The sequence below is a fragment of the Propithecus coquereli genome, unplaced genomic scaffold, assembly GCF_000956105.1.
Source record: "Propithecus coquereli isolate 6110/MARCELLA unplaced genomic scaffold, Pcoq_1.0 Scaffold101, whole genome shotgun sequence".
Lineage (NCBI taxonomy): Eukaryota > Metazoa > Chordata > Mammalia > Primates > Indriidae > Propithecus > Propithecus coquereli.
In genome coordinates, this window is record NW_012133970.1 from 2,284,552 (window position 1) to 2,356,640 (window position 72,089).

Genomic DNA, 72,089 nt, shown 5'->3' on the forward strand with positions numbered 1-72,089 from the left:
TCGTACTCTTATATGGTTGGGTATTGCAATTTCAGCTCAATTAGGAACATTAATGGAGAACCTATTTGACACCGAGCGCCAGGCTAGGTACTACAGAAGGAACATACATAATGCCTTCATTCATCAAATCTGCACGGAGGCCCTAATTACTATAAGTCTGGGATTGTTCTAGGTTTACAGCTGTGCGTGTGTTGGGCCAGGGGGTGGGCAGGAGGTGAAAGAGATGCGGACATCATCCGTACAGGGAGTGGGGCCATCAGAGAATTACAGAGGAGATGGAGGGGAGGGCAGGTATTAACAGCTCTGTGGCCGTAGATGTGACACTTCCCCTCCTCGAGTCTCAGTTTCCTTATCTGGTAAAAGGGCTTAATCATATTTATTTGTCACGAGATTTAGCAGTAATCATTGAAAAGCTCCTCGTGCAGTGTCTGCCACCCAGGAGCTGTTGGGTCGTGCTGGCCTGGGCTGCGGGGAGGTGGTATTTGCCACGGGCTCTGACAGGCTGAGAAGCGGGAATGCAACATGCCCTGCGGTGGCCCAGGATACACAGAAGTCCGGAGGTTTGCTTTGGCACAGGGGATAGTTCAGTGTGACGGGAGCCTGAGGTTCATGGAGGGGAGTAGAAGAAAAGGCTGGAAAGTCGTAAGTGGGGATGTTTTCCTCACAAATCTCTTTGCGCGTCTGGAGGTCAGTGAGTCTAGAGTCTAGTGAAAGTGGGCCCAGGACTGGTGGTTGGAGGAGGGGCCCGTCGAGGTGGAGGCTAGAGCAGAAGGAGGGACTGTCAAAATCCCCTGGAAGCATTAGTGAGTGATCGCTTCTCAGGGCAGGCAAGGCCCTGGGGAACAGTGGCCCCAGGACCTTGGTTCAGGCTAGGGTGACCAACCAGTTGCCTGGGATGCTGGACTTTCAAAACTAAAACTGGGATGGCCTTGGGCAAACTGGAACAGCTGGTTCCGCTAGTTCAGGCCCTTGTCACTGTCTCCCGACTACAGCAGTTTGCTGCCTGCTGCTCTCCTTTCCTTTGGTCTTGTACTGCAGTAGGAGGGGCTGCTGTCAAAGCAGCTCTTAGCCATCTCTCTGCCCTGTTTCAAACCCTGTTAAGGCTCCCATTGTCTCTGGGATCAAATTCAGACGCCAGAGCCTGGATTCGGAGCCCTTTCTACACTGGTTTCTGCCCTCCTCGAAAGTCTTATTTCTCATTGCCTTCACACCACGCTGGATACAGCCTTGCTCCCCAAAGAAGAAGTGTCCTTTCCTATTCTGGGCCTTGGCCCATGGCCGTATCCTATCAGCCCGACTGACTCCTACTCACCCTTGAGTGTTCAGTGAAAATGTCATTCCCTAAGACTCTCTACCCTGCTTTCTCCTCTTGGTTCCCAATATTTTTGGGAGAACACACATCAGGGAATTAAGTTGGGAGTGTAGACCCTACCTCTGCAGCCAGCTTTTAGTGCAGTGGTTGGTGTACAGCAGGCTTTTGGCGTATATTACTATATTTTGAATAGCCAGTATATTCACACGAATCAGAATTCAAAAGGAACTGCAGGGTATTCAGTGAAAAGGGTCCTTCCCACTCCTGGCCTTTCACAACTCAATACTCCTCCGCCTCCAGAAATATTTTATGATGCACAAGCAAATAAGGTAATTTACTGTGTTAGATGAATAAAGAAACAAGCAGTAAAAACCTGGAAACAATCCAAATGTTCCAGATCTGGGGCTGGCTATGTAAGCGATTATCTAGCGACATTACAGGCTAATCTACAGTCATTAAAAGTCATTAAAATCATTTTAAGGCTGAATCTGTAGTATTATATGCTAAGCTTTAAAAGCAGAATATAAAGCAGACCTCCACACTGAAAGCACTTGGTAAAAAATTGGTCTCTTCAGTGGTAGACTGAAATGATCCATCAGTCGGAGTGAGAAATGATTGCTGCTTTAAGGTGAAGGGGTTCAGAGTTTTCTTTTATGTAAAGTTGTTTGAATATGAAAAGAAAGAGGCTGGATTATTGTGAATCTGCCTGATGAAGTGTGATTCACGCTGGGACTCATTCACGCAGGGATTCATTCGGCACACATTTGAATGCTTGCTTTGTCAGGAGGAAAAGCCACACACAATGCCAAGCTGCTTGCTCAGGATGATCACTGTGTAGGTGATGGGGACAGAGGATGCTCTGATGGAGGGAGAGGGGTGGGGAATGCAATGAGTTCATTTTAAGCCTCGTGAATTTGAGTTCCGTTTGTTCATCAAGAGGAATTGTGTAGCAGACGGTGGGATATAGGTCTGGGAGCTCAGTGAACGGGTCAGAGCTCGTGACAGCCGTCGGTATATGTGGTCAGGGAAGCTGGAGCTGGAGTGGAGCTTACCCAGGGAGAAGACAGACAAGGAAAGGGGAAGACAGATTAAATAAAGCTAGTGAGAAAGTCTTTCTGCAAATCTCTCAATGCCTTTGAGCGAGTGTTGAAGGGCCTCAGGGTTCAGGCAGAAACCCTTCCTCCCAGCCCTTGTCCCCCAAACCCCCTGCACTCATGCCCTGGGTCTTAGTTGTCTTGCAAAGCCTAGTAGATGGAGGGGTGCTTTGATTGGCTTAGAAAATACGCAGGAAGCCCTGAGTGACAGGGTCGGAGGGTTTAAAAGATTTATCTGGACGAAGAGCAGCCAGGGCTGGATGAGGAGAGCAGGTGAGCTTGGCGTTGGGGGAGATATGTTTCCTTGCAGGCTGAGGGATGCGGGCTCCCATGAAGGGTAGGTTTCTGAGAGAGGGTTTTCCCCTAGTGAGCGGGCTTCAGACTTGTCCCTGACAGGCCAGGCAGGCAAAGCTGATGGAATTGTTGCTCCACACTTGGATAGAACAAGAGAAGGTGGGATCTCCAGGGCAGTGTGCCACCAGGGTGTGGTGCCTTCATACGTCCTCGGGCCAACCTACAATCCAGGCCCAGCTGAACCACCTAGAGCTGAGTGATCTTTAGGAAATCACTTCTCTAAGCTTCGATTTCTTCATCTACAAATTGAGGCTATAATAATATCTCCCTTGGGCTGTTGTGAGGATTAGAAATATTGTATGTAAAACTCCTAGTATATAAGAGGTGCTTAATAACACGGTAGCTATTATTTTTATTCCTGCTACCACACTGGACTAGGCTGGCCTAAGACATGGCTCAGTTCAACTCTCTTTGAGGGATTTGTTGCTGGTTGAACGAAGACACTGGAAGCTGAGACTTTTCCCATCATCCTTTCACATACATTTTGTCAAAGGTGGCTTGGCAGGTACATACGTAAAAACCTGTTCTCAGTTTCCACCGCACATAATTTCTCTGCTAGTCATTTCAGCACACGAAGGCATGCCACAAACCTTTGGGCTGGTGGTGATATCTAGGAGATAGATTGAGAAAGCAAGGGCAGGGGTTAAAATAAACTTGTGAAATTGATGAAGTAAATAAAAAGCATCCCCTCCTCTGTCCCTCTAGCTTGCCAACAGCCTACCACTCTTACTCCTCACTCTTGTGTCTTGTTTTAGAAACTGTTCAAAGCGCTTTCGCATATTTGATTTCATTCGCTCCCCGCTCTGGCCTGTGAGGTAAGTAGGGCAGATGTTGGCTGTGTCTCAGAGAGGCCAGGATGGTGACACAACTGGATCTAGGACTCGCATCTCCTTGTGATGGAACGTGAGTGAACTGTGTGGGCCCCTTCGAGGTGCACTTGGATGAGTGGGCTAAAGGGCGTCTGTGAGGAAATGGTGCGCAGGTGTTGGGGAGAGCTGTTTTGCAAGGAGGTGGTGGTAGTAATACCCTATTGCTGCAGGGTGCCCAACACAGATGGGTGACAATGTGCCTGTCGTGTTGATGAGCAAACTCGAGGCCCAGAGTAAGCAGAGGAGGCCTTTCTGGGGTTTGGATGACACAGAGAGGTGGTTTTCGTTTCAAAATTTTCCCCCTTTTCGAGTTGTCTTAACTGACAGAAGACTTTGTCTGAGGTCACCCAGCTTGGGAGAAGCGGAGCCTCGAGAATTGAGACTTTAACTCAGGACTCTAACTCCAACTTCTTGGGTTTGAAATCAGCTCATTCTGCCCCCTGCCCTGTCTTTCTCACAGGGGTGTTGACAGGAACAAGAGTGGACAGGACAAATCAGTGGATAACGGCGTTAAAAGAAATAGTGCCGAGCACTCACCTTTTGCAAACCTAATTGGCCTCCACGCAAGAGTCACGGAGGGCAAATACTGCGGCTAAACCGACATGTTTGCACACTCCACTTCTTAGCTGTGTGACGGAGCTAAGTCCCTCACTTCATCTCTCAGAGCCAGTTTCCTCCTCTGGAAAATGAAGATATGCCGTATCCTGTCTGATAGGTTGTGAGAATAAAATAAGCATTTTGCAAACCACGAAGCGGTACTGTCTTTGAGAGCTTTAAGGAGTCCTCGCTTCCAGGAGTCCACCAAACCCAGCTCACTCTAGGACCCTGAAAGGCCCAGCGCCGCTGGGAGTAGAGAAGGTGGCGCTTTTTCGGTTTCTCCGCAGCGAGGCAGACAGAACTGGGGAGGAAAATGGAGGAAGCCGGGCTTGCTCACCGCCTCCCACCTCCTATCCCCCAGCTGAGGGGGCAGCGGCGGGGGAGCTAGCATAACCTTTTCTTCGGTGAGTCAGCTAAGAAGAAATTTCCAGAGCTCCGATGATGTAGAAGTGGTGGTTTTGGTTTGGATTTTTTAAGCTGCTCCCTCTTTTATGCAGCTTGAAGACGCATAACTAAAAGCACAAGCGGTTGGGAAGCACACGGACAGTGTGCTTACTGGTGTGAACTTGAGCAATCGAGCTTCGCAGGGTCACTGGATTAACAGTGTGGGAAAAGGCCTGCACGTGCCGGGGCCCAATACCTGTCCATTTCCTTTGCCCTCTTTGTGGACAGAGTGCAGTCACTGGATTAACACTGTTAATTAACACTGCGAAGTGCTTATTATTCAGTTGCTTGAGTTTATTGCAACGGCTGCCATTATTCATTTAATTCTCACAACCCCAGGAGACAGCTTATCTACATACACTGAGAAAAAGGCAGTTCAGAGAAGTTTTACTGCCCAAGGTCATACAACCTGCAATTTTGAAAGCCAGGGTTCAAACTCACCTTGTCTGGTTTGCCTCTTCGGTATCAGAATGTGTGAGGGGGCTTAACTGAGCTGGATCTTCTGGAAGGCCCAATCTTAAATGGAGTTGGACCAAGGAGGTAACCCCCACCTGGCCCATTTGGGGAATGAACCCAGGGTGGGGTTTCAAGGGCAGGAAATAGGCCATTGCCAGAGGCAGCCTGGCAACAACTGGAAGAGAGCTGAAAATGTTGTTTGCTTTCCAAATCCTTGGGGAATTTAATCGGTGTTCTACCAGTTTCAGCTTATGTTGTGAGGGTGAGATGACTTCTTTATTAAGCAGTATACAAATAGATTATTGGGAGTCTTCTGTCATCTCCCACGAAACACAACCTCCTCCTCATCACCTGACAGCCCTCCACTTACTACCCTATAAACAAGAGGGAACTAAGTCTCCTTTCCAAACCCCTCTCCTAAGCTAGACTGCAGAAGCTAGAATAGGAGGGCTGAGTCATCTTCCTCTTCAAAGAAAACCTGTGTACCAAAGCCACAGAAGTACGTTTTCTATGCAAATTGTTTGTTTCAACACATGGCTGCTTTTATAGCCCAAGAGCTGAGGACATTGTCTTCTCTCTACTCCAGAAAGTAGGTACCTTGCAGTGTCGTCTGTGCTGTCCCTGTTCTCCACATCCAGGTATCTGCATGATTGCAGGTACCTCTTGCTAAGCAGCCAAACGACCACCATAGCACATTTACCCAGGCCACCAGCTCAGACTGTGCCAGTTATGGCACAGCATTAGGTCAGCAGGGACAAAGTGGTCTACAGCAGTCAATTTAAGAGCTGGGCTACAGCCTGAGGCTGCTCTTCACCCTAAGGATTCTGGCAAATGTTTCCATGAGAGTAAAGACCCTGGCCTCAGGCACACACACAGTGACTCTTGCAGGGCCTATCTCTGTATCTCTCATTTCTCTGGGCCAAGGCAAGGAGGGCTAGGTAGACAGGATTGGGAAACAGACTCTAACCATTTATAGTCCATTCTCCTACAGCTATAATTCCTAAAAATAGTGCTGTGTGGCAGACAAAGTCCTGGCTTTTGTGCCCTCCCCTTCTAGAGTGCTGGGTTATTTCACAGTTCAGGGTGTTGCTCATACAGCTTTGCACCATATACCCAGGAGGAAGGAGACAGTCTGGGCACCTCTGATGCGGGACAATTCACTGCCCAGATCACGGGAAGATGACTGGGATTTCTCCATAAGCCCAGAAACCCACAGCTCAATGCCCCTACTCCCCTCTCAAAAAAAGCAACTGATGTTGACATTTCTGCACAGGCTCACGTACTATTAGGGACTTTTATTATTTTTTTTTAGGGAGAATTAATACAGCCATTGATTATACAGAGTCATTTTTCAGCGTTCTTTTCTTTGCACTCAAGAAATTGGAATACACCATGAGGACGATGATAATGCCAAAATAAGAGTGCTGGCTCATCATCTAGGGTTAAAATACACACAATCATTTGAGACTTTACCAAATGCAAAGCAAGATTGCTTTCATTGTAGACAGCTGAAGCAGGTGCTCAGGGAGGGGAAGACTGCACAGTTTTCCTTGGTGGGGAAGGTGGGCGCCCGTAGTCCTGTTGTGTTGTGGAAAGATTAGCCCATGTTCTGTCGGTTGCCGTAGCCCCTAGGATGGGTGTCCTTCCACTCATCCCATTCCCGAGCTCTGTGGAGTGTTTGCTCATCATCTTCTTCCTCCTTTTGTTCTTGATCTTCCTGTTGCTGGGCTGCTCTTTTGAACTCTGCTAAAGTAGAAAAATGAGAAGGGGGGTGGGTGAGAAATTGAGGGAATATTAATAAGCTAGGAGCCTCAGCTCCACTCTGAACACAACCACATGCAATGAGGACATGAAGAGAGGCAGCTGCCTACCCAGGGCCAGCGGAAGTGCGGAGTAACTTATGTTACTTATGGTATCACGTGTTAAATAATAGTAAGAAAGGATGCTTTGAGTGGTTTCTACAAGAAGGCAAAAACAAAAGATGCCCCTCAGAGTGAATTATTTTGGAAAAGGATTCCAAAAGGGCAACATTCCTCCACCAGCAAAACAAAACCACCACCGCCACCAAAAACCCCAGCAACCCAGAAACACTAGAGTAAAAAATATTGATGATTTCATGATCTGTGAATTGCCAGGCAGGTAGGATTGCAGGTGACTTTTCCTCCTCTATCCATTTCCTTTATTATAGTTATACAGTTTGTGTGTGTGTAACACTGAAAATCACAGGGCAGTTGGACTTATCAGACAAGAATGCCTGTATTTTGTGCACGTGCTTGAAACAGGCACTTACTGTGCAGTGACCACCCAAAAGAAATTAAACTGCTCCATCTCTCTTTTGCATTATTTTTTCCCCCTTTATGAGGTAAAGTAGCATTTTCCTGGCCATCCTGAGTTTGCCCATGAGAAATATTCTTTTTTTATTTCAGAGTATTATGGAGATTCAAACACTTTGGGCCTTTGCACCGCCCAAGTCAGAGCTACAAGTGTGCCCAACCCCCAGACATCACGCACTGTGCTTATTAGGTATGAATTTACCCATCCGAGAAATATTCTTATTACAATGATAAAGAATGAAATATGTGGGGATCTGATCTCTGATCTCTTCTAACAACTTAGGAGTCTGGTGTTCATTTCTTTGATTAACCCCTTTATTGTAAAATAAAAGATAGAGGAAAGCACACAAATTTATATACATGAGATATATATATATATCATCAAAAACAAGTTTTTGTAAGGACGTCTTATATTAATAGCTTCTACTCAGGTCAAGAAATAGATCTCCTGTACCCACCCCCAAAGCCTCTCCATTGTGCATCAAACAAATCACAACCTCCCTCCCTCTACAAAAGTAGCCACCATACTGCCTTTTAGAGTAACAACTTCCTAGAGTCTACTGCAGCTTTATTACTCAAGTGTGCATCACTACATGCCATACTTGTCCATTTGTACATTTATTTTTCACTCAATGATATTTTTTAGTACTGAGTTGCACAACCATCACCACAATCCAGTTAAAAAATTCTATCACCCCTAAAAGATCCGTTGTGCCATTTACAGTGAATTCCCCTTCCTTCCCTTCCCCCAAGCCCCTAGAATGACTAATCTGCTTTCTGTTTCTATAGATCTGCCTATTCTGGACATCTCATATAAATGGAATCAATGTAATATATGTGTATTTTTTTAATAGGCTGCAGCGCCAGTATTCCTGGCCAGTCTTCCATCCAAGTACTAACCAGGCTCGACCCTGCTTAGTTTCTGAGATCAGATGCCTTCAGGGTGGTAAGCCTGTACATTCAATACCTGGTCTTTTGTGTCTGACTTCTTTCATGTAGCATGTTTTTGAGGTTAGCCTTCCCTATTTAAAAATACTTTGATATCTTTTTAAATCTACAAGTTCCTCCTCCACCCCTTTCTTTCCTAAGTTATTTATCGAAGAAGCTGGGGCATTTGACCTGTAGCATTTCCCAAAGCCTGGATTTTGCCCATTAGCATAATAAAGATGCAGTCCAACATGTTCTGTATTTCCTGCAGACTGGCAACTGGATACAGATGCTTGATCTGGCTCAGGTTTGATCCCTTCCACATGATCATAGGTGTTGCTGTGTTCCTTCATCAGGAGGCATGTGTCTCATTTGTTGTGATGTTAGCAGCTGTTGATGCGCAATCCTGGGATCCATTAATTTGGGGGGGGGGTTCAAAAAGGTGACAGTCCTTATGTTTCTTTTCAAGGGTACATGCTATCAACCTGACTTCTCACTAATGATAACCCCGATCACCTGACCAAGGTAGCATTTGTAGGGTTTCCAACTGTGTAGTTACTCCTCCCCCTCCTTCCACACTGTAGTCTTTGGAAGCAGGATACTGAGCACAACCCATACTTACGGGGTGAGGAGTTATGCTCCACCTCCCTGAAGAAGTATCTACATAAAATACTTGGAATTTTTTGGTAGGGGACATTTGTCTCTTCTCCCTCATTTATTTGTTCAATCATTTATTTCTACAACGATGGACTCGTGGGTATTTATTTTATTCCCTGTTATAATCCAATACTGTTATTTATTTTCCTGCTCAAATTCTTCTAGTTTTGGCCAGTGAGAGTTCTTTCAGCTGGCTCTTATGTCCCTTTAACACTTCAATTGTTTAATTTTTTTGAGATCTTCTTTATTTTCTAGTAAAGATGGTCCCAACTTACGATTTTTTCAACTTTATGATGGTGTGAAAGCGATATGCATTCAGTAAAAAAAAAGTACTTCAAATTTTGAGACATTCAACACTTTATTATAAAATAGGCTTTGTGTTAGATGATTTTGCCCAACTGTAGGCTAATGTTAAGTGTTTTGAGCATGTTTAAGGTAGGCTAGGCCAAGCTATGATGTTGGGTAGGTTAGGAGTTTTAAACGCAGTTTTGACTTACAGTATTTTCAACTTATGATGGGTTTATCAGGACATAACCCCATTTCAAGTCGCAGAGTGCCTGTACTACAAGATGCGCCAGGCTCATCTTGTGTATTTCCTGCCCCAGCCCTACAATCAGCTCTTTCTCCAAGGAGCCTTGGTTCCTTTTGGAGAATAGTATTAGAAACTAAGATTTAGACACTGGATGTACTTGTTGCTACTATCAACTACCCTTTTTGGAGGCAAATTGGCCAGTGGAAACATCTTCAAATTGGATCCTGAGTCCTTTTGATATGACCCCAGTAGTCTATGAAAGCTTCCTCCCTATCTTTTATGACAAGATGTTCCAAGCTCGTCTCGCTCATTTCCTGCCCCAGACTTGGAATTAGCTATTTCTCTAAGACATCCTGATTTCTTTTAATGGGAATGGTATTTCAATACCACAATTGGGGTTACTAGGTATACTCATTGCTACTGGGCCGGTCCTAGTTTCTAAGCTTTTTCAGTGGATAAAGTAAAAAGGTAGAGGGGTGTGTGTTTGTGTGTATGTGTACTTTTTAAAAAAAAATTCAAAATATTTAGGGGGTACAAATGTTTTTGTTACATGGAAAGCTTTTATAATGCTTAAGTCAGGGCTATTAGTGTGCCCATCACCTGAATACTGTTCACTGTACCTGACAGGCAGGTTTTTACTCCTCCCCTCCTTCCCCCTCCCCCCTTCTTGATTTCCAACGACCTTTACTTCTCTCTGTGCCCACTGATTAGTTCTATATCATTAGAGAGTACATGTGGTGTTTGTTTTTCCATTCCTGAGATACTTCACTTAGGACAATGGTCTCCAGTCCCATCCAAATTGCTGCAAAAGACATTAATTCATTCCTTTTTATGGCTGAGTAGTACTCCATGGTGTGTGTGTACACACACACACACACACACACACACATTTTGTTAATCCACTCATAAATTGATAGGCACTTAGGGTGATTCCACATCTTTGTGACTATGAATTGTGCTGCAATAAACATTCAAGTGCAGGTGTCTTTTTGATAAAATGACTTATTTTCCCTTTGGTATTTCTCGTGAGTTCATATTCAGGACTACAAGGGTTTTTTTTAAAACCTAAATTCTTTTGAATTACAACTGTATTCTTCCATACTGAAAGTCCTAGTTCTCAAAGACAAGAGGATGATAGAATATCTCATAATTACTCATTTATACTGTATATATGTATATCTCACATTATACAGTCTTAGAATAAAACTAACATTGCCACCAATATAATTACTGAGAACTGTTAAGTATTTTTGCATATGCTTTCCCCATTTTTCCATTTTTAAAAAGTCATACTACATTACATCTACATTATCTGAACACACAGGCATTACATACTCTATTTTCTCCCGGTTAACTCTCATTTAGTCTTAACTTGACCAGTAACTGTACATTTAACGCTCACTACCAGTTGTTATGTCAATGTCTCTCTCGTCATTTTGATTGTCTGAAGCTCATTCTCTAGCAAATATCTCAGGAAGGGATCGTGGCAACAATATTTCCCGAATTCCTGCATGTTGATAAATGTCAATACGCTTTATACTTGAAAGTCAGTTTTACCGGATACAATGTTCTCGGCTCACGTTTTTTCCCTTTGAGCATCTTAAATATCTGCTACTCCATTTTCTTCTGGCATGAAATGTGTGTGTTGAGACATTTGAGAGTAATCTAAGTTCTTTCCTTTACAAATCACCTGCTATTTTTGCTGAGATGTCCATGGCGTTTTTTTCCTTTAAGGTTTAGTAATTATATCAGAATGTGTCTTGTTGGTCATTCTAGGTCAAAATTCTCAGGCACGTGATGTGATTTTTCTCGAGTGACCGTGGTGCCCCAGCCCACACAGGGCCCTGCCCCTCTGGGACCAGGCGCTCAGGCTTGGTGGAGAAGCTGTGCCTGGGTCAAGGGAGCAGCCACACCACCTCGGCACCTGAACCAATCTAGTGCCTCAGCCCCAGAGAATTGGAGCCTTGGCCGAGGGGAGCAACTATGACCCTGGTGCTCCAGCCCACGTAGTTCACGGCTCCTGGCCCCTCAGGGAAACCCAGCCTTGCCTAATCTGTATACCCTGACCTCTGTGCCGAACAGCTGCAACGTCTCACTTCCCTGGATCTGGACCAGCTCTCCAGAGTCTGAGCACGTGAGGTGCACCGCCTCCCTGGGGAGTGAAGCCAACACTGCACTGCTCCCCACCCGCTGGAGCCCATGCCACAGCTGTGCCTCACCATTCCGGGCTCTTTGTGCCACTGCACCTGGCTTCACAGGGCCAGGGCCACTGCTGTGTCACCACTCCAGTGTTCAGAGTCACTACTACACAGTCGCTCGCCTAGTGCCCGAATTGCCACTGTGCCCTGTTAGCTCCAGAGCTCCCCTTCTTCCCAGAGCGATGCCAGTACTCTGCCTTGACCCCCAGCATCAGAATCACAGCTACACCCCTGCTCCCAGGCCTGAGCTACCGGGAAGTACCTCAGAGTCATACGTCTTGGTTTGGTGGGACAGTATGTCCACCTGTGCCTGAGGGTGAAGCTTGTGCCCACATCACAGGTGCCACAGTAGTTCAACAAGACGCTGAGCCCAGGACCCCAGTTCCACAGCCACTCCAAGCACCTGTGCCCTGGAACACAGCACTGCTGTGGCTGCCTGTGGCCCATGTCACATCTAATACCAAGAGGAATCCACCCACTTTTTTTTTTTCCAGTTCCAGGAAAGTTTCCTTAATATTAGCTTTTAGCATTTATTCTTTTTCCTTGCTTTGGTTTTCTTCTTCAGATAATCCTACTATCCACATGGAAGCTCTTATTTGCTATCTTTAATATTTTTTCTCAAATCCTATTTATCTTTGTATTGACTTTTAAAATTTTCCTTCTTTTTACATTAGTAAGGCATTTTCTGTTCTATTATTTCCTACTACTTTAGCCTTCACTTCTGAAGTGATTCTTTTTCTGTCATCGTATTTCTAAGGTTTTCTAATCCTGCTTTATATTTTTCTTCCACGTCGTATATTATTTTCTGAATTATCTCCCAATTCACTTTTAAATATTATCTTTCAGATTTGTTCTATTTTTTGAGCATGTTTTTCTGGAGTGCTTTTGATACCTTTTTTCCCCCTTATAATAATTTTGCCTGGGACTTGACTTTGATAATTTTGTTTGTTTTTTCCAGCTTTGAGGTATATGTCACACACTATAAAATTCACTCACTTGAAATCTACAGTTCAGTGGGTTTTAGTATATTTAGGGTTGTGCAACCATCCCCACAATCTGTTGTTCATTTTTATGTGAAATAAGTTTTCCCAAACCTTTAGAAAGAAGCACAGCTTGGGGTAGCTTTTGTAACTGCACACAGGCACCCTTTCTGCCATTTTGATGTAGGTCAAAGAAATATGATGACTTGCTTGATTAGAGTTCCTGGTTCTGGGTCCTCTCTCCCACTTTTACCTGGACCTTCTCTTTCTTCTCTATTGTTCCTGTCTTGCTTAATTTCAATCCTACTTGCAGCAATTTCTCCTCAGTGGGGGACCCTGTCCTGGAAGGGAGACCTAGAGGATCAGTTTCAAGAGTTTATAAAGGACTAGACTGCTCCATCCTTTTCAGACCTTCTGACCACAGGTCCCTTGTACTCAACTCTGTTTTTACTGGAAGGTAAAGTCCCACCCACTTTCAGCTGCTGTTTTTAAATTGGAATGCCACACTTTTTAGTGAATACGCTGTTGTGGAATTGTCCGTCAGGTCTTTCAGATGGTCTGTCAACTCCTGCTTTCTCCTACACCGATGCCAATAACCTGTGGATCTTGTGGCTATGGGTGATTTGCGCTTATCTGTTTTTATTTTGGAGTTCATGGGGATACACTGTCACCTATTGTCATTGTAAATATTGTCCATGGGTTTTTTGCTGCATTTTTATTCAAGTATAACATACATATAGAAAAGGACACAAACATAAGTATAGCTCGATGGTTTTTCACATACTGAACATAACCATGTAATCTGGACCCAGATCAAGACACAAAACATTTCTAACTCTTCAGAAGCCCCATCAGGTCCGATTCCATTCATGATCTCCCACCAATGGTGAACACTTAACTGGCTTTTAACTAGCACATACGAATGTCACCTGTTTTTGAACTTTGTATGAATGGAATCATACAGTATATATTCTTTTGTGTCTGACTTCTCCCACTCATAATTAGGTCTTCAAGATTCAGCTATATTTGTCACTTTATAGCTGAAGAAAACTATAGCTTAACATTACTGCTACACAGTATTTCAAAATGTATCCATTCTAATATTTGTAGGAATTTGAGTACTGTCTAGTGTGGATTACTACAGATAATGCTATGAACAATCTTGTACACAGGTCTTTTGTGGACATATGGTCTCATTTCTCTTAGGTAGATATTGCGGAGTGAAAGTGCCAGGTCATGGGGGGGTATATCTATGTCCAACTTCTGTGCATCACTACCATCACCACCCTAGTTTTCCCATTGTTTTTGTTTCCTTTCATCTATTAACTTTGGGTTTGCTTTGTCTTTCCCCCTCTAACTTCTTAAGGTAGAACCTTAGGTAATTGATTTTATCTTCCTTTCTTCTAAAATAAATGTTGAAAGTTATACACACTTCCCTCTCAGCGTTGCTTGAGTTGTGTCCCACAAATTTTGATGCCATACTTTCACTATCGTTCAATGCAAAGTATTTTATTTTTAAATTGACAGATAAAATTACATGTATTTATTGTGTACAATATGATGTTTTGAAGTATATGTACATCGTGGGACAGTTAAATCTAGCTAATCAACAAATGTGTTACCTGACATACTTTTGCAGTGAGAACTTTCAACATCCACTATCTTTGCATTTTTCAAGAATATATCGTCATTAACATAGTCACTATGCTGTATGATAGAGCTCTTCAACTTATTCCCAGTTGAAAGTATTTTCTAATTTTCCTTGTTGAGTTCTTCTTTGACCTATAGGTTATTAGAAGTATGCTGTTTAATTTTAAAATATTTGGGGATTTTCTAGGTATGTTATTGATTTCTAATTTAATTCTATTGCGGTGTGAGAACATATTCAGTGTGATTTCAATTTTGAAAATTTATTGAGACTTATTTGATGACCTGGTATATGGTCTACCTTGGTGAATGCACTGTGGGATATTTGAAAAGAAGGTGAAGGCATACCTTGTTTTATTGTGCTTTGCTTTACTGTGCTTCACAGCGTATTTTACAAATTGAAGGTTTGTGGCAACTCTGCATCGAGCAAGCCTTTTTGTGTCATTTTTCCAACAGCATGAGCTCACAAATGTGTCTCTGTGTCACATTTTGGTAATTTTCATGATATTCTAAATTTTTTCATTATTTTATCTTTTGTGATGATCTGTGATCTTTGATGTTACAATTGTTAGCCAAGCTGTGAATGCAAAGGAAAAGTTCTTGAAGCAAATTAAAATCCTAATCCAGTGAACACACAAATGATAAGGAAGCAAAACAGCGTTATTGCCGATACGGGCAAAGTTTGAGTGGTCTGGATAGAAGATCAAACCAGCCACAACATTCCCTTAAGCCAAAGCCTAATCCAGAGCAAGGCTCTAACTCTGTTCAATTCTATGAAGGCTGAGAGAGGGGAGGAAGCTGCAGAAGAAAAGTTTGAAGCTAGTTGAGAGATCTAGCTGAGATAACTGATGAAGAAGGTGGCTACACTAAACAGATTTTCAACATAGATGAAACAGCCTTATATTGGAAGATGCCATCTAGGACTTTCATTGCTAGAGAAAGCAAGTTAGTGCCTAGCTTTAAAGCTTCAAAGGACATGCTGACTCTCTTACTAGGGGTGACTTTAAATTGAAGCTAATGCTCAGCTACCATTCCGAAAATCCTAGGGCTGTTAAGAATTATGGTAAATCTATTCTGCCTGTGCTCTAGAAATGGAACAAGAAAGCCTGGATGACAGCACATCTGTTTACAACATGGTTTACTGAATATTTTAAGCCCACTGCTGAGACCTACTGCGCAGAAGAAAGATTCCTTTCAAAATATTACTGCTCATTGACAATGCACCTGGGCCACCCAAGAGCTCTGATGGAGATGCACAAGGAAATTAATACTGTTTTTACACCTCTTAACACAATATCCATTCTGCAGCCCATGGTTCAAGGAGTAATTTCAACTTTGAAGTCTTATTATTTAAGAAATATATTCTGTAAGGCTATAGCTGCCATAGATGGTGATGATTCCTCTGATGGATCTGGGAAAAGTAAACTGAAAACTTTCTGGAAAGGATTCACCATTCTAGATGCCATTAAGAACATTTGTGATTCATCGGAGGAGGTCAAAATATCAACATTAACAGGAGCTTGGAAGAAGTGGATTCCCAACTTTCCACCGATGACTTTGAAGGGTTCCAGACTTCAGTGGAGGAGTTAACTGGAGATGTGGTAACAAGAGAACTAGAAGTGGAGCCTGAAGATGTGACTGAATTGCTCCAATGCTGTGATAAACTTGAATGCATAAGGAGCTGCTTGTTATGGATGAGCAAAGGAAGTGGCTTCTTGTGATGGAATCTACTCCTGGTGAAGATTCTGTGAACGTTGTTGAAACGACCACAAAGGATTGAGAATATTAGATAAACTTAGCAGCAGCAGGGTTTGAAAGGATTGACTCCAACTTTGAAAGAAGTTCTACTGTGGGTAAAATGCTATCAAACATATGTGATGCAGTTTTGTGAAAGGAAATATTTTGTGAGAGGAAGAATCAATCAATGTGGCAAACTTCATTGTTCCTTATTTTAAGAAATTGCCACAGGCAATCCAACCTTCAGCAACTGCCACCCTGATCAGTCAGTAGCCATCAACATCAAGGCAAAACTCCTCCACCAGTAAAAAGATTACAACTCACTGAAGGCTCAGATGATCATTAGCATTTTAGTAGTAAATTAGTTTTAAAGTATGTACATTGTTTTTTTTAGACACAGTGCTATTGTACACTTAACAGACGACAATACAGTGTAAACACAGCTTTCATATGCACCGGAAAACTAAAAAGTGTGACTCCACTTTATTGCGATATTCTCTTTATTGTGGTCGTCTAGAAGCGAACCTGCACTATCTCTGAGGTATGCCTGTATTTTTGCAGTTGTTGGATATAGTCATTCTATAAAGGTCAAATAGGTTAAGATGGCTGATAGCTGATAGTGTTAACCAGATCTTCTGTGTCCTTACTGATTTGTTTAGCAACTCTATCAATCACTGAAAGAGAGGTATTAAAACTTCTAACTATAACTGTAGATTTGTCTATCTCTCCATTTAATTCTGTAAATTTTTTTCTTCATGTAATTTGACGCTCATTAGGCACAAACACATTTATGATTGCTATGTCTTCCTGATAAATTGCCCCTTTCTTCTATTCCTGATAAAAGAAAGGGGCAATTGAAAAGATGTCCTTCTAAAATCTCCAGTAATACCTTTTGTCTTGAATACTTTTTATCTGATATTATTGAATGCCTTTTATCTGATATTACTATAGCTATTGCAGCTCTCTTATGCTTACTGTTAGCATAGCAGAGGTTGAGTAACCCTTATCCAAAATGCTTGAGGCCAGAAGTGTTTTGGATTTTGGATTTTTTCAGATTTTGGAATATATGCATCATGTACTTACTCGTTGAGCATCCCAAATCCAAAAATCTGAAATCCACAATGCTCCAATGAGCATTTCCTTTGAGCATCACGTCAGAGCTCAAAAAGTTTTGGATTTTGGAGCATTTTGGATTTTCAGATTTGGGGTATTCAACCTATATATCTATTTTCAACCAATCAATGTTTTACATTTAAAATGCATCTCTTATAGACAGCATGCAGCTCAGCCTGATAATCAATCACTGAATTCTAATTTGAAGGTTTACTCCCCATTTACATTTAAGGTATTCTGGATTTGGCCTTTCTAATAGGCATATCTCATTATCTCATTGTTGTTTTAATTTGCATTATCCTGATGACACATGATATGGAGCATCTTTTCATATGCTTATTTGCCATCTATATATGTTCTTTGTTGAGGTGTCTGTTAAGGTCTTTGGCCCACTTTTTAGTCAGGCTGTTCCTTTTCTTATTGTTGAGTTTTAAGAGTTCTTCGTATATTCTGGATAATAGTCCATTGTCAGACATGTCTTTTGCAAATACTTTCTTCCAGTCTGTGGCTTGTCTTTTCATTCTCTTGATACATTATTTTAAGTGGATGCTTTAGGAAATACAATATTCATCTCTAATTTCCCATGTCGTAGGTAGCCTTGAAGATGGTGTCTGATGATCCCAGCTTCCTGATATTCATACTCTTACGTAGTCCCCTCCCACACCTGTATCAGGGTTGGTCTGTATGACCAATACAACATGCAGAAGTCAGAGTATGTCACTTCCAACATTGTTATAAAAGATACCGAGGCTTTTGATCTTGGTCATTCTCTCTCAAATCATTCACTCTGGGGAAAGGAAGCTGCTACGCCTATGGACAGACCCACATGCTGAGGCCTCCTGCCATCAGCCACATCAATGAGCCTGGCAGCAGATCTTCCAGGCCCAATCAAGCTTCCAGAAGACTGCAGCCGCAGCTGACAGCTTGACTGTAACCTCCTGAGAAACCCTGAGCCAGGACCACCCAGTTAAGTTGCTCCTGGATTTTACCCTCAGAAGCTATGTGATATAATAAATGTTTATTATTTTAAGCTGCTAGGTTTTAGAGTAATTTGTTACACAATAGTTAATAAGTACTAGTTCACCTAAAATAGAAGAATCTCACAAAATAATTCCATTTACTCCATGTCCTTTTTGCTATAGCTGTCATATGTATTACATCTATTACATTACAAATCCCACAAGACAGTATTATGATTTTTTGCTTTCAGAAGCTATATATAGTTTTAAAAATTAGGTGTGTGGGGGGGACAGTCCTTTGTATTTATCCACAGTTACCATTTCTGCTGTTCTTCACTCCTTGCATATCTAAGTTTCTATCTGGTATCATTCCCTTCAGCCTAAGGAATTTCCTTCAGCATTTCTCTAATGCCAATTTTCTAATGAAGAATTCTTTTACCTTTCATTTATTTGAAAATGTCTTGATTTCACCTTCATTTTTATAGATATTTTCCCTGCACATAAAATTAAAGGTTGACAGGGTTCTCCCATCCCCAGTATTTTAAAGATGTTCCATTGTCTCCAGCTCCCACTGTTTCTAATGGAAAAGCCAGCCACAATTCATATCTTTGTTCTCATAATCTGTAATTTATCTCTGGCTGCTTTAAAAATTTTCTTCTTCTTTGGTTTTCAGCAGTTTGACTACAATGAGCCTATGTGTGATTTTCTTTGTATTTAACCTGCTCGGGGCTTGCTGAGATTTCTGAATTTGTAAATTTGTGTTACACAGATTTTGGGAAATCTTCAACAACCATTTCTTCAAATTTTTTCCGTCCCTTGCCCTTTCTTCTCTCCTACTGATATTCCAACTGGATGTATGTTAGACCTTTCCACATTGTTCCATGGGTCACTGAAGTATTGCTTACTTTTCCCCCAATCTTTGTTTTTCAGATCGAATAATTTCTATTGACCTTCAAGTTAACTGACACTTTCTTCTGTCACTGACAATCTGCTATTAAGCTCATCCAGTGATTTTTAAATTTCAGATACTGTATTTTTCAGTTCCAGAATTTTTTTGTGTATACTCTCTATTTCTCTGCAGAGATTTCTTATCTTTTCATTCATTATAAGTACATTTTTCCTCTCTGCCCTTGAGCATTGAAATAACAGCTGCTTTAAAGTCCTTGTCTGCTAATTCCAACATCTGAGTTATCCTGGGGTTGGTATCTATTGACTGCCTTTCCTCTTGAGTTATGAGTCACATTTTCCTGTTTTTCTTTTTTATGTCTAGTAGCTTAGGATTAAATCCTACACATTATAAATAATATACTGTAGAGATTCTGAATTGTTTCATTCCTGATTTTTCATTTTAGCAGGCAATTAACTTGTCTAAAACCAAACTAGCAAATTCTATCTCCCTTGCATTGGGCAACAGCTGAATTCTCCATTTAGTTATTTTAGCATTAGCTGAGGTGCTTCAAGTCTATTCTGTGTATGCATAGTCAGCCAGAGGTTTCAGCGGGGTTTATACACAGAATTAGGGCTTCTCTTTTGTGGTTCTCTCCTTTCTGGGATATCCTCCTTCACTTTTCAGTTGCTATACTCACCCTGAATTCAGTTCTCTCACTTCTCAACCAATAAGACCGCAAGTTTCTGTCGAAGTTTTACCTACTCCACCCCACAGCAAATGCAGCCTGCCCACAGGTGAGAAGCTATAAAAAAAACAGGAAACCCTTTCAAATTATCACTCTTCTCTTTTCCATCCTACAGTAGAAACAGCGCTGAAACTGGGAATTTCAACGTCTAAATTTAAATACTAGCCTGGCCACTTTCTAGCTATGGGTTAGTCAGTTCTTGGCAACTATTTCCTCACCTTAAAATGAGGATAAGAATGTCTGTTTCATGGGGTTGTTAAGAGGATCCAATAAGATAATACATGAGATAAGGAAACGGGGGCTCAGATGGGATTAATCGATCATGCTCCATCTATTAAGTGTTAGGAGTTAGACTGGTTACCCCAGGTCTGTCCATGCTTTTTCTGCTACACCAAAGTGCTTCCACCTTTTTGATGACCACCCTGTCTCCATTCTTCCCTTCCAAAAACACCTCCAAGTACCTACTATGATCCAATTACCAAGTTGGGCACTAAGAATACAGTAAGTTAAAGTCACTGTCTCAAGGAATTCCAAGTACCATTCCGTCCTTCTATGTGTTGATTGCCCTTCAGTTTACACCTGCTTTTGGTCACTCTCTAGGGCCTTCAGGTAGTTTTCTAAAAATATTTTGTTTGGTTTGTAATTGTTCTTTTGCTATATGGCTGTTTTTATATCATGACATTTGGAGAGATTCAAAAACTACGCTGCTACCATCCCCATCCTCCCCAAATCATTTGCTATTTATGTTAATAATAAACATAATACTGCACTCGGAATCTTTGTTCGGACTACTTCTGCTCTTAAAGGGCAACAATACTTGGTCAGAATTTAATTGCTAGGGAGTAAAAGACCAGTAGTACAACGATTTCCCTCCCACCTCTTCATACCTGATGTTGCCTTGGCTATTCCCTGCTCTGGTAATACTCCATATTTCCGATGCTGATCATACCAGTCACTCACTGTCATAGATGCCACACTTGGATAACCAGCTCCAAATACTCTGCAAAAATCACATTGCATTTAGAAAACGAAATAAAAATAGCATTATTAAAAAGCCTCTTTAATGACAAAGCCTGTCTGCTTCAGCCTTGTTCCCCTACCCAGCCATCTTCTGAGAAGTTGTACAAACTCATGTGAGGATATGTAGGGGAAAAAAAAAAAAAAGGAATGAGAAAGGGGCGTTAAAGTATAGAGCTTTCACGAGAAGGTAAATAGCCCAGGATCATCTCCCAATAAGCAATCCCAGAGGCCAGAGCCCCACAGAGCAGTGATGACACTGGGAAATTGGTGTTTATAGTTGGTGGCTCTTAAAGGCACACAAAAGGAGATTCTCCTGCCACCCTATAGAAAAAGCATCTCAAGAACTCAGAAGTAAATCACAGACAAATACATCCTTTTGAGAACTGCACGTGAAGGCAGGAAGAGTGGCAACAATGAAAAAAACCTTTAAAGCATACAATTCTCCATTAGATTCTTTCTTTTTTTCTTTTATTTATTTGTCTCCTTTTGAGACTATTTTTAAGCTCGAGTTTGAAAAGGAAATGCGTGTGGAAGACAGAGATGGAGAAAGTTATCAGGAGAGATAACATCCCTTTGATGAAAGAACAGCCTCCATAGGCGAAGCCATGACTTTTCAACAGCACCCATTCTGTGTGTTACTCATGCATTGCCACTGAGCCATCAAAGCAGGGGGGTGGAAAGTAAACCACTTTCTAGTACTACCTACTTGGCTTGAGCCCTGTTCCGAGTGAGAATGAAGGGCTTCATTGGAGGCCTCTCCTGAAGAGATGAGTGAGAAGTTGATGCCTGAAAAGGAAATTAATTATCAGAGGTGCATTTGTCATTTTGCCGACCCTACTATGCAGGCTCTTAAGTCTTCAGATGCTTGAAAAGCTCTGGATTCAAAATTCCCTCCGGCCAGGCGAGGTGGCTCACGCTTGTAATCCTAGCACTCTGGGAGGCCAAGGAGGGTGGATCGCTCAAGGTCAGGAGTTCGAGACCAGCCTGAGCAAGAGCGAGACCCCGTCTCTACTAAAATTGTAGAAAGAAATTATCTGGACAACTAAAAATATATAGAAAAAATTAGCCGGGCATGGTGGCGCATGCCTGTAGTCCCAGCTACTCGGGAGGCTGAGGCAGGAAGATCGCTTGAGCCCAGGAGTTTGAGGTTGCTGTGAGCTAGGCTGACGCCATGGCACTCTAGCCCAGGCAACACAGTGAGATTCTGTCTCAAAAATAAATAAATACATAAATAAAATAGTCCCTACAAAGAAGATTCCAAATGCCTCTTCAATGTTCCATCTAAATCCCTCGAGCTGAATTTGAAGCCCCTTTCCTCCACCTGGCCTTCATTGGAAAAGCTGAATTAAGACCCTTCTTCAAAATTCCCTTCGAATGTAATTATGCTATTAATTTTGAAGAACCCCTAGGGTGTTTTAGAAGTGAATGTTCCTAAATGAAAGGGGGAAGGATGGGTTAGTAGTTTCCATATAGAGGTATACAAAAATGTTAAGGAACCTTGGCTTTCTAGGGGCATACTGAAACAAAGGATGGTCAAAGACAAAGTGCTCACTTGGTTCTAGCTCCATCACTTCCAGAGCCAATCCCAATACCACATGAAAGAGCATTAAAAAACAAAACAAAAAAACAAAGAAAGGGACAGGGCAGGGCCCAGAGAGTCCAGCCTCAAAATGGTTGAAAACCACATCTAGATATGCTCAAGGGGCCCTATGACCATAGAATACTAATTGTTCATTCTTAGATCCTTTAACAAGAACTAGGTTGATGTTATCCTGAGGCAAGAGCTCCTGGGCTAATTAGTACAAATCCAATTAGGAAGAGGTTTCTCTGAGGACTTAAATAAATGCCTGTGACTAGCTGTTCGATTCATGTTGTATCCTGAACCAAAGAGCAAGTGGCAGCAGAGCCAATTCTTTGGAAGCAGCAGCTCCAAAACAGGGCTACGATCTTCAAGGACAGCCACACAGCTTTCTGTGTTATATCAGGTTTTCTTTACCAGTATACTGGACATTCTGTGCACAGAGATGTCCTTGCTGTCTCTCCTACTTGGGTGATCTAAAGGTGTGAGAGTGCACCATTGTGCTAATGTTAAATTCGAATACCTCTCCCAACCTAAGCATATTCACTGGTCTTTTGTTTCACCTTCTTCTTTCTACCCTTTTCTCTCTCTCCTCCAGTTCTACCTTTCTTCTCTATTCCCATCCTATTCCTCCTCCCCTTTGTTTGTTACAGTTAAGCACAGATTTTAATTAAAGGCTTACTTACCTCCCTATGTCTTCCTTCAGCAGCCATGACTTCTCAAGGCCAAAACCAATTTTTATTTTAGAGAAGTTTGTGTAATTTGGTATGTCACCAAATTACAAATGACTACAAATGTGCCTACAGATTAGAAAGCACTGGGGAACATACTATAAGCTAAAGAGAAAGCTACCCTAGTGAACCTTTAGCCTTTCTCCATCTTAATAAGAACAATGAGGCCGGGTGCAGCGGTTCATGCCTGTAATCCTAGCACTCTGGGAGGCTGAGGCAGGAGGATCGCTTGAGCTTAGGAGTTCCAGACCAGCCTGAGCAAGAATGAGACCCCGTCTCTACTATAAATAGAAAATATTATCCGGGCATGGTGGCACACGCCTGTAGTTCCAGGAGGATCGCCTAAGCCCAAGAGTTTGAAGTTGCTGTGAGCTAGGCTGACACCACGGCACTCGCCCAGGCAACAGAGTGAGACTGTCTCGAAAGCAAAAACAAAAATGATTTTTATGGAGACTTAAAAAGATTTCAACTGTATTACTCTCCTGTAGAATATTCAAATCTCTGACAGTAGCTTTTTGAGCTATGTGGGCAGTGACCAGGCTTACCTCTCTTATAGAGTCTTTCTCTCTCAGGATCTTCATCTCCTGGTCAATGCTCTCAATCTCTTCTAAGCTGATACTAATCCACCTCCGAAGGTTAAGGAGATAATATTCACGAACACGCTCGTCATCAGCTTGACCACTTTCCACAGCAGATTTCAGTGCAGACAACCTATGCTCCACCTCCTTCTTCTGCTTGTATCTAAAAAACGCCACAGTAAGATTTTGCCTTTGCAAATGACTGGGTAGTAAGTATGCCCACTTCCACCTTGGCAAGAATATAGATCCTATACCCCAGAGCTTTCTACCAGGCAGTTCCCTCAGACTACAAGGCAAGGAAGGGCCTAGCATGGGCTGAGAAATACATTCTGAAGCCATTAAAATACAGAAGCAGTCTGATCTTGTCAAGTTCTGCCATCATCTTTAGGGATCAGAGTGCCTCGGTCATTTGATTACATCAACTCTCATCACGGTGGGTGCTTTGCATCACAGTGCATCCCACGATGCTTCCACTTGGGAGTTACAACTTCAAAGAACTGTAGAATCTTCAGGGGTCATTTAGCTGCCATTGATAAAGGAATTCCTTGTGAAGAAGCCTAAAAAAGTCATCTTTTCTTCTGGGCAAAACACTCCCAGCTCTTCTGATTCATCCTCATATAATCCAAGGACACACAGCCACCCTAGCTGCCGTTTTCAAGATGCATTCTAGTATGTCCTCTATCATTCATCTGACAAATGACTACTGAGTACCCACTGTGTGACACGCACTATTCTCAGTGCTGGAGGCACAGCAGTGTATAAAAGAAAGTCCTTGCACTCATGAAGCTTTCGTTCTAGTGGGAGAAGACAAAAATAAATAGATGATGAGTCAGGTGGTGATAAGTGCTATGAAACGGCAAGAAGCAAGCTCAAGGAGATAGAGTGATGGTTCAAAAGTAGGCGTGTTATTATATACAAGGTGGTCAGAGGAGACCTCTCTGAAGAAGTGACATTTGAACAAAGACTTTGAGAAAATAAGGAAGTAAGCTATGTCAATATCTGGAAGTGTGTTCTAAGGACAAAGAGCAAATATAAAGGCCCTGAGGGTGGGAGAATTCTGGCCTGACGTGTTTGAGAAATAAAGTGGTCAGCGTGGCTGAAATGAAATGAAGAAGAGTGACAGGAAATGAGGTCGGACAGCTAGGGCCATTACATGTGGAACCTTGTAGGCCATGATACCCAAAATATCAAATACCATGGTATTGTGAGATGGGAAAGCCACTGGAGGCTTTTGAATAGAATATATGACATAGACAGACTAGAGAGACATGAAAAGACTTTTCTTATATGGGCCACTCTGTCTATTGTGTGGAGTGTGGGCTGTGGGGGCTGGAAGGCAAGGGTGAAAGCAGGGGAAGCAATTAAGAGGATATTGCCACAATGCAGGTGAGAGACGGTGACCTGAAATAGGGAGGTAGGGAGACGTGGCTGTATTTAAAATATATAACGATAGGATTTGCTGATTTATTGGATGTAAGAGCTTGAGGGAAAGAGAGGAGTCAAGGAAAAATGCCAAAATTTCCAAGAGAACTATCTTGAAATATCTCTCCTGGGACTCTACTCTAGACCCTCTAAAATCAGATGCTCCTCTGTAGGTCTTCACCCAAATCAAGGGGTCTTAGCTGGAAGTCCATAGAGAGTTCAGCATGGGGAGGGTGGTCCTTGAACTCCCTCAAATTTTACACATAACTGTACATGTATGCTTTTTTCCCTTTCTTCTTTTTTTTTTGGCTGAGGAGAGATTTTGTTATCAAAGGGGAAGGGGCCCATGACCCACAAAAAGCCAAGAATCACTGCTCTGAAAACACTATTATGAAAATTTTTAGGCTCTTCTGCTCATTTTACCCAACAAGTGGTAAAATGTCATACCATCATCATGGGTAGCCTCCTGAGTAAAACACGACAAAGGTTAACTCTGAGTTCACGAATGCTATTGAGGCATTACTTGAGAATGTTTAACCCCAGTCTCAGTCTTACCCCCACTCTCTTTTCTGGATGTACCTAAGTCATAAGGAAAAAATATGTGAGGACCTTCAAATGTGTATAATCCAGGGTAAATGTGGGGTTCATCCAGTGGTCCTCTGAATTTAAGAGTCTTTTGCTTTTCCTATCCTCTGCATGCATATGGCCTAATGGCACTCTCCGCTCCTTCCCTGCTTCTATGATTTTGCTCTTTATCTTTTAGGCCTCTAGCTTTTCAACACCTGTTCTTTTATACCAGTGTTTTAAAAACCTTTTTGTCTTAGCAAAAGAACACTTTCTTCTAATGAGAGCTTTTATGTAATTCCCATAAACAGATAAAATCTGCTTTGGTTAAATCAAAGGAGGGCTCCCAACGCCCCCTCTATCCAGGCACTGCAGTGGAATCTTGGGGCTCTAAGGAACAGACTGAAAAACACTATCCTAGACCTTCATCACTGTTCTATATTACATGAAAACACTTCCTATTACCCTAAAGCCCCCTACCCACTCCTGTGACCCTTCTGACTCTGCAACTTTCACCATTTCCTTTTTCTGTTCCCAGGCTGCTGAAAAGAGTTAAGGAATTACAAATTTGTGTCAGATCGATCAACTACAAATCCCTGTCATCAAACTTTGGCTGAGTGGTCACTCTTGCTCAGCCATCCTTATATTCATCTTTTGTGGAGGCCCTGTACCACCATCATGCTCATCAGATGGCCAGCCCGAATAAAATTCAATTTATCTCTTTACCTTAAAATCTCTGTAGCTTCGCCCTTCCTCCTTTACTCTTGTCCCTTAAGGGGACAGAGGTAATTCTGTCTCTACCAAGGCATTTCCAAGGCAATGTCTTTACCATTCCACTTTTGCTATTAATCTAGTCCCCAGCCACATTTTGCCAGCCCTCACTATTGATCATCCTCTCTGACATTAGCAGCTACAATTTTTCATTCTACCAGTGCTGTTGCCCTATCTTAGAAACACTTTACCTCAACTCTTTTTCTAAACTTTCAAATGACTACTCTTTTCTGTGCTGTAAGAGGAATAGCACTAGAACTGGGAATTTGAAGACTTGAGTTTAAAGCCTGGCCTGGCCACTTACTAGCTACGTAACTTTGGGCAAGTCAATTCTCGAGCCCATTCCTTATCTCTAAAATGGGGATAAAAATGTCTATTTCATGGGGTCAAGAAGATGAAATAGAAAAATACACCTGAAAGTGCTTTGTAAGAAGCAATATAAATAATGTTAGCTGATGAGGAAGTTGAGGCCAGAAGCGGCTAAATGATGCCCCATTTATTAGGTGGTAGAAATTGGATTGGTCTGTCTGACTCCAAAGTCTAGGCTTTCTCTGCTACAACATATTGCTTCCATCTTTCTGCTGACTACTCTATCTGTCCCTCCCAAAGACTCCTCCAAGTACCTACTATGATCTAGTTACTGGGTTGGGCACCAAGGGATACAATGATATAATCAGTATACTAAGATACAATTAGTCAAGGTCTCTGACTTTGAGGAGTTCCAAGTCTAGAAACTGACAGTTATGCTGTGACAAGTAACATTAACTAAAGTGCTACAGTATCTGGGAGGGAGGATAGGTAGGGAGAGGCTTCAAAGAGGACATAACATTTGCTCTCTCTTCTCCGGGCTTCTATAAATACTTCTATCTGCACCTTGTTGAGTCCCTTACCTCTGGTTGTTCTTTCCTTCCTCTTCCTTCTCCCTTAACTTGCCCCAAGGTTTTATCCTTGGCTTGTTTTTCTTTCTACATGTTTTTCCTTGGCAAAATCGTCCACACCCACCAAAGCAGAAGGCTCCTAAATTTTTCACATCAGCCACAAAACAGTTTCATAAGTGTTAGTTGCACATTTCCACCTGTCTATGGAAATGGCTACCCAGTTATCACTTTAGGACCTAAATTCAGTAAATCTAAAACTAGACTCCTTACTTACCCAGCTTCCACTTCTCTATTTTTGTCAAAAGAATGGAGAGGTGTTAATCAACCAGACTCACGCTCACTCCTCAAAGATGGGAATTACAGAATATACGTGAACAAACGGGTTTTGGGAGAGAAGACATACCGTGTAGTTTTTTATTTAGGATGGACTTAACATCTAAAGTAATGGGTATGGGGGGCACTTCCACAAAGTAAAAAAGGACTTCAGTAATTTGTTTTCTAATCATGTAAATGCTTCTTGCAGAGCAGTATCCCTGATAGCTGTAAGTTCATTTTTATCACTTCTTCCTACTTGAAGTAGCATTATGACATGTTATCTTGTCTCTTTGCCTTTTTCCTTTCATTATATACACATCACTTCCTTATGCAGACCTCTGAACACACTACTCTTAGCTTCTGCCAAACTAGACTATTATCTCTTCTTTGTACATACCTAAATCTACCCTGTGTTTGAGTTGTTTCTCCTGCTTGTCAAGAACATTGTTTGAATACTTTCTATATGCCAGGCCCTATGCTAAGCATACCACAGTGAACAAGAGAGAAATGGCTCCTGCCTCTGCGGAGTATGCATTCTAGTAGAGGAAAGAGACAAAACCCAGACAGACAGACACATGAAATATCTGCACCTGAGATAAGTGCCAAAAAGGAAACAAAAATGGTGCAAAGGAAATGACAGATGTACTTAAAGAGACTGGTCTGGAAAAGCCTCTATAAGGAATGACATTTAAGATGAGACCTAAAGGATAAAGAATTAGCCATATGAAGAGCATTCCACACAAAGAGAACAGCACATACAAAGATTCTATAGAGGGAAAGAGTTGGGTCTGTTCAAAGAACTGAGAGAAGGCCACTGTGGCTGGAGTCCAGTGAACAAGGGAAGAATGACACACAGTGAGATTGGAAAGAAGCAGGCACCAGATCATGCAGGACCTTGGAATTAGTGGTTTGGCTATCTCAGGTGGCCTAGACTGAGGTATGATTGTGGAGATGGAGAGAAGTATAAGGATAGAGGCCATCTTCTGTAGCTAGAACTGACAAGCCTTGCTGATGGTTTGGATGTGGAAATTCAGAATAAGGGAGGAATAGAAGCTAACTCCTAGGTTTCTGGCTTAAAAACCTGGGTAAATGGTGGTGCATTTACTAGGATGGTAATGACTTCGGCATGGCGGCTCATCTGGAATTTAACACATTGACTGCCACGCTACAAAAAATTTTTCCTTGGGGCCATGGGGTTTTATTACAAAAATAGAATAAAAACTTTGAAAACAAAATGATCCTTTCTAATTTAATGAAAATTTTTGTTGTTGACTTCTATTCATTTAATCCATGTTTTCAGAATTAAATTGTCAACATTAATTTAACAGTAAGAACATCAACAAGTAGGATTTTCACAAACCAACTGCAAATTTGCCCAGGTTTTGCTTCACGAGGCCCCAGGCTCAAAACTAGCGTGAGTTAACTACAACTCGCATGGCAGTTAATGTGTTAAAAAGCCAAGGGCTGAATTTATGACATGTCTGTGAAATGCCCATGAAGTGTGGTGGAAGTATGAGTCTAAGGTCAGGAGGGGCCTGGGGTAGTGATATGAATGTGGGAGCCATTAGTAGAAAGATAGCATTGATGTCTCATCTGTCAGACATTTAAGGAAAATGTTCAAAAATCAAGCTTGCAGGCCAGAGAAATGCCAATCAAAACAATGAGATAACTTTTTTGCTTGCCCAATTGGACTTTCTAAGTGTTATTAACATCCAAGACAAGTGCAGTGGGACATACTCTGAAACTTTGATATTGTGGAAAGCAACATTGTTACCATGTATCAAAAGCCTTAAAATATTCAAACTCTTTAACCCAGTCACCGGTTCTTCTAGAAATCCATCCTAAGGAAACAGCAACAGATGCAGTTAAAGGTGTTTGTTTATAGCATTACTCAGAATAGCAAAAAACCATAAAGTCTGAATATCTGACAATAACAGATTAAATAATTATGGTACAACTACAAGATGGAATATTAACATGACCATTAAATATCATGGTTTCAAAATACATGGGGAAATGCTCACAGAATAATGTTAGGTTCAAAAACCAGGATAAAAAGCTATATTTACAGTATTATTCCAAATTTATTAGCTTAATAACTATGCATCTGAAAGGAGATACATCAGAAAGTTAACAATGATCATCTGTGAGTGCCAGAATTAAGCCCTATTTTATTTTTTTTGAGACAGGGTCTCTGTCTGCCGGACTAGAGTGCAGTAGCATTATCATAGCTCACTGCAACCTCAAACTCCTGGGCCCAAACAATCCTCCTGCCTCAGCCTTCCGAGTAGCTGGGACTACAGGTGTGCACTACCACACCTTGCTAATGTTTTCTATTTTTAGAGGTGGGGTCTCACTCTTGTTCAGGCTGGTCTCAAACTCCTGGCCTCAAGCAATCCTCCTGCCTTGGCCTCCCAAAGTGCTAGGATTACAGGCATGAGCCATTGTGCCTGCCCTAAGGCTTATTTTTAATTTTTAAAAGTCTTCTGTTTTGCAAACTCCCTACAGTGAATATTATTACTTTTACATCCAGAAAAATCTTTAATTTCTATTTTTAACCATCCTTCAAGACTCATCTGAAATACCATTACATTCTGAAATTTTTTCCTCATCCCTCCAATCAGATGTAACCATTTCCTTGTCTTTCTCCACGTACTGTATTTCTATGGCACTTACGGTCTTTTTTTGTATAGTTATTTGGATACCAAAGTTACTGCTTAAACTACCTGTTATATGCTGATAGGCTGCACCCAATTTCTTACAAAGGACAGGATGCTGAATTCCACTTCATGTCAGTCTATTCCATATCCTCAAAAATCATTCACTGTCACTATCCTCTAACTACACTTTATTATTCTTCATAGCCCTTACCACCTGAAATTACATTATTATTTATTAGCTTATTGTCTGTCTCCTCCACCAGAATAAAAGCTCCATGACAGCACTGACTTTGGTTCTCTAATATCTAGGAACAGCTTCTGGCACATGGGAAAGGCTCAATAAATATTTGTTGAATAAATGAATCAATTTGCAGAACTATAGACCAGGCCTCTCATTTGAGCTTCATGCTACCATACACCTCTGCTTGGATGACTCCTAGGCACCTTAAACTCACGTCTCAATACTGACTTCAATACTCTTCCCTACACCTTTATCTGCTCTTCCTCTATTCCCCATCTCAATGAATTTCATAGCCATCCACCTCAATCAGAAACCTGAACATCTTTCTTGCCGCTTCCTTCTATCCCACCTCCCATAACCAGTTGATCACCAGGTTTTCCAGATTCAACCCTCCTAAGTAAATATATCCCCTCTGCCACTGCCATAGTGAAGTCTCTGTGACCTAACTAGATCTAAGCTTCTCCCTCATTGTTTCCTAACTTCTGTTAGAGTGTGCCAGTTAAAATGCAAATGTGACCATGCTACTCTTTATTTTATTTTATTTTTTTTTGAGACAGAGTCTCACTCTTTTGCCCGGGCTAGAGTGAGTGCCGTGGCGTCAGCCTAGCTCACAGCAACCTGAGACTCTTGGGCTCAAGTGATCCTCCTGCCTCAGCCTCCCGAGTAGCTGGGACTACAGGCATTCGCCACCATGCCTGGCTAATTTTTTTCTATATATTTTTAGTTGTCTGATTAATTTCTTTCTATTTTTAGTAGAGACGGGGTCTCGCTCTTGCTCAGGCTGGTCTCGAACTCCTGAGCTCAAACAATCCGCCCGCCTCGGCCTCCCAGAGAGCTAGGATTACAGGCGTGAGCCACCGCGCCCGGCCCATGCTACTCTTTAAAAAGAAACAAACAAAACTCTTCAGAGGATCCCAGTTACCAACCAAAGTAAGCTCTTTAGCATGGCCTAATAGAAGCTGACATTCATAGTATACTGTGTGCCAGATATTGTGTGCTTTATGTGCTTTTTCTCATTCATGTTTCTTAATCCTATGAGTTAGGTACAGATGTGCCTCGACTTATGATGGGGTTATGCCCCAATGGCCCTGATAAACCCACTGTTAAGTTGAAAATGCATTTACTACATCTAGCCTACTGAACATCATAGCCTGGCTTAGCCTACCTTAAACACGCTCAGAACATATTAGCCTAGAGGTGGGCAAAGTCACCTAATACAAAGCCTATTTTATAATAAACTGCTGACTATCTCATGCAATTTATTGATGTTCTACTGAATGTACCACTGTAAAGTAAAAAAATTTTAAGTCAAACCATCCTAAGTCAGGGACTGTCTCTATTACTGTTATTTAGATTCCACATATGGGGAAACCTAAGGCTCAGAAAAGTTAAATAACTTACCCGAAGTCCAATGGCTTATAAGTAAAGCTGGGACTCAAACCCAGATCTCTGAATCTACAACTCATACTCTTAGCCACAAATGCGTAACAGTTGACTCTGAGTGCTTACTATGTCAGACACTGCACTAAGTGCTTTAAATGTATTTCTCTTTTAATCCTCATAACCAGTTTATGAGGAAGAACCTATTATTATCTGAATTTTACGGCTGGGGAAATTAAGGCACTGAGTGATTAAATAACTTGCCTCAAATCACAGACTGATTAAATGGTGGAGTTGGGATTACCTAGTTCTTAGCAACAAGGTTGCTCCTTCACCTTCCTCACATCCTAAGCTCTCCTTGGTCTGAACTCTACAACATTCTTCAGCATCATTCCTTCCCCCTCACCACTACCCCCTTTGTGTGTTAGCATTATCTAACTCCTTACAGTTGCTGTTCCCTTCCCACACATCCCCACTCCAGCACTGTTTCTTTAATGCCCCTGTAGCTTTACTAATGCTATTACCTTCACTGGCTAATGCCCTCCTCTCCTCTTTCTCTGGATAATACTCCTACTCATCCTTAAACAACTCAACACAGGAGTTGCCTCTTCCAGGGAGCCTTCTCCTCTCTCCTGCTCCCTCTTTGGTTAGGTGCCCCTCCTGTCTTCTCTCACAGTACCTTGTACATCTCTCTATAACATCACCTTATGTGATATTCTGTTTCTACACCTGTTTTCCTCACCGGACTCTATGCTCCTCCAAGGCAGGAAACCCATACTCACACAAATACCCATACAATTTGTATCCCCAGTACCTAGTATAGTTCCTAGATACCATAAACATCCATTAAAAATTCTTTTGAAACAATCAGCAATTTTTTCAAGGTCACATGATGAAGCTACACCAGGACGAAGATCAGGATGTTACACATGTGATCCAGTACTCTGAACAGAGCTTCTCAATCAATGGCCCCAAAATGGACTACAGCTCTGAGATACTGTGCCCTTCAGAAATATTTACCCCAATGTACCATATGAACACTGCTATGCTGTGATGTGGAAAAGGTTGGGAGACACTTTGGTAAACTACATTGCTGCTGTTGGCAACCATAAGGTAGTAGGGGTCTGATGGGTAGATATGATCACCTCAACAAAAGCAGAGGATTTTTGAAAAACTCCAGAAAGTTTGCTCTCACCAGGGCCTATGCTCAATAAGTACCAAGAGAGTGACACACGCCATTCTGTTCTCCCACCAAAATATCATGCACACCTCCCAACAGCACTGCCATGGGGCAGCCCTCAGATTACAGTTACAGACCCACCTCTCTATTTTAGCCTTTCTTTGAGATGCCATAGCAACGAGGCTAGGATAGGCCATGGAAGAACTAGCAGTGTCATTTTCAGCTGAGTTGTTCTTGCTTTGGGGCAGCTCAAACTGTGCCACATGATAGTAATGGCACTGAGTTAAGTAGTTTATGAAGTGTTTTCGAGCCAGCTGCAAATGATCTAGACGCTTGCTGGGGTTGACTTGTTTCATGGTGAGGGCTCCTTGAAACGCTGGCACCATCAGGTACTTCAGGTCGGCGGAAGCAATCTCTTCCAAATCTTCATTTTGGCTGAAAGGAGCAAAGAGGAGGCTGTAAAGCCTGGCTGGGCTTTTAAACCGTGGCCCTTGCTTCCTGGGGGAGGGGAAGGCTGGGCTGGGAATGGGGCAAAGGGAGAAGGTACAGGGAACAGCAGCCGGTTCCACTCAATGAAAGTGGCTGAGCACTCACACCTAATGCCTGTGCAGGGGGCCGACACCAGGGAGCAGAGTCGTGGGCTGTCAATCGTCTTGGAAGAGAGGTGGGGAATGTACACAAGATCGCAGTGGGAAGCAGGAACAAAAGGTTCTTAGTCTTAAAGGTCCCCTCCATCCAGGCGCAATGGCTCCACCCTTGGTAACCATTATTACCTTCGTTCTCAGCTGTTATTACCCTCTTCCCCATACCTGAACAAGTCGAGCTGCGATAACATTTCGGCAGCCTTCTCGAGGAGGTTCAGTCCCTTGAACACCTTGTCCTGGACTATCCGGGAGCCGGTGGGTTCAGTCGTTACTTCCACTTCATCCAGAAGCTGTTTGCCGGTTTCGAAGAGCTCGGGGAGTCGCGGCAGCAATAATTCGTCTTCAGCAGCTGCCATCTTTGGGGAGGGAGGAACGCGGAAGACCTCACTTCCGGGGTTAAAGGCAACCTTGCTAAAAAAGAACTCCCCGAGCCCGAACAAAACCGGAAAGGGCGCCGCATTGGTCCAGTCGTCTCATTGTTACCAAAGCGTCCAAGGACTTCCCGGAACGGCGGTTTGCCGGCCCTGGCAACCGTTTCCATAGACTCATTTTTACCACGCAGCGCGTTCCAAGCCATACGCATCTGTTAAGAACAAACAAACAAGCAAAACCCTAGGCGCTGTTTTACGATGTGTTCCTAGTGGCCGACACTGGGCTGGGAAATTTCGTGGGCTCTGAGGCCCGGGTGTGGTGAGACTGAATTCAGAGCGCGAGCGCGAGCGCGAGCAAGCGCGTTTCAGGAGCCGGCCGGGCGCGCGCCTTACCTCGCCAGTCGCTCCCTAGGTTGCGGAGTCTGAGCAGCGGGAGACTCCAGCTGCCGCGCCGCTCTCACCGTTCGCAGGTCTGGTCGCTTGAGTGCGACGTGCAAGTAGCGCCCCCCTCCGGCTTCCGCCCACCCACCAGAGGAACTCCGGTTCCTCCCAGCCAGTCCCCGCCCGCCCGCTTCCCCTTCACGTCGCCCCTCCTCCCCACACTCACCTACGTCCTTTGGGCTGGCGCCCTGTAGAACCCCTCTCCTTAGTCCTGATAATTTGGTAACCTGCAACTCCAGTCATCCCACAGCCGACCTCCTTTCGTGCTACCTAGTTCACAAATCAAATGTTACTTCCTTTGTGCAACCTTCCTTAACTTCCCCCCTCCCCACGTAGGGCCCCTCAACCACCAAGTCAGGGTTTCTTCTGTGCATCTCTGTAATGATTTACAAATCTCCCTTATCAGAATAAATCTGATTCATCTTTACACCTCTCTGGCTAGCCTGAGTACTTATTAAGTGCTCAGTGTCAGTCATTATCTGAACAGAAAAATAAGTGATCAGTTTGGAAAGCAGCCCAATGATGCAGAACTGCTCTGTTCAATAAGTAGCCACTAGCCACATGTGGCTACTGAGCACCTGAAAGTGGCTATTTTGAATTGAGATGTGCTGTAAGTGTAAAATACACCCCAGATTTTGAAGACATTAAAAAAAGTGTAAAATATCTCAATACTTTTTACACTGACTACATGTTGAAATGATAATACTTTGGATATATTGGGTTAAATATATTACTAAAATTAAGTTGTTTCTTTTCACGTTTTAAATGTGCCTACTAGAAAATTTAAAATTACATTTGTGGCTCACATTATATTTCTACTGGACAGCGCTGATGTAAAATAGAATTCCAAGGCTTTGAAAGAAGGGACATCATTGCTTTCAACAAATCAATATAAATACATACTGATTACCTTAGGACACACCCCGAGTTGTCCTAGGAGATTTAAGTTAAGTAGGAGGCACATTGCCTGCCCATGAAAATAAACTTTTAAACTAAATATATTTTAAACTACATATAGTTAAGAAAAAATTTTCATATCAAAACAACTAGAGGGCAATATAGGACAGCATATAATTAGGTGATATGTTGTATTGCACAGGCTGTTGGAAAACCAAGAAATGACAAGTCATTCCATGCTAGGAGTAGTTCAGAAGGCTTCTTAGACATGATATGCAGTCAGAATTTCAAAGCTTGAAAGGAACCTCAAAAATAAGAGGAAAAAACTGAGACCAGAAAAGGCTAAGTGACTTGCCCAACCAGTTTGTGACAAAGCCACTGAGTTCAATTGCTTCTACTCCACCAACCTTCAGTTGGGCAGGATTTAGAAAGATGGAGAAGACCTTTTATGTGGGACAGAATGAAACCCCAAGCTAGAACAGTGCTTCACAAAAGGGAGAGGAGACTGGGACATAAGTGTAGGTTGAAAAAGCTTCCCAAGTGATTCTAATAAACCTCCTCTGCAACCTCTGCTTTACAAGCTGAGGAGGCGTGAGGCTCTGGCAAATTACTTGGTGCATCTGGCACCTCTAGCAACTGCAGTATACTGAACTTTTGGGGTCAGCCCTATCCAGGAATACAAAGAAGACAAAGATAGTATCTGTGGGGGAGACTTGGAAACTCAGTAATTGTGACACTAAAGATAATTTGTTTCTCTGCATTTGCTTTGATTAAGACATGTCTTCACTGTTGCCTAAGAAGGGAAAGAAATATGCACAATCTGATTTTGGTCCTGAACTTTGTAAACCATTTCCTATGGTTTTCAAAATGGCAGTCTTTATGGGAGATGCAAATTACTTTCAGAATGCCTATTATATATTAGAATTATAATTTTAAGCATTGTATTTCATCTTATTTTGAAATAATACCAAGATTAAAAAGTGGTTAAAAGAAAAGGAATAATAAAAATGAGTCGTTTTTGTTGTGTTTCCGTGTATAAATACTTTATCACATTAAATTCCTGTTGTGTACAGAAGATTTTTAAAAATCCTAGTTTAGGGGAACCAGTAGGGCCCTTAGAAATCATGGAAGTATAATGGTACTTAAACTTTTTATAGTAGCATAACTCTTTTTCCAAACCAAATTTTAGAGCAGCCCATAATTTTTAAAAGGACTGATGTGTTTGCAGAGGATATAAAGAAGCCTGCCAACTCAGCCACTGGCCCACCTTTTCCCCAGCCTGCTCAGTTGCACCCCAGGCACCTCTGAGGGACTTGAGGGCTCTAAGTAATACAGTATAAAAAGCACTAATCTAACACAGCTCCCCTATTTTTCAAATGAATAAACTGAGGCCCTGAGAAGTTAAGTGACTTGCTCAAGGTCACACAGCTAAAATTAACCAGGCAACAGTATATAGAGTGAGTTGGAATGGAGAGAAACTTGAGTCCAGGGGAACAGTAGAAAGAATTTTAAGTAATCTATAGATGACTATAGAAATGAGATGAACTTTCAAGTATTTCCTCGTGTGACTCCCTGACAGAGATGATGGATGTCCATTTGTCATGTTTGGATCTTAACACAGATTTTTTTATCTTGGATAACAAATTGCATGATTCATGAAAGAATTGTAATAAAGTAGACCTTTTCCTGCCTGTCTGAATCGATGTGCTTTAACTTGCTTTAGAGGGTCCACTGCTGTTTTTTCTTAAGTGGGTAATATGCTACTGATATTTGTACCTGTAATGCCAGCAATAGCACTAGATGAGATCAAATTGTATGCAGTGTAAAGCCAAGAGTAGGCTGTAACTTGCCAAAATTGTTTATTTATTACTTAATCATTAGTGTTCAAACTATCTTCACAAAGTATTCTTGAGATTGAATCTCCCTGACTAGTAGCAAGAAGTTCATGAAGGAAAAAACTCCAATACAATGAAGATTGCATTAAATGAAATATTTCAATTCCTAGTTCTATATCCAATTCTGAGGAATGTGATACAACACTCAAAAATACTCTGGAGACCTGGATTTGAGTCCTGCCTCTGCTACTTAATAGCTGTGTGACCCTTGGAGACATCTCCTTTCCTCTTTCCACATTTGTTGTGTGCTACCTGAATGCCTGGCACTGAGAATTCAAAGAACAATACACAGGGTTTGAGCCCTTATGGGGCCCACAGTTCAATGGAAGAGACAAGTAAACAAATAGTCAAATAGTAATTTGATAAATATTATAATGAAGGTGTGTTCAAGGTGTTAGAAGAATGGAGGGAATACTTTGGCCCTGAGGGACATTCTGTTAAAGGTCTAACTCCATAAGATGACTTACAAGATCCTTTCTGACATTCTTTTAACTTTGTTCCTTCATAGATCCTAAGCTGCACCTTCAGTGAACTCTCCTCGTTCTCCAAAGCTATAAGGCCTTCAGGCATTTACATGGGTTGTGCCTTCTGCCTGGAATGTTCTTCTCTCCCCTCTCTGTGCCGGGCAAATTTCTATTCAGTACTCATGACTTAGCTCAAAGATTACTTCCTCTGGGCAGCATTTCCTGCTCTTTCCCCTGTAGGTGAGGGGCCCTCCTCTTAGCTCATACAGCATTTTATTCATCTCCCTATAATAGTACTGTACTATGGTTATCTTTATCCACACCTCTTTCTTACTAGACTGAGAGCTCCTTGAGGCCAGGGAGAGTGTCTGATTTATCTTTGTTTACTCCAGTACAGGACCTGACACCTGTTAGGTGGGGGGGGGTACTGATTGTTGAATGAATAACTTTGCATGATAATAATACCCAACCTTCTCTGAGTGCTCACTTCCTGCCGCCTGGTCACTATGCTAAACTGAGTTCAGGAAATGTCAGCCCCAAATACGATGCTTTGGTATGCTGATTACCTTAAACTGAGGGTACTTGGGGAATAACAGATGCGGGCATAGGCTTTCTCTGAGCTTCTATCATCTGCCTAAAGGTAGATCCTCCAAAAGGAACTCAATTGTAATGAATTCCTTCCACAGGAATTTTAGCAACCAGGGAAGATTAACTCAGATTCTAGGGGAGGAGTTGGAGGTTGACACCATGCCCATACAGGCTATTCTCTATTCTTTCACAGTTGCTCCAAGACAATCTTTATTACCTGTGAGACTTTTCATCTGCATAACAAAACAACCTTTATTCGCCATACATTTACTTCCCTTACTCTCCCTTAACTTATGTCACCACTACCCACCAGAAGTCCCAAGCCCCTATTGCCTTCTGTAGCTTAGATTGCTATATAAGCCTCAATCATCTGACCCTTCTTCAAGTCTCATATTTTGTGGGATTTGCATATGTGTGTATGTGTGTAACTAAATACGGTTTTTCTGTTAATCTGTCTTATGTCCTAATTCATGGCCTAGCTGAGGAACCTAGAAATGTGGAGGGAAGCCTACAGTAAGGGAATTGGTCGGGGTGGCTGGGAGTCCCAGTCCCCTACAGTTGGCGACTAAAGCGGATCCTCACTGGCTGGGACCAGCTCACTCCAGGACTGCTGCAGCTACAGGATGCTGGCACCCGACAAAATGCCAGCCACAGGTAAGATTTCTTACCACTTCAGTCTCCCAGGTCTCTGCCTGAAGAGTCTGGATGAAGCCAGAGGGAGAGTCTCTTTGTCTTTTGCCTTTTCTAAATTTGAATTAGCAGGAGAAAACGTGTGTGAACTAGTTCTTAAATTGATAAGGAAAACCCCATCTATTACCTGGCACATCAGCCACCTGAGACCCCCATCCCTCGGACCACCCCAACTTAATAAAAATGGGAAAAATTGGGTAGACGGGGCTCAGAATTTGGTGGCGAGGCCCCTCTGCGCCCACTGGCGAATAAACTTTGATTCTCTGACTCTCCGTGTGCCGCTCGGTTTGTCCTCGGGACCACTTGCTTTAACACTTGCTGTAACATTTTGGTTCCCTGACCGGGAAAACCGACCGTGCTGGCCCCTTGAAGCCACCGGTTCGGGGACGGGTGCAGTGACCGGCGGGACCTCGGTGACAGAAGCGAACCAGCACCAACTGCCATTTTGCAGAACATCTTCGCTCCTCGGGAGCTCCCGCTGGCCGCGGGGTCCCGAACTGGCCTGGACATGCGGGAGGGAAGGACAAGTCAAATCAGGTCTGGAGGCATCAGACCAGGTAAGGTCCCGGGACCCGTCCAAGTCAGGCCCATCAGACGACGGAAGAGGAGCTTGATCACCTCCTGAGTGCAGGGAATTCCCAGGGTGGGAATGTGTGATCTCTGCCTGTCTGAATGCCTGCGTGAAGAGTGACCGTGGTCCCACGGCTATGGCTACGGAACTTGAGTGAGTCCTCACCTGCGGTTCTGCGGCGGCGTCATAGGCATAATGGTGATTCACTCCCCTAAAGGGAGCGACCAGGCCCGGGGTTTATACGGGAAACACCTTCGCCAAGACGCACCTAAGTTCCCACCAGGGACGCAGCCAGGCGGACACCTGAGAGAAACCTCCCCTTTGTCTGTTACGCTGAGACACCGTTCAAGGGTCTAGGATGGGTAGCATAGAATCTAAGCCTACAGTCCTTAAATGCATGTTAAAGAACTTTAAGAAGGTTTCACGGGAGATTATGGCATCACAGAGTCCCAGTAGACTTAGGGCCCTCTGTGAACACGAACGGCCCACATTCGGGGTTGACTGGCCCGCACAGGAACCTTAGACCTCCCCACCGTGCGAGCAGTTTGGAGAATCGTGACTGGGACTCCCGGCCACCCCGACCAATTCCCTTACATAGATTCATGGCTAGAGATTGCTCAGACCATGCCCCCTTGGGTCCAGTTCTGTGCCAATAAGGGACAGAGCAGGATTTTTGTGGCCCAAAGGACGAGAGACTCCAAACTGTCCAAACCCATCTATCAGGAAGCTCCTGAAGAGGATCCACCACCACTGCTCTACAACCCTACTGTGACACCTCCTGAAGTACCCTCGAATCCACCAGACACCCCACCACTGTCAGTCTCCCTGCTGCCAGTTCCAGACCAACCAGGTGCCAAGATTCCCATCACCCGCCCACTACGGTCAGCTCAGGCCCCAATTCAGGCCTCCAGATGCCCCTGCATGAGGTGCGAGGTCCGATGCAGGTTATGGACAATGGGCCCGTTCAGCCAGGTCAGCCAGTCCTGTACTACCAGCCCTTCTCCACCACTGACCTTCTGAACTGGAAGCACCACACCCTGCCATACTCCGAAAAACCTCAGGCCCTCATTGACCTCCTGGAATTCATCTTTCAGACCCACCATCCCACTTGGGAAGACTGCTGCCAGCTCCTTCTGACCTTTTTTAACACAGAAGAATGACGCCGGATTGTAGCTAGGACCCGGAAGTGGCTCCAGGACCAGGCTCCAACAGGGACCTTGGACGTGGAGCAGTGGGCACAGAGAGCAGCACCGAGACCAACCCAGATTGGGATTTCAACTCCCTGAGCAGACGAGAGGCACTTGGAAGGTATCAAGAAGCTCTCCTCCACGGGGTCCGGGAGGGAGCCAGAAAACCAACCAACATGAATAAAGTCGCTCTGATCACCCAGAAACCAGAGGAATCACCGAGCGAATTCTATGAGTGCCTTTGTGAGGCCTACCAAGTCTACACACCCTTCGACACAGAGGTGGCTGAAAATCAGTGGATGGTGAATGCCGCATTTGTTGGGCAGTCCTATACTGACATCCGATGGAAACTCCAGAAACTTGACGGGTTTGCAGGAATGAACATCACGCAGCTGATGGAAGTGGCCCAGAAGGGCTATGTTAATCGAGACCAGATGGCCCAGAGGGAGACTGTCAAGAAAATGAAACAGAAAGCTGCTCTCCTGGCCGCTGCCCTCGGAAGACCTGACCCAGCCAAGAGACCTGGCCCGCCACGGAAAGGAGGACCCAGTAAACGAGGGACCCTGCAGCCTGACCAGTGCGCCTATTGTAAGGAGTTTGGTCACTGGAAACATGAATGTCCCAACAAAAGAAACCACCCACCACCAAACAGGAACCTGCTCAGGGGCTTCCAGCAGGAGCCGGAGACCCAGGACCTCATCGGTCTCACTGGGGTTGACTTGGAATAGGACTGACCGGGTTCCCTGACTCTTTGCCCCCGGGAACCTATGGTCATAATGGAAGTAGGGGGCCAACCAATAACATGCATAGTGGACACTGGGGCAGAACACTTGGTAGTAACAACCCCAGTGGCTCCACTTACAAAGCAGGAAACCACCATTGTGGGAGCCACTGGAACTCGAGTAGCTCGACCCTTCTGCCAATCCCGAATATGCCGGATGGGGGGGCCACCAGATAAGACATGAATTCCTATACATACCGGACTGCCCCATTCCCGTCCTAGGTCGAGATCTCCTGAGCAAACTGGAAGCCCAGATCACCTTCCACCCGGAAGGGACCGCGAGCCTCACACTCGGTGCCCCAGAGACTCTCATAACGGCAGTCACCCTGCCCCAGGAATCGGAATGGAAGCTATACGACGAGGCCAAAGAAAAACAGAACCCACCTGACTTCCGGCAGGATTTTCCATTGGTCTGGGCAGAGGACAACCGCTCCCCCCCCGCCCCAGTCTTACACACCAACAGGCACCCTTGGTGATAGAGATGAAACCGAGAACCCAATCTACCAGGAGACGACAGTAACCCATCCCCAAGGAGGCTCAAGAGGGAATTCAGGAACACATCGATAGGCTTAAGTGGGAGGGGATTTTGGTGGACTGCCAATCCCCGTGGAACACTCCCCTCCTGCCAGTCAAAAAGCCCAGTGGAGGTGGATACTGGCCCGTCCAAGACCTGCGACTGATTAATGAGGCTACAGTGACTCTCCACCCAGTGGTACCAAATCCATACACCCTCCTGGGCCTCATTCCTCCTGATGCTGCCTGGTTCTCCTGCCTGGACTTAAAGGATGCCTTCCTCTGCATGCGGCTTATTCCAAAGAGCCAGCCCCTGTTCGCCTTCGAGTGGGAGGATCCTCAGACTAGAAGGAAAACCCAGCTGACCTGGACATGACTACCACAGGGATTTAAAAATTCACCAACTCTATTCAGGGAGGCTCTGGCCACTGACGTCATCTCCTTTCCGCGAGAAGAAACCCGCTGCACACTTCTACAGTACGTCGATGACCTCCTCCTAGCAAGCCCCACCAGAGAAGACTGCCACCGGGCAACCCGGTGCCTGCTCCAATTGCTCACTGACAAGGGATACAAAGTCTTCTGGAAAAAGGCACAGACCTGCAGGCAACAGGTGAAGTACCTCGGTTTCCACATCACTCAGGGGTGCCGGACACTGGGACATGAGCGGAAGCACCATCTGTACAGTTCCCAGGCCGACCAGTCGGAGACAACTCAGAGAATTCCTTGGCGCGGCCGGATTCTGCCACATCTGGATCCCAAGTTTCTCCCTAAAGGCCAAGCCTCTGTACGAGGCCCTACACGGGCCTGAGAACAAAGCATTGGAATGGGCCGAGAGTCAGGAAAGGGCTTTCCAGGAAATACTTACTAAAAAGAGCCCCCGCACTGGGGCTACCAGACCTCACCAAAGCCTTTAACCTGTTTGTACATGAGAAGAAACGAGTGGCTCTGGGGGTTTTGACTGAAACTGTGGGCCCGTGGCAGAGACCAGTGGCTTGCTTGTCAAAACAATTGGATCCCATAGTGGCAGGATGGCCGCCTTGCCTCCGCGCACTGGCGGCCACCGTCCTGCTAGTCAAGGAAGCAGACAAACTCACACTGGGACAGAACCTCCGTGTGCGAGTCCCTCATACAGTAATGTCTCTAATGAACGCCTCGGGGCACTGGCAGCTCTCAAGCAACCGGTTAGCACAATACCAAGGACTGCTATGCGAAAATCCATGGGTCACCCTGGAGACTCTGCGAACCTTGAATCCCGCCACCCTCCTACCCACCAAGCCAGGGCCCCCGGACCATGATTGCACTGAGGTGGTATAGGAGGTCTATGCCAGCCGGCCAGATCTGAGAGATAGTCCTCTACCAGCAGCGGACTTAGAACTCTACATGGATGGCAGTAGTTTTATCCAGAATGGGAAACGACTGGCGGGCTTCGCAGTCACCACAGTCGGTGAGGTCATCATGTCAGCTCCTTTGCCCCAGGGGTGGTCGGCACAAAGGGCAGAGCTATGGGCCCTCATCCAAGCCCTCAGGCATGCCCGGGGTAAGAAGGCAAACATATACACAGACTCTAAATATGCCTTTGCCACAGTACATATCCACGGGGCAACATACAGGGAGAGGGGACTGCTGACTGCAGGTGGAAAGGAGATCAAAAACAGGGATGAAATCCTCCAACTGCTGGAGGCAGTTTGGGAGCCAAAACTGTCGAGGGCACCAAAAGGGCACAGATCCAATTGCCACCGGCAATCGCCTGGCAGACCAAGCAGCCAAAAATGCAGCCACCCGAGAATGTTCAGAAGACAACACTCCAACCCAGTGCCAAATCTTGATGGCACCTGAGTGGCCCGAAGAACCAAAATGTACCCCAGAAGAGAACCAGTGGGCAGAGCAGAAGGCCAAGAAGGACACAGACGGGTGGTGGTACCTACGGAACCATAACATCTTTATCCCAATAAATTAGCATACTCTCTTGTCTCCCGACATCACGACCAGACTCACTTAGGGAAAACAGCCCTCACGCAGCTACTCACCCGGTACCACCACATCACCAAACTTCCGTCCATCGCTGCAGCAGTCAGCGCCGCTGCCAGACCTGTGCTAAAAACAATGCAGCGGTCAGGCCGAGACCCACCCCAGGAATTCAGTACACCAGAACCTCTCCGTTCAAGGATGTGGACGTTGATTTCACAGAAGTAAAACCACGTCGGGGCTGTAAACACCTGCTGGTAGTGATATGCACCTTCTCAAGCTGGGTCAAAGCAGTCCCTACCCAGACCGAAAAGGCTAGGGAAGTGGCAAAGCTTCTACTGAGAGAAATCATCCCCAGGTACGGTCTGCCACTCTCCTCTGGCAGTGACAACGCACCAAGTTTCACTGCGGAGGTCATGCAAACCCTCCCCAAGGCACTAGGAATCAAATGGAAACTACATACAGCCTACAGGCCACAGAGCTCAGGGAAAGTAGAGTACATGAACTGGACCCTCAAGACCACTCTAGCAAAGCCATGTCAGGAAACACAATTGCCCTGGGTAGACATGCTAAGCCTAGCCCCGTTCAGAGTCAGGTGCACACTGGGGCCCACGGGATATTCACCCTTTGAAATCCTGTTCAGTAGACCTCCCCCACTCATCAAGCAATTAAGGGTAGACATTAGACAACTAGGAGAATTGAATATAAACACACACCTCCAAGGCTTAGCCAAAACTATGCACCACATCCACCACACCGTCCTAGAAAAAACCCCTATCACCCTGGGTCTCTCTGTCCACCCCCACCAACCTGGGGATTTAGGCTGGGTAAAGGACTGGAAAAGAGCACCCCTAGAGCCCACCTGGAAGGGTCCCCATACTGTGATACTAGTTACTCCCACTGCTGTTAAAGTTGCAGGTATCACTTTGTGGATCCATCACTCCCAGGTGAAAAAGGCTGAACCAGACAACGAAACTGATCTCTGGACTGCACATCAGGACCAGCAGAACCTGCTAAAGATCCAGCTTAACCATCTCCCAATGAGGACAGCCACACCCAGGACTGAACAGGAGTAAATGGGACCACTGGCCCTGGCCCTCATTGGGGTTGTAATGACTTTACTGGGGATTGGATTCTTCTCAGTAGCTCCGGGAGATTGGACCGGCTGCAGAGGGCATCTCTAACTGTGATATTTTGGCTCATTATAGGATGTCTACTCCTGCCTCAGTCCCTACCCTCCTCCTGGTTAGGGCACTCGCCCTAACAACTATGGCAGAGAAACCCTGCCCTGAGGCTTGTTATGCTAGGACTTGGATTCCCTCCACTAACGGGATTAGTCGAGGCTTCTGGACCACAGGAGGTTTCACAGTCCACACCTACATGCCCAAAACATGTTATAGTCAGGCTCAGGTGTGCCACAGCGGGGGAAAGAAATACTGGACTGGCGCCATTGCAGGTGATATTCAAACCTATATAGCCCCAAGGGGCAAACCAGCTTGTTGGACTTACTACGCCCACTGGGGGATGTCTGATGGGGGAGGAGTCCAAGACCAGGCTAGAATCCAACAGGTCAAAGACACAAAGGCTCAGCTTATTAAGATAGCCTCAGTAACACAGTCAACTTATAGGCCAGATCTTACTGGCATACAAAAGATCACTGAACCCCTGGAAACCTCTCCCCCAATAACCCGCTTCCTCAATATGACTCTCCAGGCCCTACACAACCATACTTCATGTTGGGTCTGTTCACCCCTACAGAAACGAATCTATATTGGGGTCCCTGTGCCTCCGGGCTGGAACTCCAGCATCTTGATCCCAGGCCCAAACAAAACATCCCTGGTGGGCCCAGTAGCATACAATGTCCGCTTAGCCATAACTTCCCGCCTAAATATCACTTGCATTACTAATGCAAGAGAGAATGAAATATTGGGATTCATACCAGGTGAACTCTGCACAAATAACCAGACCTTACCTGGTAATGCCACTGCCACCTGCTCCCGGGATGGCATATTCTATCTTTGTGGAGACATTGCCTACCTCTGCCTCCCAGGAAACTGGACCGGGACCTGCACCCAGGTCTTCCTCACGCCAGATGTTTCTATCTTTGAAACCCAGCAAACGGAAGCTGCACTAAGACCCCACCCAAACACCCAGAAAAGACAGGCCTTACTAGCATCGTTCCTCATAGGGGAGGAATTGCTGCTGGGATAGGAGCAGGAGTAGGAGGCCTAGGAACATCCCTGAGCATCTACCACAAATTATCCCAAAACTAAATGAAGACACGGAACGAGTAGCAGATTCCCTACTGTCCCTCCAGAGTCAACTGAGCTCACTAGCTGCAGTAACCTTACAGAATAGATGGGCTTTAGACCTACTCACTGCTGAAAAGGGGGGGACCTGTATATTTCTAGGGGAAGAGTGCTGCCACTATATAAACCAGACAGGAATAGTAACCACAAAAGTCAGGGAGCTAAGAGAAAGAATCCAGAAAAGAAACAAGGAATTAGAACAAACCTGGGGTTTCCACTTAGGACTATGGACTTCATGGCTACCACCTCTGGCCGAGCTGCTAATAACTATTCTCCTTCTTGTCACTGTAGGCCCCTGCGTACTGAGCCCGATTATAAAATTCATAGAGACAACTGTAACCCAGAGAGCAACAGCTCACATAATGGCCTTACGAGGCTATCGACCACCATAATAGACATAAAAGGGCATCGAAGGGAATGATAAGGAAAACCCCCATCTATTACTTGGCACATCAGCCACCTGATACCCCCAGCCCTCACAAAAGACCCACATCAGCATAATACTAACCTATTACCCAGAGCATCAGCATAACACTAAACCTATTACCTGACACATCAACTAACCAATTACCTGGCTCATTAGCCACCTGAGACCCCACCCCTCGGACCACCCCAACTTAATAAAAGTGGGAAAGATTGGGTAGATGGGGCTCAGAATTTGGTGGTGAGACCCCTCTGAGCCTGCCAGCGAATAAACTTTGACTCTCTGACTCTCCGTGTGTCGCTGAGTTTGTCCTTGGGACCACCCGCTGTAACACTGCTGTAACAAAATAGCGACTCTGGTACTGGGGGGCTATGAGTATTCTTGTTTTCTGATCCCTTCCCTCCCAGAGTTGGTCTTTGTTTTCCATTGTCTTTGTCATTTGCGTCATGTGTCATGGGAGAATCATAGGGCAGAACATGAAACCTCCCTTTATAAAATTAATAAAAGGCTGTAAGTTTGGAACTGTGGTAGGGGCCTGAACTCTGCAAAAGTATAGACATAGTTTTATATATATATGAGGACCCTCTCTACCTGGGAATGACTCAGCACAAGAAGACAATTTCTGCTTTGCAATCCAAAGAATTCATCCCCAGCCAATCAGCAGACCCAATTCCCTAGCCCTTTGCCTGCCAAACTATCTTTAAAAACCTGGGCCCCCAAGTTCTCAGGGAGACAGATTTTAGAAGTTTTGCCATGTCTACTTACATGGCATCTTGTGATATTAAACTCTTTCTCTGCTGCAACTCCTGCTGTCTCAGTGTACTGGCTTCCTCTTGAGCAGTGAGCAATGAACTTGGTTGGGCAGTAACAAACCTGGGCATAGGCCCTCATAAGCCTGTTGTCTGAGCTGAACTCCACAGACTGTTGAGTTCACGGTTCTCACCAGAGCAGAATCTATTTAGACAAACTTTGCTGTGGGTCCCAGAGGCAAATAAACCAAATGAAGTTCTCCTTTCATCTTGTTTTATGTCCTGAGAGCTTGGCTTTTCAAACAGTGAGAACACTCTCTCTGATCTCTGCCATCTGGGGGTGGGGGGTGCAAGTGTGGGCTTGTATTATGCAGCCAGTCAAATAGGTTGGGAACTCAGACAAGAAATGACAAGCAGCATTCTTTTTGACTGACCATGCCAGCTTTCAGGGGAGTTCATTACAATAAGAAGTCCCAGTCCAGAAGGGGCTTTTATCATCTCAACCTTTGTTGCTTAGTTAGTGCTGAGAAACTCCCACCCCAGTATCACCTGTTTGGTGTCACAGATTAGGTTTGTGACTGGAGGCATCCTACATTCTGTGGGAGACCAGAGAAACCATTTATACAAACACTATCCTTAACCACCTGGGGAAATGAAGATCTTTGCTTTCTTAGTCTATCTCTGGGAGTGAGCCTTTTGGATCATGAGGGCTATGTCTGCTGTGCCTACTTTGAGAACACCACACCAGACCAGGTATTCTAAACCTGGAAAGTTAACTCCATGTCTTTTCATGGAAAGACTTATTGGTTTGAGTTACTTCTAGGATAAATAAATTGGCTATATTTTAAAAAGTTTTTTTAAAGAGCTCTTAATCTGAACAATTATCTTACTGGTACCTATGGGAAGATCAAACTGAAAGAGGACATGAAGTATAACAGCTAGCCTTAGAGACTCCCTTAGCAAGATCAAAAGGCAGAAATTAGATTTAGAACAAAGTTAAAATCCTTTAAAGCCACTGTAAATTCCACTTTTCTGCCTTCTTATACTCCTCCAACTCCCTGTCTCTGACCCTCCAGATCTTTTGGGTCCCTGGACCCCTAATTTAAAACTCCTCCAAATCCAGCTCCATTTCCTCAGTAAATTCCTTTAGCTCAAAAGAGAAACATAACAATTGGTTTGAATTATTACTACTGGTTTTGGAGTACCCATTCATTAGAGATCCTTTTTCTCCCATGGACAGCTATTGCTTTTCTGTTTGTCTTGTTTTTGTGTCCTGAGAACTTGGTTTGACTTTCTGCTTGTCAGAGGCATGAAAGTTTGCTGCCTGTGTGCAGGCGGCAAACCAAATATATATGGCTGGACAGAAACGTGGGCTGCATCCCATTGGAGGCTAGCAAACAAGACTGTTGCTAGCTCTCAGGTGCACTGTCTAAGTCTTTTTCTTTTTGGCTGTCTTTAGGAATGGCTTTGGATCATGGAAGGGCTGCATCTTTTTGTGTCCTCTTTGGAGATGCCTCATGTGTCTGTGGTTAAAGCCAAAAGAGGCTAATTAGCTTTGGTCTTGAGTCACTCTTTTGGTAAACCTTTGATTTAGAACTTTGGTTTATATTCAGAGCATGATAGGAACATTTTTAGGCCTTCTCCCCTAAGCTAGAATGGAACTATATGCTTGGAAAGAAAGAAAACAGCTTATTAAAACATTCCTGAGACAAACAGCTATAAATCTAGCACAGAGGAAATCTGGTTCCTAATATAAAGGAGATAATTGAAGATAATGTAATTAGATGGTCAGGCCAGCCCCTTGATATCATTCAGGCTGCAAGACAATTCTTTGGGGAATTAAAAACATCTGTCCTTGTCTTACAAATTGGGTATTTACAAAAACAGGAATGTGCCTCTGGAAGCATTCAAAGCCCGCCTATCCTTATTGTCAATCTCCAGATCTCGCCTATTCATTTTAAGATGCTTCCAGATACTATAAAAAATCACAGTATTGGAAATGGAACTGTCCTGCACTTAAGAAAAAGAAAGAAAAATTTAAATAGTAATTACCCTACACTTCTAATAGGCACATATACCTCCCCAAACTCCTTCTTGGTGAAAACTTATATTCTTTCTCTGTGCCTTTAAGATGTAAGATGTTTCCACTCTGTCTTACCCAAGAACTATTCCTTATGAAATGAAAACTTCAGGGAGATGATTCTCAGCAAAAAAAAAAAAAAAAAAGGGAGAAAGAACTATGAAAAATTGTAAAGGTCTTTTCTATTAACAGTAAAAAGCTTTAGCCATGTGAGCAGGTAATCTTTTTTTTTTTTATTTCAGCATATTATGGGGGTACAGATGTTTAGGTTACTTATGTTGCCCTTAACCCCCCTCCCCCGCTAAGTCCGAGTTTCAAATATGTCCATCCTTCCGGTGGTGCGCATTGCACTCTTTGTGTATGCAAATACTCGTCCCCTCCTCCCTCTTCCCCCCTCCCCCCTCCCTGAGCGGGTAATCTTAACACCTTAACTTGTTCCCTTTTCTTTTGGTCAGAAACACAAATTGCATAAAAATATAAATGGGGATAAACTAGTGAGTTTATATTACTATGTTTTACTGCCTTGTGACCAAAAATTTTTAAAGTAAAAAGCCGTAAGATCTTTATGTGTGTTTATCTGTATGTCTGTGTACGTTTATGCATGTGTACATATATATAGGTATGTTTGCATGTTATGTCTACATGATATAAAATCCCTTAAAGGGGCCGGGTGTGGTGGCGCATGCCTGTAGTCCCAGCTACTTGGAAGGCTGAGGCAGTAGGATTGCTTGAGCCCAGGAGTCTAAGGTTGCTGTGAGCTAGGCTGACGCCACGGCACTCTACCTGGGGTAACAGAATGAGACCCTGTCTCAAAATAAAAAATGAAATAAAATAAAATCCCTTAAAGGATTTCTAGTCAAATTGTGTTAGAGATAAATGAGTGCTCATATAAATTAAATACTCCTATAACTGCTAGAAATATAGGAACTAACCCAAGTGTTTTTCAAGTTTACCTGATTTGAGTAAGTCTTTGGTAAATAAAGGCTAGTTTAATATTGTTGCTTTAATGAAAACAGCTGTGTCTCCTGAGTTATAAGCAAAAAAAAAACCATGTATTTTGCTTTGGTGATGACTGCTTGATGTACATGTGTTGTAAAAACGGTTAATAGGAAAATAACTTGAGTTGATGGCTAGCTTTATGTAACATCTCATGAAATTTTCACAAGTAATCCAAGCATAATTGTTAATAATGAGTAAATTAAATAAGATGTAAGTGGGATAAAAGTTTATCAATATACTTTTAAACAATAGTTACATTTTATAATATGTTTACTTAAAAAGTTTCCCAAATCTCTTTGGTAACTTCTACTTACAATTTATAAAGTTTTGCCAAGTTAAATTAAATAATAGATATTCATTGATTATCCAGATCATTTCCAAATAAGATAAAATATTGAAACATTAATTGCTGAGCATAAGTTTATTTACTTTTGGATTCTTAAATTTTATAGAAATACAAAATACACTTTCTCTGTGTTAGTAAATATGTCCTGTTTCACAATGGAAAATTATTCTGAGGAAGCATGTTTCTAAAAATTATGAAATGTGTATTCATAAAATGTCGGTGTGACAGTTGAAAATTGCTTACTTTCTAGATTTTCACTAGAAATTAGGATTATTATGACTCAAAATTCTAATATGTAATAAAAACTACTAGAAATAGGGAAACAACACTGTATGCAAAGTGTACAAAGAAAATAAGGTGTTATAAGTTATGTGTTTTATTTGTTAAAGGAAAAATTATTTTGTCTAGTTTAGAGGTTATTTAAAGGTTGTTTCAGAATGAATGAAGAGAAGATGGACAAAAATTAAATGGATATGAAGTTGGGAAGAAAGAAAGAATGAGGGAGAATCCTGTGTGGCCAAACTGACTAAAATTGGATGACTTTATTATAAGGGTTTTAAAAAATGAGCTTTCATACCAATAGTACAGTGATGCAAAACTAGAATTGGTCTCCTTTAAAATGACAAGATTTTCTTATACTACTGATGAGAGACAGTGAAAGATTTTTTTCACCTTTTGAATGATCTGCCTAAAAAAAAAATTTGTGTCTTATGAAAATAATTTCCTATGCTTCATGTTGTCTTTTATCAGGTCTTTGATTACTTAAAAAGAAAACTGAGTCCTCTCTATTAAGAGAGCTAAGGTTTGTCCTCCAACTATGTAACTTTCTGGATTTGCCTTTGACGTCTTAATTATCACTCTGGCTAAATGAATGATGTAGTGACCCAAGATCCTATTTAATTAAGTGTTTTAAACCTTTTTGACATTTTTGCCAAACTTCCCCAAATCAAATTTTAAATTAAATCTTTTCAACTTTAAATTAACTTTGGAATTTTCTAGTTGGGTCCCTGGAAAGCTCAAATGATGTGTCTCTCATCTTATACAGAAGAGACATTAAACTAATTTCACTTACTTGATATGTTAAATTATAGGGGAAGCACTGTCAAATAATAAGTGGCAAAATACTTTCTTTAAATTATATTTATGGATGTTATTGACATGAATGTTCCAAAATTTGCATGAGATTCCTAGAAATATCATCAGTCACAATTATTTTTTAATTTTATTTTTTATTTGTTTTTTGAGACAGAGTCTCACTCTGTTGCTCGGGCTAGAGTGCCGAGCCCTCAGCCTAGCTCACAGCAACCTCAAACTCCTGGGCTCAAGCAATCCTCCTGCCTCAGCCTCCCAAGTAGCTGGGACTACAGGCATGTGCCACCATGCCTGGCTAATTTTTTCTATATATTTTTAGTTGTCCAGCTAATTTCTTTCTATTTTTAGTAGAGACGGGTGTCTCGCTCTTGCTCAGGCTGCTCTCGAACTCCTGAGCTCAAACAATCCTTCTGCCTCGGCCTCTCAGAGTGCTAGGATTACAGGCGTGGGCCACCATGCCGGGCCACAATTTTGGTTTATTATGTTAAAATGTTGTATGCCACAGAAATAACCAAATTTCCTTGTCAATTGCTGATTATAATGAACTTGCTTCAGATTTTCGGCCATGGCTATTCTAAATCTCTGCCTTCCACAGTTACTGTTTTGATTCTTCTCTAAAAGCCTTTACAATCAGCTCCAGTCCCAAATTACTTCTTCTAGGAGACTCATGGAAAAGACTTTGACAACTATTCTGGAATATAGGTTTCTGATAACTTTGATATCATACCACTGGACTGAGTAAGAATTTCCAGAACTCTAATGAAGAAACTGATTGGTTTACGAAACTATTAACTTCATGCAGAGTAAGAATCAATTTACATGGGACTGAACTGATGAAGGATTATGATTTTTTAAATGACTTTTTTTGTTTGAAACATTGCTGATTCTTTCTATGTTTTGTTTTCCAGGTTTAAGGGAACATTTTTTCTTTTAAGCTATCTGTAACTTAAAGCAATTTGATAAATTATACTTTTGTAAACAGAATTGCAACACTACTTTTTTTCTCCCTACCTGATCCCTCCAGAATTTGGAAACTATTTGTGAGTATTCTTGTTTTTATGGCAATACAGTTATCTGTATAAGTTCAATAAGAATCTCTTCTCTTTGTAACAGGACACAGTTGGAAACACTGGTTATATTACCAAGGCTTTGACTAGAATGTCATATTTTCTGATATGAGCAGACAACTTTAAGGAACTAAGGTTGATTTTATAGAGCCAATAAAGCCCTTGGAAAAAAATATTGATCTGGCACCTTTAATATACATTTCACACTGCCTTCCAGGTGGGTAAGGAATGTCACTTCTTGGCAGGCCCAGGAACATCAGGATATTTTGGGGACTTTGAGAAGAGAGGAATTCACACGAATCTACAAATATTACAGGCGAAGTTTTATGGTGAGTCCTTGGCTTGGCTTCCTAGCCTCAAGAGGATTTTAAAAGCCCAATCTGAAATTCCTTATTAAAAGTTCCAGCAAAGTAGACTTAAAAGAGCCTAGATGATCAATCACTATTCTTGCTGCACTTGAGTAAATAATCAGGCCAAATTTAATGAGTCTAAACTTACTTTGCAAATAAAGTGGTCTTACTGCAATTATCTTTGGTAGAAATGGGGGTGACTGTAGAGAGAAAAAAATATGTTTCAAAAGAAAACTATAGTTCATCCATTATTTTTTTTATTTTTATTTTTTGAGACAGAGTCTCACTGTGTTGCCCTGGCTCGAGTGAGTGCCATGGCGTCAGCCTAGCTCACAGCAACCTCAGACTCCTGGGCTCAAGCAATCCTTCTGCCTCAGCCTCCCAAGTAGCTGGGACTACAGGCATGCACCACCATGCCCGGCTAATTTTTTTCTATATATTTTTAGTTGTCCGATTAATTTCTTTCTATTTTTAGTAGAGACGGGGGTCTCGCTCTTGCTCAGGCTGGTCTCGAACTCCTGAGCTCAAACAATCCGCCCGCCTCGGCCTCCCAGAGTGCGAGGATTACAGGCGTGAGCCACCGCGCCCAGCCCTAGTTCATCCATTATTAATTAGTTCGTTGTTTTTGAAGGTTTGTTATTTACCTGTAAACTGGACTAGATCCTGAACTCTTCTTGTTTCCTCCACTATCTAGCTATGACTCTATAAACTAATATTTCCAATTTTTCTCCCACCCTTCTTACTTGGAAATACTGAAATTAAAACTGCCCTTTCCTGAAGCCCTGAAAGCTGAAGCTGGGCAACTTGATAGAGACTTCAGAGAAATCACCACAACTTATGTATAAACAACCTTCATGCCTGTTGATGTATGCACTACTCAGAAAGTTCATTGTAACACCTGATGCCAACTGCAAACCAAGAAAATCTGTCAGATTGCCACTGCCTGCCCTCATTCCAACTGAAGATGCCTCAAGGCTAATATCTAGAAAGCTTCTCAACTGGCTGCCCTCCAGAATCAGAAACTAGTTTATAGACTGCTCCAAATATTAACTTTTGTTTTTCTTTTGTTCTGATAAAAACGCCTCTTATTAAATACCTGTTTTCTTGTATCACATAAAGGCCTAAACTTGATGGGAGCCCAACTGCAATACCACCTTCTGAAATGAAACACAACTGTTTAATCAGACTGACCTATCCCAGGTCTCTTACCACTCAGCTACTAACCCAATTTTTTTCTCCACAGCCACCAGCTTGAGTGTGTGAAACTCCTAGGGAAATTTCAAACAGGGAAAATGAAGTAGTTCAGGAAATGCCACCCCAAAATATGTTGCTTTGGTATTCTTATTACTTTAAACTGAGGTTACTTGGGGAACAACAGATGCAGGCATGGCTTTCTCTGAACTTTCATTAGCTGCCGAAAGATGGATCCTCCAAAAGGAACTCAGTTGTCATGAATCCCTTCCCAGGGAATTTCGTCAAACAGGGAAGATGAACTCAGATTACAAGAGAGGAGACTGGAGGTTGACACCACACCCAGACAATTTTCTATTCTTCCAGGGTTGCTCCAAGACAACTTTTATTACCTGAGAGACTTTCTATCTGCATAACAAAACAACCTTTATTCACCATACATTTCCTTCCTTTGCCCTCCCATAACTTATGTCACCACCACCCCCTAGAAGCCCCAAGCTCTTATTCCTTTCTGTAGTTCAGGATGTTATGTAAACTTCAATCATCTCACCCTTCTTCAAGTCTCATATTTCGTGGGACTCCCATGCATACAGATATAATTAAATATGTTTTTTCTCCTATTAATCTATCTTATGTCCATTTAATTCATAGCCCAGCCAAGGAACCTAGAAGGGTGGAGGGAAGCCATTTTCTACTCCCCTACACATGCATTTTCTCAATTAATTCTCACAAGTGCCATAAGAAATAGGTGCTGTTATAACCCTGTTTCTTAGTCCATTTTTTTGCTGCTTTAACAGAATACCACAGACTGGGTAATTTACAATGAAAAGAGAATTATTTGGCTCATGGTTCTGGAGGCTGGGAAGTTCAAGAGCATGGTGCTGGCATCTGGTGAGGGCCTCGTCCCGTGGCAGAGGCATCACATGGTGAGTGAGTGCACAAGACAGAGATAGGAAATTGGGCCAAATTCTTCCTATTATCAGGAGTCCACTCCCACAATAATTAACCCACACCCACAATAATGGCATTAATCCATTCATTAATTCTTAAATGCCCCACCTCCCAATACTGTTACATTGGACATTAAATTTCAACATGAGTTTTGGAGGAGACATTCAAACTATAGCACTCTGTTTTACAGATGAGGAAATTGTGGCTCAGAGAAGTTAAATAACTGGCCTAATAAATGTTAAATTCACCTGGGATTTGAACCCAACTCTGTTAGATCTGATCTGATTCCAGAGCTTATGCTCTTAACCACTACACTCTACTACAGAAGAGGGGGAAATTACAGAACAAAAGAAGAAATGAATGTGTAATAGTTATGTGCTAGAAAGTAAACATATATGTGCTAGGAAGTAAGATTTAATCAGTAGGCTGGCCCACATTATGGAGGATGTAGTCAGCCAGGAGAGTGCAGACTTGATGTACTATGAACAATAGGGAGGCATTTAGTTCAATTAAATATTGAGGAACTTTTATGTGCCAGGTGCTGTGCTAGCTGCTGGGATATAAATATGCATAGTCTTTGCTCCTGAGGCTCTAGGTGAAGGAGAGAGACAAACAAATGATTTCAATGTAATGTGGTAAATGCTAATGTAATAGCGTAAACCACAATGTAATAGTGATACTTGGAGGGTATGAAAGAAACATCCAGGAGGAGAGCCTAGCTAGGGGGTTCATAGAAGATCTCTCACAGGAGATGATGCCTAAACTGAGTCTTGAATGGTGATAGCGTATGCAGGGAACTTGAAGCATTTTGTTATTATTGGAACTTATAGTTGGAGGCAACAAGAAATAGGTGATTAATTCATTTGACATACATTTATTGAATGCCTGCTATGTGTGAGACACTATTCTAGGCACTGGAGTGAATGATACAGCCAAAATCCATGCCCTCATGGATCATGAAAGGCAAGCAGGGGCTATTACACACCCTCCCATTTGTAAAGCGCTTATTTCTAAAGGACTTAGGTAAACGATGCCTCAACTGCTCCCTATGATAGTTCTAAGAGAGACTATAGTAGATATATTGGTCTAGTCTTTCCCAAAGTGTGGAGGCTTACTGATGATATGAGAGATGAACTTACGTGGTATATTGACGGACATCTAAGAATTTAAATAGGTCTAAGTGAACCCCTAGCAGCCCTCTAGCATCAGAGATAGAAAGCTTCACTGCCAACTGTTCCCTGGGTGACTCCACCCATCCTCCATCTGTTGCCATGGAGATGAGTGGCTTCATTTCTCCAATTTCCCTACACCTACCCCTAAGTGAGCCTCAGAAAGCCTCCTCCCTATCTCCATGGAAAGAACTCTATGATCCCCAACCTTCCTTTCAAGTCATATCCTTGCTTCTCAGGCTGTCACCATAGAAACTGAATGCCCCTCTCCTCTAGTCATCTCCATGGTGACCCTCAGCCCTACTCCCAGGATATCACTAGGATCAGTTTCTGCTAGATGCCTAGAACTCAGGGAAGGGTCGAAGGTGAAGGTGACTCCCTGAAGTGGCTGCAGTCTTCTTCTTTGTCTCTCCTGGCTTTGAAGGCATAGCAGTCACTGTCTCAACAAAGAGCGTAAGGAAGCTATGGTTTGTAGAGTACTGATTATGTGCCTGGCACTGGGCTAGGTACTTTACATACTTGAACTCATAATTGCCCATTTTACAGAGTTAAAGGGAGAAAGGCTCACAGAGGTGAAAGCACTTGACATTGTTTTCCCCCTGGGCCTCTTATCATCCTCACTGAAACTGGGAACCAAGAAGATTTCATTCCCACCATTCTCTTTTGTTATGTGACCTTGGGAAAGTAGCCTCCTGTTTCTGAGCTTTGTTTTCCCCACCTGTAAAATAAAAGTGTTGGACTAAGTGTCATCGTGAATATCCCCCTGTTACAGTCAGATTATAAGTGATTCTGATCTCATTGAGGAACTGATTTTTCAGTTCAGTAAATCCATCAAGGTATTTTTGTTTGTTTGTTTTTAACTGACACAGTGGAAGTCTCTAAAGTGTTTTATACAAAAATGAACTCAACATGGATCACAGATTTAAGAGTAAAATATAAAACTATAAAACTTTTAGAAAAAAATAAGAGAAAATCTTTGAGACCTAGGGCTAGGCAAAGAGTATTTTAGGCTTGACACCAAAAGCAAAATCTGTAAAAGAAAAAATCGATTTTACAATTAACACTCTAAGTTTATTATTTAGAATCTCTCACGGTTTCTTCTAGGGTTTTTTGTTTTTGTTTTGAATTTCTATTTTGAAATAGTTCACAGGAAGTTGCAAAGAGGTCCTATGCACCCTTTACCCCACTTCTGCCAATGCCGGTATCTTGCATAAATATAGTACAATATCAAAAGAGTCAACTGACATTGATACAATCCACAGAGCTTATTCAGATTTCTTCAGTTTTACATGAACTCCTCTGTGCACGTGTGTGTATAGTTGTATGCAATTTGATGACATGTGAAGATTCATGTATTCACAACCCCAGTCAAGATACAGAACTGTTCCATCATCACAAGGATTCCTTGCATTGCCCTTTTATAACCATATCCATCAGCTTCCCTCCCCTCATCCTTAATCCCTGGTGACTCCCAATCTGTTCTCCATCTCTATAATTTGTTATTTCAAGAATGTTATAAAAATGGAATCATACAGTATGTAACCTTTGGGGAGTAGCTTTTTTCACTCAGTATAATTCCCTGGAGATTCATCCAAGTCATTGAGTATACCAATAATTTGTTTCTTTTTATTGCTGAGTAGTATTCCATGGTATAGACATATCACAGTTTGTTTAACCAGTCACCTGGTGAAGGCCATCTGGGTTGTTTCCAGATTTTGGCTATTATGAAAAAAACTGCTATGAATATTCATGGTTTTGTGTGAGTAAAACATGTCTTTCACAGAGCAAAAGTTTTTAATTTTGATGAAGTCCAATTTATCAATTTTTTCTTTTATAGATCTTGTTTTTGGGGTCAAGACTAAAAACTCTTTGCCTAGTCCTAGGTCTCAAAGACTTTCTTATTTTTTTCTAAAAGTTTTATAGTTTTATATTTCACTTTTAAGTCCGTGATCCATGTTGAGCTCATTTTTGTATAAGGTGTAAGGTTTAGGTCAAGGTTTTTTTTTTTTTTTTTTTTTGCCTTTGGTTGTTCAAAGGCAACCAAACACAGCAGTCCCCAATCTTTTTGGCACCAGGGACAGATTTCATGGAACAAAAATTTTCCACAGGCTGGCAGGGGTGCGGAGCTCGGGCAGTGATGCAAGTGACATGGAGCGGCTGTAAATACAGATGAAGCTTCGCTTGCCTGCCACTCACCTTCTGCTGTGCGACCTGATTCCTAAGTTTCATGGAAGACAATTTTTCCATGGATGGCGGTGGGTGGCAGAGCTCTGTGGCCTGGTTCCTAACAGGCCATAGATTGGTATCGGTCTGCAGCCTGGGGCTTGGGGGCCGCAGCTTTAGCACCATTGCATTTGTTGGAAAGATTATCCTTCCTTCATTGAATTGTTTTTGTGCCTTCGTCAAAAATCAGCTGGACCAATTTGTGTAGGTCTATTTCTGGATTCTCTTTTCTGTCCCAGTGGTCTGTGTGTCTATCCCTTTCAGTACCACAGAGCACAGGCTTTTGAGACAGAATGCCTAGTGCCACTTACTAGACTGGGTGATCCCGGGCAAGTTTCCCTCCCATGGCGTCCCATTTCCCTTACTCAGTATATATTAATACAACAGGAGGCCTGCAGAGCCCCACATGATCTAACCTCTGCCTGTTTCTCTGTGCCCATCTCCTATTACTCTTCCTCTTGTTTGCTCTGTTCCAGCCATGCTGGCCTCCTGACTGCTCCTCAGTCATATCCCACATGCTTCTACCTTTGGGTCTGTCCTGAGCTATTTCCTCATCCCAGAACCTGCTTCCCACATCCTCATGGCTGCCTCCCCACCTTCCTTCAAGTCTTTTCTCGTTTCACTTTCTCAGTGAGGTTTTATTTGAAATGGCAGAGCCTCTGCTCCTCCATGTTCCCTGCTTTTTCTCTATAGCACTCATCACCACGTAACTCACAATATCATCTATTTTTTTTTTTGTTTGTCTCTTACCACTACAATATAAGCTCAATGAGATCAGGAATTTTTGTTTGTTTTGTTCACTGCTGTATTCCCAGTGCCTAAAAGGTATAATATACCTTTGTTAAATGAATGAATAGATGTATGGATGAATGAGTGAATGTATAAATGGTGTGCGCCAGGGCCCAGCTCACCTGAGAAGCCTCTCTGGCCCTTGGCTTGTGTCCTAAGCTTGTAACCCTAGAACCATCCACTTGCTTCTCTAAGGCTGACCGCCAGGTGGCAGTTGGAGCCTAACTTCTATCTTATTTGCTCTGCCTTCCCTCTCTCTGCGGCCTACCAGTCTTGCCCAGGTCTTTTTGACCTTCTCTGCCTAGGAATGGCCAGGGGATTTTGTGTGAGCTCTTTAAATAGGCAGTGTCAGTACCCGAAGCTTTACATCTTTTTCTCCTTAGAAAGGTGTTAACTTCTTTTCCACCCTGGCCTGCTCTCTGTCTCAGACAGAGGAAGCCACAGGTACTGGCCATTGGGCTGCCCCAAGGTAACTGTCCGCAGCCTCCACATCAGGACACATGGCCTAAAATCCCTGAAAGAGATTTCACCTCACCTTCTGCCCAGCTTCAGCAAGCCTCTCCCAGAGGTACTGTGCCCCTCAATCGGGTAAAGACTAGGTACTTTAGCACCATGGTTAATTAAGCCTTTTGAGTCAGCCTGGCTTTGGATTTCCATTATGCCACTTATTAATCTTGTATCCTGGGTGATGTTGGACAACTGACATAGATCTTCAAGCCTTGGTTTTCTCAGCTGTAAAATGAGGATAATAATGGGAGTACCAGACTCACAGGGTGGTGTGAAGATTCAATAGGATAATATATGCATAGCAGAGTGCCTGGTATAGAATAAGGATCAGTTAAAGAAAAATGAGGGGCAGGGGTGGGGATAAACAAGACCAGACATGGCAGGAACTGGCCAGGAAGTATGAGGAGGGTGCCAACTAGATGACTAAAAGGCTGAAGCCAAGTAAAGGTAGGTCAAGGAAGGCTTCACAAAAGAGATTTCAGCTGCAGCTTGTAGGACAGGTCAAATTATGGCAGGCAGTCAAGTTGGAAAGAACATTCCAGGAAGAATGGTATGTGCAAATAAAGAGAGGTGTGAAACACTACTTATAGTTATTCCAGGAACTTTAAGTAGTTAAGTATGACTGAAATGCATCTTTCTTGTGGAAGGAGTCACAAGAAGTACAGACAGATAAGCAGAGGCCAGATAACCTCATGTGCCAGGTGAAGGAGGCTGGACTTGATCTGGAGGGGGCAGTGGAGGGCCATCAAAGAGTTTTAAGCGAGTAAGTGGACGGATACAATTGTTGACTTGGAGGCGCAGCTGCCTTGAAGGAAGGCAGAAACTGGAGGCAGGTGAGAGATGGGCAGAGCATAGATTAGAGAAGTTGTATTAGGGATAGAGATGAAGGGATGAAGTCCATGGATTATTTTTTTCAGAGGAAGAAATCAGCAACCAAGCTTTTCCAAGAGCTTACCTGAAAAAGGAAGAAGAGCCAAGGCCAGACAAGGAAGTAGGGTCTGGTACAGCTTTTGGTTTTTTAATATGGGTGAGACTTGAGGCTCTTGTATTCCCCACAGGGCCTGGCACTAAGTAATTGAATGAGTGGAGGCAGGGGCGCCCAGAACAATGCTTGCCAAGAGGTAAAGGCCTATCCTAGTTTCAGCCTGGTCCCCACTCTCTGACTTCCCTGTTGTTGCTGAGCCAGAGCCCCATGATACAGGGGCTGACAGGCCGGCCTTTTTACTCAGAGCTTGGATTTCCCTTCCAAAGGAGGGCTCTCCCTATAATGGCCCCCAAGGACTGAGGGAAACTTATAGGCCAACCAGGGAAGACATCCTGGTTTTTTCATTTCCTGGTACCCCAAGATGTGACTCCTGTTAGAAAAGTCCAGCAGCTTTCCTTTGCCTACTTCCTTTTCACTTTCAAAAGCTTTCATTCCCTCCCCAACTTCTCTTTCTTATCGCTTTCCCAGGGAGAATGTTGGTTCTTACTTTCCCCATTGTGTATTGATACCTCCTGCCCTGGCATGGGCCTATTTAAAAGAGTCCAAGGCTCAGTCCAGGTCGTTCATGGTTTAGGGGAAAACTGAAGGAGCCCAACAGCACGGCCCAACCAGAACTCAGCCTACTCCTGGTTTTGCAGTGTCCTCAGCTCACAGGCAGCAGTAGAAATTCTATGCCTTCATTCCAAGGCTGCCATGCTGGGGACTCTTGCCTTTCTGGCCCAGAAAGGGGTAAAAATATGGGAGTTTGTGGTAGATAAGAAGGAGACAAATTAATAGTCATAGACACATACTTTGTGTTAAGTGCTTTGCATATGTCATTGCACTGAATCCTCATAACAACCCTGTGAGGAAGGTATTAGTATCACTATTTTACAGATGAGTAAACGGAGGCTCAGGGAAGTTACACAATTTGCCCCAGATTATTAGACTAGTTAGTGGTGAACTCAGGAATTGAACTCATGTGTTTTTACCTCAAAACCCATTTTTACTCAGTAAGTTATATTCCCTGGGGAGTGGGGACAGAGGTCGGGAAGTAGATAAGAGGAGAACCTCCCTGGTTGACCATTTTCCTTAGGGAAAGGGCTAGAAATAGGTTCCTGGAGGGGTGCCCCATCTCCAAGGAAGAGTAACTATGGGTAGGCAGCATCTACCCTAAGGAATCCAGAAACAAATTTACGGTTGCCTCTCCCTCCTTTCTTTGCATACCTCCCCACCTCCGGCCCCCAGTGAGCTCCTAGGACAGGAGGTCAGCAGGCAGACTCAGGTTTGCTGTCCCCTTAGACAAGCCTCTTCCCATCTCTGAGCCTTTTGTTGTTCTAGCTATAAAATGAGACGGTCATCCGAGAGAACGGTCTCTAAGGTCTCTTCCAGCTCTAAAATTCAAGGATTGTATTGATTGTATTGTACTGTAGGATCGCCTGATTCATTCATGGATAGAAACAAATTTCCTGTTGCCATAGGGAACAAGGGCTTTTTGAACTAGAAAAAGATACACTCAAGGAGGCAAGAAAAATAAATAGTTGAAAGGGAATGGGCTTTGAGTCAGCCAGACATAGGTTAAAACCCTGTACACTGGGCAGGTCACTTTGCTTCTTTGAGTTCCCTTCATCATCTGTAAAGCGGGAACTACCATCTCTACTTCTTGGAGTGAGGTAACATATTTCACAGTGCCATGGGAGGTGCTCAAGACTTTTCTTTCTGAGGGTATGACATTCGGCTCTTCCTCCCCAACTCCACCCCACTCTTTCACTAATTCACAGAATACTCTTTTCTCTCCCTGACCCTAACGGTCAGGCTGAGTGTTTTCTGCCAGGGCTTCAGCTTCCAAACTTTTCTGGCAGGGCTCCCATGGAGTGGAACAACTTGACCTCTCTCACAACCTTCTAAAAGTCCTAGGGGGGATGGTGCAACTGAGGCCAGACCAAGGCTTCAACACTTGGAGTTTCGGGGCAACCAGCCGGAGGTTCTAGCCTCAGAAGCCCTCCATCATCTTCGTTGGCTCTGCTCCCTCATCCTGGCATCCAACCTCCTGGACCATAACCACCTGGCTAATGACAGAGCCCTCCAGTTCTTGTGTCACTTTTGGGTTCTGCACCTTTCAGCTGAGTGCCTCAATAGGGACATGACTACCTACTAGGTGACCAAACTCAGCTCCTTGGAGACCCTAAATCTCTCAGACAACCACATGACTCGCCTAGCCTGGGGCACCTTCTTGGGCTCCCCTTTGCTGTTGGACAGCAACCTGAGCAACTACGTCCTGAAAATTAAGGCAGGGGTCTTTGCTGGCTTGCCCCTGCTGTAGGCCAGGAATTATCTTCACTGCATCTCTGCCTTCAGCCTCCCCAACCTGCAGTGGCTCCACTTGAGCCCCAATGCCCTACAGTGATTTGTAGCTGAGGAGTGGGATGGGGCATACCAGTTTCAGCTATTAGACCTGAGTCACAGCAGGCTCCTGAGCACCTTCCCACTTCTCCCTACCCCAAATCAGCTCTCCCAGCTTACCCTCTCTTACAACTGCCTGGCCTCTCTAGAACCAAATCCCCTATCTCCAGCTTGGGGGTTGCCAGTTGGTACCAAGAGGGGACTAGGTGGGATCTGACTGGGAGTGGCCATGATGTAACATCCAACCTGAGTGGCATTATCTTGGCATACCCTGCTTGACCTAAGTAGGGACCAAATGGCACCTTTTCCAAGAGACTTCCTTGGTAGGCTTCCTGCCCTTTAGCACCTCAACATGGCATAGAACTGTCTCCGGAATGTGACAGCCCCATTGCCCCATGGCATCACCAGTTCCAAGGCCAGTCCCTACTTCTCCACTGTCCTTCTGCCCTTGACATCTCTGCCTTTCCAGGGGAATCTTATTCAGTCTTTGCCTGTCTGGTTCTTTGAGGTTATGCTCAGGCTGGAAGCTGAGGACTTGGGGGACAAGAGGTTGTGCCTGTTGGGGGCATGGTGCATGGGGAAAGAACCCCTCAGAAGCACCACTGCCACCTCCACCCCCACCCGGGCCTTTAGGACAGCCTTTCTAGTGAAGCCCCTGAGCTTTCAAAGGAACAAGCCCAGGGTCCTACGTTCAGGAGTCTGCCCCTGACACTCTCTGCTCCCTGGATCTCTCTGGCAACACGGGGCTGACTTTTAGCCCCAGGGGCCTTTCAAGGTAGGCAGTTCTCCTTGAAGCAGCTCTCTCTGTAGGGCAATGGGATAACAAGCTCCCAGGTATGTCCTCCCTGCCTGCGGTGGTCATCCAGCCTCTCCTTAGACATCTCCTTTCCTCTTAAGGCAGGCCGTCCTAGCCACAGACAACTCTGACTTCTAAGACATATTTTTTCCCTTATATTAAGTCCAGATACGCTTTCACTTTTGGGTTCCAGCTCTGCCCTCAGGGGCCACATACACATACATCTGTTCTCTCAGACTCTGACAGAAGTCTGAAGACAAGAGACCCACTTTCCCTTGAATCTTCCCTTCTCCAGGCTAGACAGCCCTAGCTCTCTCAATCACTCTTCATGGTACTGAACTGTCAACAAATGTAACCTCTCTGTGTCTCAGTTTCCTCGTCTGTGAAATAGGTATTAAAACGGATAACACATGCAAAATGCTTAGAAGTGTGTGGCATCTTATAAGCACTCAATGAATGTTATTATTAAACTCGCATTTCTAGATTTGGTCATTCAACTCTTTGAAGTCAAAAGGCTGTGCCTTATTAATCTGCATGCCCAGTGCTTAGTCTAGTGTTTGGCACACAGTAGGTACTTAATTAATGTTGGTTTTCAGACAGTGATATGGTCTCCAGTCCCTGCTCTATCCTGCTACCTCTCCTCTGGACATATTCTAGTTTGTTCCTCTTAATGTATGAGGCCCAGAACTGAATACTGTGTGGTCATTTCAGGTTCAAGTATGTTACAACTGTAAAATCTCAGAATCTTGCCTTGGGGACGGACCTTAAAAGTCATTTATCTACTTCATCTAGTCCACCTTCATCGCCTAACTCCTCCATCTGGTGCTAAGTTGTCATCTAACTTATGACTCTCCAAGAGAGTCAAGTTCTGGGAGGATGGCAGTTCCTATGGCGGCCAGAGCCCTGAGACCTCAACACACATCAGAAGAGTTAAAGGAGCTTTGCTTAGCATCTTGACACTTGAGCTCAGTGTCACAAGTGTCACTGAGCACTTAAGAAATTAAGAGAAAGGGCCACCTCCTTTCTCTTAATTTCTAAGTAAAATTACCTTTTTTAATTTGTGTGTTTGTCAAAGGGAAAAATGAGTGTTTCTGTATCTGGGCATGTGGACTGAGCAGTGATGAGAGAGTTGAGAGCGAGAGAGAGGAGAGAGAGATGAGAGAGAGTGAGCAAAAGAGGAGACACAGAGGTGGGGCCAGAGAGAAGAGTGGGGGTGAAAGAGAAAGGGAAGGAGTAGAAAAAAGGGAGAGAGAGAAAAGAGAGAGAGATGGAGGAGAAGGAGACTGAGACAAACACAAAGATGGAAAGAGAGAGGGGGAAGGGGTTAGGTGTAGGGCGAGAGAGAGAGAGAGAGAGAGAGAGAGAGAGAGAGACAGACAGACAGACAGACAGACAGAGGCAACAGAGCAGCAAGAGGAAGTGAGCATGAGATTCGGGCTGTCTGTGGAGCCCAGAGTCCTTTCCTGCCCAAATGATGGTCCTGAAGCCTTTTGCGGCAGTCCAGAGATCAGCAATTTAGATCTCCCAAAGGGAAGAACTCCTGAGGCCAGTCAGTCACAGACCCTATGACTAGCCAGCCTCTGGTCTCCTTCCTCTCAGCTGCCCCCTGGATGTGATGATCTCAGGTCTTGGTCAATGGGCTGGGCATTACAGGGAGCACCCGGCAGCTCCTTCTCCAGCCACCCATGGCAGGAACTTACATGCAGGCATCTCTGGTGATACTGGCCCGTGAGGGCTGTGCCAGTCTTCCAGACCAGAGCAATACTAAGGTACTTAGACCTGCCACCCCGAAAGGAAATTGCTCATGCCTAAATTCTAGGGGAGTTTGGACTTGCTGCCACATAATTGTCCCAGTAGCCACCTGGTTTGGCGTATAGGTCCCTGAGTTTTCATTCTCAAAGAACCCTTATTAAGCACTAGGTAGGAGTGGGGCTGGAGTGAGCCCCATACAAAAGGATTCCAAGGCCAGGCCTATCCTCACAGAGAGGTACCAGAATGAAACAGCCAAAAGGCTGCTCAGGCATAAAGGGCATGTGATTAACCGAGCAAACAGGTAACCAGGGCAGAAATGCATAATCAACAAACGCATCTACATAATGTACAAGAACAAGGATAAATGCATACCTGACAGAAGAGAGTGAACAGGAGAATAGGCAGGGCAGAGCCAGTGAATTGGTCACTCTTCTAACTAATCAGGAAAGGCTCTCTGGATCAGGGGGGATTTCAGATTGCTGAGCATGTCTGTCCTCTCTGTAATGTGATTAAAATTGGTTTAGAAATTTGTGCTATATTTCAAGTGAGTGCCGTGCTTGAAATGTAATTGCATTTGGCCGCATATTTGACATTCTTGAAATTAGAGCAGCTTGCATGCAATAAGGAAATTTGTCCAGAATGGAATTTGATTTTTAAGCCAACACACAGAAGAGAAGTTGCAATCTGAGCCTCTGATGGATGGTTCCTTCAGGGCTGCCTCTCTGCTGGCTCTCTCTTTGTACTTCCTGTTCATTCTGGAACTCTTCTCTGGCACTCAGTAGGAGGGAAGTTTCTTGATGCCTGACGCCAGAAACCACATTTCTCATGGCAGTCAGAGTTGGAGCCATCTTGACTCCCCAATCTAGGGAGCAGGCCTCTCCTACACATCTGCCAGCCTCAGACTATATATGCCAGACTGGCGCAGTTAGGGACTTTGTCTTTGTCACCCAGGACTTAGGACCTTGTTCTGGGATCTGAAATCCCCAGAGCTGGTACTCTGTTCTTACTGGCTTGCTCTCCTTTATGAGAACCCAAAAGAGCTGTCACACTGGCAGGCAGAGAGAAGTTTTATCTAATCTTCTTCTGGTCTTACATTTATTTCTTGGGCATGGCATCTAGAGGCCTCCAATTTGGCATCAGTCCAAGGGATAGGGGTGGCCTCTCTGTCTCTCAGCTGTCCTTGGTAAACATATCATGTCAAGCCAAGGTAAGGAAAGGAACACTTTTAGAGCACAAGTGCTTTCACAAATACTTCACTAAAACCTCACAATACATGTAAGAGGTAAGTACCTCTTTGTTTTTGCAGATGGGGAAACTGAGACACAGAGCAGTGACATAACTTGCTCAAGGTCTCAGCGCTAAAAAGTGGGGGAGCCAGAATTCCAACCTAATTGAATTCTCACGGCAAGCTTTTCCCACAGTTCAACACGGCCTCTCTGTGACAGCTGTGACGGTCCTACCAAGCAGCAATCTGTCTGGGAGCAGACACCATTGGGTCCTGTCAGTTCTCTGTCCTGGGGCCTACCTCCATGCCCCGCTGGGGATGCCATCACCATTCTCACCATAACTGTGAAGGGCCAGCTGGCAGAGGCCTTGGCTCCTTTAAATTCTAATCAGCCGAAGGCTTGACCCAGCAGAGAGGTGCAATCCGAGGGGGAGGCTGCTGACAGGTAGGCTTGTGGGGATCTCATTTGAGCCACTTGTGGCAGAACATGCCTCTGGGGTGCGGGACCCGTAACCCCTCCACATGTCCAGAGCACAGTGTGAGAGGGATGATGACCTGGAACCTTGGACACAATTCCTCCTTCCCCCTGGGGAGGCAGCTGGTTCTCAGAACCTTTCCCCCCTTGGGATCCTTGGTGTTTCCCACACCTGGCTCATTTGGCTCTGTGCCCAGGCTGTGTGTAATGAGAGGATATTCACTCCTGAAAGTTAGCACAATTCCTTTTGGGGAGGTATTTGCGCTTCCATTGTGAAAGAAGGCTAGAGGGTATGAGAAAATGAAGCACAACGTCTTGTCTCTTCCGTAGAATGAGCTGGGTTTAGTAGAATGAGCTGGGTTTACTCGCCGATGCCAATTCCCAGGGGAACCAAGGGGCTGGGGTCTTCCTATCAATGACTATAAACCTGGGCTTAAGTCTCTTTCCCTAACACCATTTTTCTTACTGGATGGGCCTCTTGTAGAAGGGACCATTCTTTCACAGAGATGAAGGAATTTGTCCTCCAACCTGGGGTTTGTCTTGTAGTCAGTCTACTGGCCAAGAATGAGTGCAGCAAACCTCCTGTTGAAAGTGTGCATGTGAGGGCGGAGGGCTTGAGATAGAGACACCCGTTGCTAATTATGCTGAATGAAAAAAATGAGCCCTTTGTTTTGAAGGGAGAAGTTTGAAGAGAGTGTCAAGGAAGCCTTCAACTGGGCAAGGGACATGGGTGGTGAGTAATAAGATCTAGGGCCCAGAGCCCAGGGGCACCTGAAGAGCAACTGGTTTATCCACTCATTCCCCTCTCAGAACCCCTAGGCTTCCCTCACCTGTTTACGTTAATCCTGATGGGCATCTGCGTTACCCACTAATTACGTAATGATTTAGATCCATGGACCAGCAGCATTGGCATCGCCAAGAGCTTGTTAGAAATGCAGGCTCTCGGGCTTCTGAATCAGAATCTGCATTGGAACAAGATCCACAGGTGATTCAGTGCACATCGAAGTTTGAGAAGCACTTGTTTAGCAGACCATGGACAATTGCTATAGGAACTTGGTCAAAGTTCTCTGCCCTCTGGATTACCTGCCCATGTTTGCTATTTTGTCACCTCCCATCAGTGACTCTATATGCTAAATCCTAAAGAGCCCATGGGTTTGTTTGAGGGACAGCAAGACATCAGGCAACTAGAGAAATGTATCCTACTTTGTAGACAGTCTGGGAGGCAAGAGGTGATGGCAGCTAGAAAGGAGAGATATGCATGGACCTAATTGGGGCCTGTGGGAAAATCAGAGTACTCCCAACATCCATTCCCTAGCTATGTTTAGATGTGACCTGGTTACCAGATGTTAAAGCAGCCTGTTAAAGCCCAGGGATAAGAAAGCCAAGGGTTATGAAATGAAACCAGGCTGCTGAACACAAACAGAGAACAAGTGTTTTAGCTGTAAAGTTAACTGGATACTTAAATGTATTCTGCTATAATGTTGTCATACAACCTGAGCTTGCACTCTTCCAGTGACAGGACGCTCATTACCTCACAAAGTATCCATTCTGAGGTTGATCATTTCTGTAAGATAGTTCCCTGTATTGAACTAAAATACGCTTCCCTTAGGTTTCTACCCACTTATAAGTTGTAGTTCTGCCCCTTGGGCACTCCCATCCCACCTGCTCTTGCTGCCTTATAACAGCCCTTCAGAAGTACAGAAACCACACTGCTTTGATGTAGTGAATATAATTTGACATTGCCTTGGCATCCATTGTGAATGCAGGCTTAGCTTTCTCATGCCAGATGTACGGCTCAGTCACCCTTGACATGGTTTCTAGTTCCACACCGCACCCAAATGGCTCAAGCAGATGGCCAGAGATAAGAACTTAGAGACATCCCTCGTGGGAACATTCAGGTATTTGCCTGTGACCTTAGAGTGACCCACACCCTGTTCCCCAATGTACAGCTAGATGCCATGCTCTCTTCTCTCCCACGCACTCCCTGATCTGTGAGTGCATGCGTGTGCATGATGAGTGTGTGTGTGTGGGGGGGGGGGCTCTAGGTGTGCTGTGTACCCTCCAGGGTCTGTAAGTACTAAAAACTCAAAAATTTTCATATTGTGGTTATGTTATTGAAGTTGTGCCCACAGTCTGACCCCTGACGCTTGCTCTGCCTGCCGGAAGAGACCCATGCAGGTGGATCCCCTGCTGGTGCTCTTTTGCCCCAGCCACTAGAGGCTGCTGGGAACAGTAACGACCAGCTAAGTCGATAAAGAAACTCAAAGAATTTCATTCAAAACACTTGAGTCTTCTCTTCTCCAAGCTAAACAGACCTAGCTCCTTCCAACTGTTTCTAGGTTCTAGCTCTCTCCCCAGCCTGTCTGCCTACCTTAACTGGAACCCAAAACAGGATTAAGCCGCAAAGGTGCAGAAAGAGAGATCAAGAGGCTAAGCAGCAGCCTAGCCTTGTGGCTGGTGACAGGGCTCCAAGTGCCTATCCAGGAGGCTCAGCTTAGAATCTAAGGCCTTTAGTCACATGAATAATAAAGGACTTTAGATTATTTGAGAACATTTTTAGAACCTGGTGCTTCCCACCAGAGGCAAAACGAAGCAGGTTTTAAGCAGTTGGCCCTTGTTGCAGTACTGGCTCCTAAGCTACTCTTCTACCAAGTCTTTCCTGGCCTCTTGTAATAACTAGTATGTTCTCCACCTGGGGAGGCCCTAGCAACAGTTTTATGTCCATCTCCCCACCATTCCCACTTCGCCCTCTTTCACTAATTTTGCCACATGTAGCTCTATACTGTGCGACACTTTTCCTGTCAGTGACTGTTTTTGCCAACTAAGGACCCCAGTCAGACCAGCCAGGAAGGAGTATAACTCTCACTTTGTCACCTTATTAGCTTTTAGCCCCCTTTTATCCTTCTGAGCTGGTCACAAGACTGTCTTTTCCACTCTCTAGGTGATTTTCATGAATCTGCTTAAACACGCCATTGCCTAACCTACTTTTCACAGCTTATACTTTCAGTGGCCTGCAACTATAGTGAACAAAAAGGAAAAAAAAAAGCAACATTGGTAGCTAATAGTTATTGAGTATCCAGTGTTTATTATGTTTTAAGCACTTTACATATATCAACTTACTTAATCCTCACAACAACTTTATGAAGGAGGTACTATCTATGATTAGCTCCATTTTCCAGATGAAGAAATTGAGGCACAGGGAGGTTAACTCACTTACCAAAGGTTGCACAGGTAATAAATAGTAGTACGGTATTTAGCATCTGGCTCCAGAGTCCTCATGCTTAGCCACTGTCACTCTAGAGGCAAAATTTCCCCAACATGATCCACCGACCCCCTACATCAGAATCATTTGGAGAGCTTATTAAAAGTCCCAATTCCTGGGGAAAAATGTCCCTCCATGCTCATCCTCTGAGGTCTGTGGATCTCAGTTGCCAGTATGTCTCTCCAACTTAGGGATCATCAGAACCACCTTTAGAGCTTGTTAAAAATGTATGTGCTCGGGCTCCACCTCCAGAGAGTCCAATGCAGTAGGCCTGGGGTGGGATCCAGCACTGAGCAATTGCCATCATTGTAACTGTGACAAACACCGAGAAATCCTCACTGCAGATTTTCTCCAATTTTCTTTACCCACTCCTGGCTCCCTCGTTGCTCAGCAAAAGTCCTCAACTATTTACTTTACCTGATAATGGGCTCTCTCTGCTTTCTACTGCACAGACCTCTCCACTCTTCAGATCTTAGAAGCTGCCTTTCTTTTGGGCAAAGCTTTACATGTATGAGTTCTTGATCCATCCCCTTCTGGCCTCCTGGGGGAGGATTAAGCACTTTTTCTCTCCTTCTCCTTTTCTTTCTGGCTTCTTTCCTCAAACCATAAATGCACTCAACCCTGCCTACAAGAACAGAACAACAAAAAACAAACCTCTCTGCTCTCTGCATGAATTACTGTTCTCTCTTTTCATTTACTATAAACTTCTTGAAAGAGTAGTCTATAACCTCCTTGGGCAACTTACTTAATCACTCTGTATATCAGTTTCCTCATCTGTAAAATGAGGATTATAACAG

At 43.8% G+C, this 72,089-nt stretch overlaps 1 protein-coding gene across 2 annotated transcripts; it reads right to left on the minus strand.

The window, feature by feature from the left end:
• Nucleotides 1-6,388: 6,388 nt before the first annotated feature.
• IGBP1 (immunoglobulin (CD79A) binding protein 1) lies at nt 6,389-34,670 on the minus strand. 2 transcript variants are annotated; one of them, XM_012643750.1, is made up of 6 exons: nt 33,972-34,670; nt 33,304-33,597; nt 23,719-23,914; nt 21,570-21,649; nt 20,731-20,843; nt 6,389-6,872 (listed from the first exon to the last, which is right to left on the minus strand). In XM_012643750.1, the coding sequence occupies exons 1-6, from the start codon at nt 34,160-34,162 to the stop codon at nt 6,724-6,726; spliced, it is 1,023 nt and encodes a 340-aa protein (XP_012499204.1). In that variant the 5' UTR covers nt 34,163-34,670; the 3' UTR covers nt 6,389-6,723. The 2 variants fall into 2 exon arrangements, with proteins under 2 accessions (XP_012499204.1, XP_012499210.1); XM_012643756.1 differs by having other exon boundaries at nt 6,421-6,869; nt 33,972-34,222.
• Nucleotides 34,671-72,089: the final 37,419 nt, after the last annotated feature.

Coding starts and splice junctions, on each gene's coding strand:
- IGBP1 (XM_012643750.1), bottom strand. CDS start 34,162: ATGGCAGCTGCTGAAGACGAATTATTGCTGCCGCGACTCCCCGAGCTC. Junction 33,598..33,971: donor TCGCAGCTCGACTTGTTCAG/GTATGGGGAAGA, acceptor TGCTCCTTTCAG/CCAAAATGAAGATTTGGAAG. Junction 6,873..20,730: donor AATAGCCAAGGCAACATCAG/GTATGAAGAGGT, acceptor TTTCTACTTTAG/CAGAGTTCAAAAGAGCAGCC.